The sequence below is a fragment of the Magnolia sinica genome, chromosome 7 (genome assembly GCF_029962835.1).
Source record: "Magnolia sinica isolate HGM2019 chromosome 7, MsV1, whole genome shotgun sequence".
In the NCBI taxonomy this organism is placed as follows: Eukaryota; Viridiplantae; Streptophyta; class Magnoliopsida; order Magnoliales; family Magnoliaceae; genus Magnolia; species Magnolia sinica.
In genome coordinates this window covers 94,442,398-94,514,486 of record NC_080579.1, presented here as the reverse complement: position 1 = coordinate 94,514,486, position 72,089 = coordinate 94,442,398, and the positions used below count along the sequence as shown (strand labels likewise).

Genomic DNA, 72,089 nt, shown 5'->3' with positions numbered 1-72,089 from the left:
GAAGTGAAAACACAAACATCGGCTTTATCCAAAACTTTGCAGGCCATGATCGTGGACCCACCTTAATGTATGGGTCTTACCTGCGCCAATAGGTCTGGACGGTGGGTACCCACCTTGAGCCATGGTTTTGATCCAAGCCATTCATCTGTTTTGGCAGGGTGGGGCCCCACCTCGATGTATTTATTCTATGTCCACTCCGTTTGTCCATCACCCCACTTGCTGCACGTGTGAGATCCACCGTGACCTATGAATTGCATCCATCGCTCGATGTTTGGACAAGTCGATCGTATGGGCGATTGTGGACCGCCGTAATGTATGTTTTGATCCACACCGCCAATTGTGTGGGTGACCATGATGTATGTGTATTGTACATCTTTGTCCGATTAGTTGGACAAGTCTTGACGGTGTTAGACAATGCTCGGACAACACGATTTACATGTCGATGTTTGGGCAATCTTGATTTTACATGGACTATGTTTGGGCAGTCTTGATCATCATTAGTGAGCCATGTGCCCCATAAAATAATAGTCCACAGTGATACACATGCTACACTTGCAACTATTGAAATGATTTTGGTGTAATCCAAGCTCTCACTTGAGGCCCATTAGTGCGGCCCCACTTGATGTATATGAGGCCCATTGGCGTTGCCCATTGATGCGGCCAACTTGTTGTATTTGAGGCCCATGGGTTACGGCCCATTATGATGTACTGAGGCCCATGGGTCGTGGCCCATTGAGCTGTATACTCGGCCCACATGTCGTAGCCCATTATGATGTATTTTCAGCCCATTTGGTAAGGCCCAACGAGATGTATTTCCAGCCTATATGGCATGGCCATTGTGATGTTTTTGTAGCCCATTTAATGAAGCCTATTATGATGTGCATTAGGCCGGTATGTGGTCTGTTGTGATGTATTTATGGCTCATGTGCGAGGCCCATTGTGATGTATATGCGGCTCATGAGTGAGGCCCATAGTGGTTGTGTATTAGGTCTTTGTGTGAGGCCATGGGCCCACAATACGTTTGGCTCTATATGGGCGACTCTGTTTGGAAGCGATGTTGGTTAAACGTCCACATTGATGGGCAATGATGGTTAAATATCCACATTGTGACCTTCCCTTAGCCCATTTATTAGGCCGATCCGATTCGATTATCGAAGCCGATTGTTGAGGCAGGTCGATTGTCGAGGCCGATTCGATTGTCGAGGCGAGGCCGATTCGAGGCCAATTTCAATTGTCGAGGCGATTACGATTGTCGAGGCCGATTAGGATTCGCTGATTATCGATGTCGATTATCAATGCTGATTATATGTGATGACATAACATCATGATATATGCCCATAAGTATCATTTGCATGTTTATTATGAGATGTGGTTGACCATTGCATATGTCATTGGGCGAGTTGTTATGAGACTCCCGATAGGCGGAGATTGTCTCACAAGAGCGCACGGTATGCGTAAGATTGATGCATAAGCTGGATTGTATGACTCATGCATCTTGCATTGTGTGTTGTGATTCTTGTACGCCTAGCGACATCAGGTCGTAGCCTCATAAGCATGTTGTGGATGGCCATATGGGACACCAAATCTATTACTAGCATTGGGGCGCCATAGATGTCCCTGGTGAAAATCCTTAAACATCTAAGGCGAGACGTTGAACGTCGAGGCCAGAGTGGATATATGAGCGCCGAGTGCCGAATACCGTGGCCGCGTCTCTCACCGTGTCGTGGTCGTTTGGGAGGGTGTGGCCTTAGCCGCCTGAGGGTAGGGGGCATAACTAGGGTGAGTTTGACTAGCTCGTAAATGGGTCCGCTATCGACGTCTCGGGTAGGTATTAGCTAACTATTGGCCGGATGGATAGTGAGGTCTCTTCCACTTACATGGTTGCGCTTCCAGTGAGCGACGATTGCATGTAGAGTGTACTAGACTCTTGTGATGATCCCAAAGATGTACGATGCTGATATGTGGACTTATTGAGCGGGAGTTGCATACTCGGCATTTTACTTATTCACTATCCACTCGGGCTAGTGGTGCACAAGTAATTGTTATGTGTATCTTCGCAATGACTAGGATTTCGGTTGAGGCGTGCGACTAACCCGAGATCGGGAGTTTACCACATTGAGTCGACTATCCAAATTAGGTATAAGAGTTTGGATACAAGTCTTTTGTGATGGACCCCATAGCTGCGATCTACGTACTATCATCCCAACTTCACACTCCAGCTTGGTCATTTCATTCGCCGCATATTGCATTACATCCGCGGCATAGGGTATTTTGGGTTGCTATGTTTCCGCATTTATATGGTCTAGATATGGATGACGGTATTCGTGAACTCACCAGGAATTGTATATTACATTGTATCCTCGACATCGATATTTGGCTTTGTATGACTCCTCATTTGCGTAGTTGATCTTTCATCCCCGATATTGTATGAATCATGGACTTATCAATATTTTCGCTTACTCGATATCGTATAATTCATGATTTTGTCGGTAAATCAAATATTATATGATTATGGCATTATATTGAATACTTGACACTTACCTTGTACATACACTTACACCATCCTCTAAGCTTTACATAATCTTATGCACGATAGATATGTGCGGTGGCGTTAGGTTGCGGCAGCGTTGAGCTTGGAGCGCTGGTCTTCCGGAGCTTTGATTTTGATATATGTATTTCCCTTTCAGACCGTATTCAAATGTTTATATTAGTGGATATATGATGATGATGTTGTCTTTGTGATTTAGGTAAACTTGTGGTTATGCTTCTTATGAGACAAATGTACGTTGAAAAATCCTCCTTGTAGGATCTAAGGATCAGAATCTGGCGTATGCGTGCTGGGAGATGAGAATGTGGTACTATGGAGGTTGTCGGCACCGAATTCGGCAATCAGAAATTTTGTGAGCCCGATTTCTAGGGTTGGATTGGCCGTCCATGTAAAGCGTCTACGTGGGTGGGTCGGGAAGTATGTGGGAATCAAATGGTTGTGCAATACGTGGATATGCCGACCTTTTTATGAAGAATTTCGACCTCGATAGGTCGACCGTGGGTCGGTCTTCGGTCAGTTCTTGCTCTGGAGATTGTGTTAGTTTGACGATGAAGTCGGCCAGTGCTTGGCCTTTGATCACTGCTCATGACTGGTATTTAATGTCGAACTCGCTCAGCTCGATTGCCCACTTTGTCAGTCAACTTGAGGCTTTGTGTTTTTGCAGTACTTGGCGTAGTGGGTGATTGGTCAGAATGACGATTGAGTGGGCTTGGAAATATGGCCACATGCGTCGGGAAGATGTGACTAAGGTTAAAGCCAATTTTTCTAAGGTCGAATACCTCGTCTCTACAAAAACTAATGCCTTGCTAATGTAATAGACCGGTAATTGCTTACCCTCATGTTCTCTTATTAATGTCGAGCTGTCTGCTACATCGGATACGACCAGATACAGTAGTAGAGACTCGCCCATCTCGGGTTTAGAGAGTAAAGGCGGCGATCCCAGGTATTCCTTAAGCTGTTGGCTCACATTCCTCGGTCAATTCTATTATTTGTCTCCCTTTCAGCTGTTTGAAGAAAGGGAGGCATTTATCGGTAGCTCTGGACATGAAGTAATTGAGAGCAACTATTCTTCCAGTTAGCCTCTATTTGTCTTTAATCGTTTTTGAAGACTGCACGTCAAGGATGGCCTTTATCTTCTCGGGATTTGCCTCGATCCCTCGTTGGCTGACCAAAAACCAAGGAACTTTCCCAAGCTTACGCCGAAAGTGCATTTGCTCGGGTTTAGTTTCATCTGGTACTTACGGAGAACGAGAAACATCTCCTATAGGCCAGCCATGTGATCTGTGGCTTTTTTGCTCTTGACGAGCATGTCGTCGATATAGACCTCCATGGTTTGCCCTATTTGGTGGGCGAACATCTTGTTGACCAACCTTTGATATGTCGCTCCTGCATTCTTTAAACTGAAAGGCATTACGCAGTAACAATAAAGACCTTTGTCAGTAACAAAGGTAATCTTAGTTTTATCCACTAGGTGTATCACAATCTGATTATATCCTGAATATGCATCTATAAAGCTAAGTAGTTCATAGCCCGAGGTACTGTCAACCAATTGATCGATCCCGGGAAGAGAAAAGCTATTTTTGGGGTAGGCTTTGTTCAAGTCTGTGTAATCAACACAGACACACCACTTCCCATTAGCATTCTTGACCAGTAAGACATTGGCCACCCAGTCTAGGTAGTAGATTTCTTCAATGAAGTTGGCTTTGAGGAGCTTGCCGACCTCTTCTCTAATCACTGCGTATCTTTCCAGGCCGAGGGCGCGTCGCTTTTGTCAAACTGGCCGGTAGGACGGGTCATTGTTCAGTCGATAAGTGATGATGGTGGGATCAATGTCTGGCATGTCCTCATGGGATCATGTGAAAATGTCTGCAAAGCATCGAAGGAGGGCTACCAATTTATCTCATAATGGCGATTTCAAGGACGACCCAATTTGCATGGTCTTAGAGGGATCGGACTTGTCCAGAGGGATCGGAACAAGGTCCTTCATAGGTCGGCCTCGTTCCTGAGATTCCTCTCGCGGGTCCAAAGATTCGATGTCATCCTTTCACGTGGAACCCTCAATGCCATTGTGTAACACCGCCGAGCATCCTGGTGGTCGTCCTTGACGATTCCCACACCATGTTTAGTTGAGAGTGATTACCCTCCCATTAAAACATCATGATTATTTTTGGGCCCAGAGGTGTGGTTCACAAATCCAGACCATCCATTATGTGTGTCCCACTTTGATGAGGGGTCGGACCAAGTTTCAAATGCATCCAAATTTTAGGTGTGCCCCACCAAGTGCTTTTATATGTTTTAAGAATGTCTTCACATGATTTTACATGGTATGGCCCACACGAGTTCCGTGTAATGGCTGATTTTGGGATATCCCATAATTTAAAGGGGACCCATCAAATGCACGTGTTGATGTTTGACCCACATCATGGTGGGGCCCACACGGCTCGACCTCATGGGAAGTTCCCATGGCACGATGACATAGAACCTATTCCCTGCTCTGTGTAGCTCGGTGCTCAATACACCTCGAGCCATGCGCATGAGTTGAGAGACGGATTGGCTACTCCTCCTTCCACCAGCCAATGATGGATAGTCGATGCTCTATGGACCCCAACATGGTGTCTTTATTTCATCCATGCCGTCCATCTATTTTTCTAGATCATTTTATGATATTAAAGAAAAAATGAGGTTTATCACAATCTCAAGTGGACGACATTACAGTAAATAGTGTTAAATGAACATTGTGTGGATCTACTTGGATCGGATTAGTTCAGATTGACCACGATCCGAACAAGTACATTCAATGTAGTCTAAATTTGACCATGGAAACAGTCCCCACCCATATATCAAGCTATCCAACTGTTGATTTCGAAAATAGACCATCACACCATCATGAAACCCACATTTTAACTCGAATCTAGCCACTAAGATTAATCTAGATCTCTAGATCGAGTCCACAATGACCGATTTTCCAATCCATCACTAGATCATTAAATCAATAGTTAAACTCCAAATTTAACAATTCTTAAAGACCTAAGAACTCACGTGAGTCAAATATGGATTGATCTAATCGAAAGATTTCTTGGAATCAACAACAAACACCATTAACGGGCCACAACTTACATTTACACAATCCGACACAATGTCACCTTAATTCGGATCAGTTGGATGCAATGTAATAATATATAATACCTGAATCAATTACTGGAAATCCTAACATCACTATAGACTAACTACAAACCAATCAGACCTTTGAAATGTTAAAACCAATGTAAAAAAAAAAAAAAGAATCACTATTGTGGCCCACCTGGTTACTTGATTTACTCCACCATTCATCTTGTGCCCTAACAGGACCAGACAAAGTTGATGAGTGAAGAGGATCTCATCCATGTACATCAATGTGGACCCCACATTTGCTGCATGCACACGAAGTGCGCATACACCCACAACACACAAAATTTTAAGTCTTGGTCAAATCAGGTTTGACTTGAGCTAAACGAAAAAAAAGATGATTTTTCCTCCGTTCCTTTTGCATTTCCCGCCCGGCTGTAGTTTAAACGAACGATATTCATTTACAGCCATCGTAGCCCACCATCTGTGACCACTTCGATGATCCGAACCGTTCATCAAGCTCAGCTGGAACTACCGACCAAACCCATGGTGGAAAACCAATAACGATAGTTACGTCTGCAACCACAAGCTAGAGTCAAACACAGAGTGGCGCACGGAGCTTCGGACGAGAAGGAGAAGATCCACGACGTTTTGCCTTGCTGGCGGTTTCATTCGCCTCAGAAACAATCGGAGCCATGTCCATACGCTCCGTAAAAGCCGAGTCACCTATGTCCGTAAATGTATATTCCCAGCCAAAAGGTGGAGGGAATATTTCCATTTTAGGCTAGCAAGATCTCAACCATTCCACACCATCTGGAAGGTTCTCTTGGACGATCTGGAATGCCAAAACTAGGGCTGCTAAGAGCATAGTAAGGTGAGAAATTGAAGAGATACTAACGTGAAAACAAAATGATGCGAGTCTTTCTTCATCTTAGTAACTAGCTTCGAATCCACCAAGAAATGGTGGTCAACCATCGAAAGGGTGGACCCCAAAATGATATTAAGTCCAATCAGGACCATCCATAAACCTCGAATCGTAGGATCAGTCCCTAGATAAGAAACCGCCATGATGGCTGGATCATCTTCCCCGTTGAACCAACTGACCCATCTCCTTTAAGTGGGTCCCATCACTTAATCTGAGACATTAGATGCGTAGGCCTAGGTCCTAGAAGTCCATCTTTACTATCCGATCACAGCCATGCAATCAGGATTACATTTCATTATATTAAAATGTCAAATATTAAACACTAAAGATCGTAACTAATCCTTTGAGTAGCTACGATTCTAACCATCTATAATAAATTAATAAAACATATGAAAGGGCCACTTTTAGTGCATTCTTTCTGAAAATGGAAAGATAAAGAGAGAGAGAGAAAGAGAGAGAGAGAGAAGGTGTTGTTTCTATTGCCGCACCCTATGGAGTCGACTCGGCTCAAGTCGTGACGGATTCCAGATTTTGTCTGGATGAACGACGAGAGTGAGAGAGAAACAGAAGAGTGGAGAGGAAGAAGGGAAGGAGAAGGAAAGAAAGAAAAGGAGAAAATAAAGAGAAGAGGGTCGTGAGAGGATCATTTCAAATCCATGCGACGGGTTGCTGCTTAGTTCCAACGAGTCAAGCTGCTGGCAAGTTGCGGATCATCTCTTGTAGGCTTGAATCAGTCCGAGTCTAGGCCAAATCTAGAGAGTGTTGGAGAGAAACTGACAGCCGTTGCTCATGGTGGATGTCGTTAACGCACTCACGGCCCAAACAGACTGTGTCCTAGTTCGAATCGAGTGGGCTTGGTTGTGATAAGGAGAGGCAAGGAAAGGAAAGGAAGGGAGGAAGAACGAAAAGAAGAGAAGGAAATGGAGAAAGGGCAGGTTCGAGTTGGGTTTGGCTGCAACCGAGTTAGGTTTCCTCAAATTGGTTTGGGTCATAGTTCGAGCTCAGAATCTGGACCGATTCAATTTTGGGTTTGGTCATAGTGTTTTCGAAATTTTAGTTTATAGAAAGGGGAAGCAGAAAGAAGAAGAAGAAAGGAAGAAAGAAGAGAAGGCGTTTGAGTTGCCATCCTTCAACCTGACAGCTGAGTTGACTTAGTGAAGTTCAGGGCCTGACCTGAACTGGTTTGGGGTCTGACTCAATCCAGCTAATCACGGGGTGGCTATTCCATTTCCACCAAGTTTAATGTCGGTAGAAATCGGTTCGGGTCTAATTATAGGCAGCTATTTCAGAAAATAAACTTAAAAGATGAACTAAGTGGGCCTTGGTTTAGCATCACTTCGAGTCAAGCCGAATCGAGTTAACACATTTGAACAAGGTAAACCAAACTCTAAACTTTAGCACCCTAATTCAAACTGATTAATTTAAGGTTTAAACAAATTGAGTGTTGAGAATTCTTGTTAGGTTCTGATCCCGAGCTTGATTCGCATCTTTTCAACATTAGATCACGTCACGACTTGAATGTGAGGATTACCCTTCAAGCTTTTTAACATTATGATAGTTAATTTAGTTCATTTGTCATTATTACATGCTTAATGTAGTGGATTGCTTTTGTTGATTTCGATTCCTTAAGATAATTGATGAATTGGATTCGATGTGAATTAAATGCCTCTAATCTAATTTGAAATGTATGCTTTAGATGTGCATGTGATATCTCAATATTATTCTACATGATATAGTTTATCATCCATGATTACTTGATGGAATGCTTGGAGGTCCTTGAACTAGTGGTCATTCTATCTAATAAATTAAATGAAATTTATTTGTGGTAGACTTATTATCTAATAAATCGTTGCGCCTTTGTAGCTTTTGAGGTCAATCCCTTTCACTGTATCCTGATAGGGATCATTTGTTGCCTATGTGACTTTTGGGATAGTCCATTTTCATTACATCCTTGAGATGGGTTGTTTGCCCTGTGCGGCTTAATTTAATATTTGCCATATGTAGCTTTAAGGAACCATCTTCATATAACCTTGCGATGATAAGTTCCACTTGTAGAATTATAATTGGCCACTAGTTGTGTAGGTTATCTTTAAACATCCTATTTGTTAGTCTCATGAGTCAGGGATGGTGGAATGGGATACTATGCCTAAGCTGTCGGCCGATACTGGGTGATAAACCCCCCATAGTGACCTTTAAGCTTTCTTAAAACGATTGTTTGAAATTGGAATAATAATGGTTGGGCTAATTATGCATTTTCATGGCATGCGGTCTTCTCCAGGTGACTAGTTTTCCTTGGGCAGACCTTTGAGTACTTTTCCAGGTGGTTAGTTCTCCTTGGGCGACTTCGTTGTATAGTCTTTTCCAAGTGGCTAGATCTCCTTGGGCGTACCTTTGAGTACTTTTTTGGGTGGCTAGTTCTCCTTGGGCGACTTCGTTGCATAGTCTTTTCCGGGTGACTAGTTCTCCTTGGGCGACTTTTTACCAACTGGATGTACATCCCGAGGTCTATGAGCATGTGTATGCATCCATGCATTTAAACAAGATCATCTTTGTGAAATTTATTTAATGAATGTGTATCTGATGAGCCTTATTTGATTTCCATGATAATCATTGTGTAATATTTGTTATACACTGCTTTTGTTAACTATGCTTAATATCTTGTTGATACGATAAATCTTGAGGGGTATACCTCACTGCGATAGCCATTGACGCTATCAAATCGTTCTCAGTGTGCACGTGATGCAGATGATGCGCATGTTAGTATTCATATGGAATAGGAGGAGCCAGATGGTCTTGCGACTCTCTATTCCTGACTTCATCTGTATTAGATTTGTATTGTCATTAGTTTGTATAAGTTTTTGGGTAAGCACTTGAAATCCTGGTAACGAATATTTGGACTCCCTCTTATACTTAATTGTTTCCATCCTGCTATATTACTAAATCTGATAAAGAAAAAAATGTACGTAAAATTTGAGTTACAGTTAAAGGTTAATACTCAGGTTTTTGGAAAATGAGTAGTGTACTCGGGTTTCGAGAATTGGGGTGTTACATTACTTAATCCCTTGGATGTGACCAATGGCCCATCCTTGTTGCATGCATGATTTATGATGGGGCCCATTCTCTATGGACCCCATCATGATGTTTTGATTTAATCCATGGCCATGATGCTGGGTAGTAAACTTCCACTATGAAGCTGGCCTTGAGGAGCTTGTCGACTTCTTCTCCGATTACCACATATCTTTCCGGGCCGAGGGCGCGTCGCATTTGTCGAACTGGCCGGTAGGATAGGTCGATGTTTAATCGATGCATGATGAAAACAAGATCAATGCCTGGCGTGTCCTCGTGGGACCACACGAAAACGTCGACAAAGCATTGAAGGTGGGCTACCAATTTATCTCGCAATGGTGGTGTCTTGGAGTGATCGAACTCATCTAGAGGGATCAGAACAAGATCTTCCATGGGTCGGCCTCGCTAGGGAGATTCCTCGCGCGGATCCAAGAACTCGATCGTCATTACCTCGGGTGGAGCTCTGTAGACACCCCACCCAGGCAAATATCTTGAGAAGGCTAAGACAATCCAGGAACTGTGATCTATCCAAAACCAAAATCCAAACCTGACCCGATGGCATTGTAGACAAATGACTGGTCGACCACAAGAAAGTCAACCATTATGGTGGTCTGACTTTGGTCATCTCCAGTCGAGAGAGGGAGCTAGATAGCTCCTTCAGGCATAACATGTCCCCCTAAAAATCTGGTCAAGGGAGTTTTCATAGGTCGGAGTGAAGCCCTACCAACACCCATCTTATCGAAGGCTTAAAGGAAAAGTATGTCCGCGGATGACCGTATATTGACGAGAATCCAAAAGACCTTCCGATTTGCTATGGTGACAGTAACTGCCAATGCGTCGTTGTGAGGGTGGTGAACACCTCGGGCGTCTTTGTCGGTAAAAGTTACACTGTACCTCTCAAGCTTTCTCTCTTTTGAGGGTCGGGCAAGCACCATAATTTCTGCTTTTGGGTGACCGATGCTTCTCGTATGAACCTTTCGAGCATGCTTTGAATCCCCTCTACCTTTATGGCCTCCGATAATCATGTGGATCTCCCCGGGTGGTTGGTTGTCGATCGGTTGCTCCTCGATAGCAGTGGTCTGGCTTCCCCTTTGATCTACGTGTTCACCGAGGTGACCTTCCCGGATGAGCCTTTCAATCTCTTGTTTGAGGTTCTTCATGGGATATTATTAGAAAATCTTGATGAAAATAATAATATTTGTTCTTGCTTATTTGGTCGGGATTACCTCTTAACTTGTTCGATTATTGAACAACTGTAAGACCGTATTCTAGCCGTACCATTACAGCAGGCTTAGCCTTAGGTCGAATTCGGTGACTCGTGCGCATAAATAGTAGTTGCGTGATCCTGAGTTGTATCTCGTATTTGAGTCGGCTCGACACGAAACTTGTACCCGTGACCGCGTCATTGCCGCGGTTTCAACGCCACGTCTTGTGCACCGAAGCAATACCAGGCCAGGAGATGTGGGCTGCGTTCGATTCGAGAAAAATGCCGCGCATTTGCAAATCCAAGACAATCTTTCAAATCAATCAAATCAACCCCATCAATCAATCCCATCAATCACCTCACATGTTAAGTACAACACCCATCCCCAAACAACCACAAAGTCAAAGCAACCTATACATGTTAAGTACACCTATCACTCCATCACCTATCACCCCATCACCTCTCACCCATCTCTCTCTCTCTCTCATTTTTCCTCCTAAGTAACCCACGTCCAAGCTTCATGAGAGAGCTAGGTGTGGCCCACCTTCCTACCTTCTAATCCCACCACCCAAAGATCATCTCCACCGTTGAAATGCATCCTTTGGATCTTCAGGATGCGTTGATGGAAGAAGAAGTCTAAGAAAATAAGGTGGGTGATTTTACATTATTTGATTTTGTGATTTGAGAGCCCATATATGGTGGGACCCATCTTGACGTATGTCTTATCCATACTATCCGGCCCATTTGGTGACCCACCTAAGCAAGGCCTACCTTTGTGCCCAAACCGTCCAGCGTGGCCTACCTTGATATATGAATTCAATCCATGCCGTCCACCCTATTCCTTGGCTCATTTTAGGCGTTGAGTGGAAAAATGAGGCCAATTCGATAATCAAGCGGGCCATACAATAGAAAATAGTGAGATTGAGTTAAAAGCTGTTAGGGCCCACCTTGATGTTTTTACTCGCCAAAACATGCTGCATATTGGGCTCATTTGGGCGGTCTTGAGTCATGGAATCCAACAGCTGGGTCGGATTCCCCTAATACGGGCCCCACCTGTGAAAAACCACAGGAAAATAGTTTTTCAAAAAAATATATATATATAATGAAAGAAGCAGTAGCAGCGCCTGCTGCTGCTGACCAACCTAAGGACGCGCTGGGCGTCCTGCGCTGGCAGGGACCCAGGGTCCCAGCCATGGGCACCACTGTGATGTATGTGAACATCAACACCGTGCAGTGATGGGCCCCCTTTTTGCTGTGGGGCACCCCAACAGTCCAGCCGCACGTGGTAGCTCAGGTAGCCCACATCATAGGAAACAACTGTGATTGAATGTCAGCCATTGAAGCCCTTTTTGGGTACCACAGAAGTCTTGGATCATATGAAATTTGTTTTTCCTTTCATCCATGTATGCGTACCCTTATCAACAGGTGGATGGCAGATAACGTTATGGTGGGCCCCACATGGGACCACATATATACCCACTCCGTCCGCGTCAAGGACACTTTGGACATAGCTTCGATAGAGTGAGAACGACAATGGGGTGTACTAGCACAAACAAATATATATATATATATATATATATATATATATATATATATATATAAAATAAAATAAAATAAAATAAAATAAACAGCACGGTGGGCTCCCTGACCGTGTGCGAGGGATGCAAATAAATGGTGGGCCCCACCCACGATCCGTGTGACCTTATGAATAATTTGCCTGGACGTTGCTTTGGTATATAATATATATATATATATATATATGTATATTATATTATATGTATTGTATATTAGATATTATATATTATACATTCATGATGGTGGGCCCTACGTGGCACTCACCTCTCCGTTTTAATGCAGAAAATATGCATGTACAACTGCTAGCTTTTTAATATTATATATATATATATATATATATATATATGGTGGCCCCTATGTGGGAGCCACCTCTGCTCTTTTTAAAGCAGCTGAGGCTGCACGTTCAATAGCTATGTAGCTGCTCCATTGGCGTCAGCTAGGTCCATGGGACCTGTTGCACATGTGGATACAATCCACACCGTCTAACTCTGTGGGTCCCACTGCTATTCGACATGTAGGTACCATCAGGATGTATGTGTTTTATCTTCATGGCCCACTGTTTGGGTGGTGGGGCCCACCATAACGCATGTGTTGTATCCATTCCGTCCAACCACTTGTGAGATCATTTTATGGCATGAGAGAATGAGTGAGTCAGATCCAAAGTTCAAGTGGACCCCACCATTTAAATTGTAGACAGTGACATCCACCGTTCAAACTTCTAAGGGCCGTGGTAGTTTCCAATCAAGCTAATATTTGTTTTCACTTCATTTATCTCTATGTTATCTTATGAATAGGTCGGGTCTCAAAATACATAAGGATGGGCCCGACTTGATATACATGAGGCCCACCAGTGTGGCCTATTTAATATACATGAAGCCCGATGGTGCGACCCATATAATGTGGCCCATGTGATGTGACCCACTTGACATATGAGGCTAAGTGATAAGGCACATGGGTGAGGCCCGATATGATATATTTGAGGCCCAGGCGCGAGGCCCACCTGTTGTGTATTCGAGGCCCGATGTGATATATGTTGGCTCATATGACGAGGCCTATGTGATGTAAATGAGGTCCATCGTGATTGTACGTGAGGCCATGGGCCCACTATATGTTTGGCCCTATGTAGGCCACTCCTTAGGAGCAATGTTGGTTAGATGTCCACATTGTGACCTTCCCTTAGGCCTTGTTAGGCCCATTCTCATCATTCCCTTAGGAGGTTAACATAAATAAGTGGGCCCCATTTGTCGTAGACGAATGACTCCATGCTATCGGATTTGATATAATCATGGCTGAGTGCCGATCTTTATACTATGGATGATCGGCTGTTCATCTATGGACCTCGCCTTGTTTATATGCCGATTATCGAGGCCGATGCCGGTTATCGATGCCGGTTATGAGTATGTGACAACATAACATCATAATACATGTCCATACACATCATTTGCATGCTTGTGATGAGATGACTGATTGATCAAAGTACATGCCATTGGGTAGATTGTTATGGGACTCCCTAAAAAAGGGAGATGCCCACATGAGCGCGTAGTACGCGCATGATTGCTGTATGACTGGATTGCCTGATTTATGCATCTCGCATTATGTGCCATGTATACTGTGTATTCGGCCTGTGGGCCTATTGTGATGCATTTTAGGGCTAGGCGATGGAGCCCATTGTGATGTACTTTAGGCCCATATGAAAGGCCCATCGTGATGTGTATTAAGCTCTTGAGTGAGGCCATGAGTCCATTATATGTTAGGCTCTATGTGGGCCACTCCTTGAGGGCAATGTCGGTTACATGTCCACATTGTCGAGGTTGATTGTTGAGGTCGATTGTTGATGCCGTGGTGATACCAATTATGAGTATGTGACAGCATAACATCATGATACATACCCATACGCATCATCTGCATGTTTGTTATGAGATGTGGGTGACCATTGCATATGTCATAGGGCAGGTTGTTTATGGGACTCCCTGATAGGCAGAGTTACCCCACATGAGCACATGGTATACGCAGGATTGATGCATGATTGGACTGTGTGATTCATACATCTCGTATTGTGTGATTATGATTACCGTACGCCCTAACGACATCAGGATCGTAGCCTTAACAGGCATATCGTGGATGGCCAAATGGGACACCAAAATTCTGTTCTACATAGGGTGCTATAGATATCCTTAGGTGAAAGTCCCAATACCAGTAGGCCGCATTTTCCACTGTATCGTAGTTGGTTGGAAAGGGATGTGGCCTTATCCACCCAATTCGTAGTGGGCAAAATTAGGATGAGTTTGACCAGCTCATAAATGGGTCCGCTATCGACGTGCCGGGTAGATATTGGCTAACTACTGGCCAGGTGGATAGTGAGGTCTCCTCCACTCATCTGGTTGAGCACGATGGGGCGACAATCTGGTTTGGAGTGTACTAGACTTCGGTGATGATCCCAAAGATATACAGTACTGATACATGGAATTATTGAGTAGGAGTTGCATACACATTCATTCATTCATTCTCTATCCACTCGGGCTGGTGGTGTGCAACTAATTGTTGTGTATCTTCACATGGCCATGATTTCAATTAGGTGCACGACTAACCAGAGATCAGAGTCTACTACATTGAGTCGACTATCCAAATTTAGGTATGGGATGGTTTAGATAGAAGTCATTTGTGATAGACAATGCCATGTGGGCCCTGATCTTGATGCACGTCAGGCATCCAGATAGTCCATTCATGTGGGGTGTCCTGAGACGATGACACTCCCACTCTTACACACACACACACACACGTGTATATATATGTATATGTATATGATATTGTTTTTATTATATTTTTGCATCGCATAGCCTAGATAAGGCCGATCCTCCTTATGGGTCTATCAGCATGTTTTCGCATTACTCCGATATCGTATGATTTGTAATCTTGCCAGTATTGTTGATATTATATGGTTCATGGACTTATCTGTATCTCCGTTTACTCTGATATTGCTTACTTGACACTTACCTTGTGCACACACTTTCACTACCCACTAAGCTTTACATAAGCTTATGCACGATAGATGCGTGCGGGTGGCGTTAGGTTGCGGCGTTGAGCTTGGAGCATGCGGCAGACCTCTGGAGCTTTGATTTTGTTATATTTATTTCCCCTTCAAGACTTGTATTCAAATGTTTCTCCTTGGTCTACGTGCTCACCGAGGTGACTTTCACGAATGAGCCTTCGATCTCTTGCTTCAGGTTATAGCAGTCACTAATATTGTGTACATGATCATGATGGAAATGACAATACTTGTTCCTGCTTCGTCGATCAGGATTTCCTCTTAGTTTGTTCGGCCAGTTGACGAAGCGTTCACCCTTTATTTCCATCAGGACTTGTTCCTGAGGTTTATTGAGCGGAGCGTAGTTGGTGAACTTGCTGTCGGGTCATTTATTCGACCTTCGTTCATCCCGAGGCCAATCATCTTTCCTCTTTTTACTAGCATTCCACACTGCCATGGACCCACCTGCTCTTTGGCCACAGAGTTTTTGTTTTGGATGGCATCTCACAGGATCTAGAACTCTTCGGTATTAGCGTACTTCTGTGATCGGTTCAAGAACTCGACCAACGTAGTAGGATGATTCTTGTTCAAGGAAGAGAGAAACAGCTTATCTCTTAGCCTGGTCATGGTGACGTTCAGTGCGGTCTTATCTCCAAACTTGTAATGCTTTCAGATTGAAGTGCTTGATGTTATCCTTTAAGAGCTTGCCATCTTTTTGAAGTATGTTCATAAGGTGGGCCGGCGCTTTTAGTCTCTTCTTTCCTCCGATGAAATTAGTGACGAAGGCCTCACTAAGTTCGGAGAATGAGTTGATGGACCTCAGTTTTAACTGTTTTAACCAGAGTTAAGCAGCGTCGGCTAGAGTCAGTGAGAAGGCTCGGCACATGACTGCATCAGAACCATTGTGAAGTTCCATATAGGTTCGGAAAGACTCCACGTGCTCTGTTGGATCGGTGTTCCCTATGTAGGGCGTGATCTGAGGCAGTCAAAACCTATCCGACAATCGCACTCGCAAGATGTTGACTATGAATGGGGATTCAGTCTCTTTCAGGGCAATTGCATTGCCTCGGTAGGTTTGTTTCATGTCCGTAATTTGTCGCTGTAGACTTTGTAGCTTGATCCTCCAAGGTTCCTCGCTATCGGCAGTGGTTTGGACCGAGGCCCTGCTGCGCCTCTTCCGATCTATCTCATGCCGCGAGTCAGAGACAGGTAATGGAATAGTCCCCGACACATGGGATAAAACGGGTTCAATGGGGGCATGTTGAAGGCTCGGTTGCAAGGCGTCTTGCACGACAGAGGGTCGAGGAGGGTTAGTGCACATTCAAACATAGCTCGACTATCCTTCCCCCTGATCGGGCTCATGAACGCATTCAGGCTGCATGTTTTCCATCATTTGTTTCAAATAGCCTAGGTCGACTCTGATATCTCTGACTTCTCTTTTAAGAGCGTCATGCCGACCATTCCTTCCGTGCCTTTGCTGACCGCGATGACTTGAACCCGAGGTGGCTTGATGCTGTAGAGAGCCCCGGTGGCTCTCCCATGGTTCAGGACACTTGACGGGTTGCAGGGCCTAAGCGGGCACAGTAGCGATCGGGACGACTATCGGAGGGGTTTGAGCTTTTTCTTCCCTTGGCCATCACTAGATTTGAGATGTTCACTGGTAGAACTAAAATGGCTTAATTATGTTGTTTCCCACAGACGGCGCCAAACTATTGATGTAGTTTTTTGGTACACCTTTCATAGTGCACCTTCTTGAACCTGCACAGCGAAAGTGAGAGACAAAGGAGGCCCTGGTCTGTTCAGGGGACTCTCTGATGCCTAAGTCAGGCTTAAGGTATTTATGGTGGGGTAGGATCTCCAGAAAAGAGATCGGTTGAGTATTAGAGTTTTTGTGAACGTACCTCAGACGGTGGAAGATGTCAATATATTTATAAAAGAGAAAGGATCCCGCAGTATAAGGATTCTTTCATGATATCTTGCAGATCTGCTATGATCCGGGATCTTCCCGAGATCGTAAGTTCTCGAGATTGTCAGGATTTGATCTTATCTCCTGAAGATCGAGGGAGAGATTTTCGAATCTCACGAGGACTCTATGAATTTGTAGCTTGGTTCTAGGTCGGATCCCAATGCGGGCACTGAGTTGGTAATGAATGATACTGTCTTGACCAACAGATCGGCATTCGCCATTCTCGACCGTCAGATGAGTCAAAAGGTTCATGTTTCTTCCATCTGGGTGTTGAGATCTTTAGACCTTGCCAGGGGTATTGTCGCTATACGACCGATCTAATATCGAGATATGGCTGATCTATGATCGATCTATGACCAAGCTATGTTCGGTCTGTGACCGATCTGTAGCTGATCTGCGACCAAGCTATGGTCTATCCGTAATCGACACGTGGCTAATTTATATGCGATCCATAACCATCCTTTAGCCGACCTATAAATTAGATTGGTACTTCAACCACTTGTGCGAGCTTGTAAACTCTTTGTGTGTCCTTACACTTACATTGATCTCCTGCGACATTGCTCTGTTTCTGGACGTAGAGACCTTATCAGGCTCGGGTCTCCATTCGGGTCTTGGCACGAAATTTTCCGGGTCATTACACATAAGCCGACTTATGAACTTGTAGACTTTTCCCCTTCACAATCCGTGTATCTTTTTCTACCCAAATGCAAAAGACTGGCATTTGTATTTGGGTTTTAGTTCGTGGAGGTGGGGTCCATGGATCCCTGGTCCAATTAGTCATCATGACCTCCATTGTGTATGTCCTGTCAAGCGGAAGTCACTGATGTAACAACAATCCAACCTTTCAAAATGTGGCTCTGGAAAGACTGCTGGAAAAGGAAATGCAATAATGCTTCAAATATTCTCAAAAAATAAAAAATCAAAAATCAAATCACTTGCATGACTAGGTATGGATAAGGGACGCGGTTTGGATTGTTTTACCCAACAGTAGCCAATTGGTTGGTGTCAAAGCTCTGTAGGCCCCACGATGATGTATATGTTTTATCCATTTATCCTTATTTTCAGTATAATATGTATTCTTGAGGCCATTTGTATAAATTCGATTATGGTAGAAGTATGTTGGCCAAGCGGGTATTAAAATGGAGCTAAGAAAATGAAAAGAAGAATATAAATAATAATGTGATGATATGCACATGAAACTTATCCAATAGATCAAATTGACGAAACAGTTAAATTTTATTGTAAATTGCATTTAAAATAATATTTATATTGTCATTTTATTAATATTTTTAATGGGTTGTTATTGATAAAGTTTGCAATGATAAAATTCTTTTAACCTTAGAGTACATGAACGTTCATCGTGATTAAAATATCAGAATTTGTGCGCATATATAAATGGAATCAAATACATGTCCGATTAAGTATGATCTTATTAATAGTTCAAGACTTTAAAAAAAAAAAAAAGATTGGGATAAATAGTTTATGGTTTAGCTACAGATTTTGTGCGACCTTATCCCATGTGGAGATTGGAGTCTTAAAGGTTTCACAATAATTTTACCAAATTAGAGGGTGCAAATTGATTTTTTTCCATTAATCATAGGGAAGAATGATAATTCAGTATATCTCATTTAAACAATAATACAATATATATTCAAAACTGTATTCAGTTGAGATTTTTCTTAAGGTCTAGAAACTAATCAAATCACCGGTCCATGTGGTGAATGTTCCTTATTCATTATTTGATTCGGTGGGTGCACATGCAAATATAAAATAGATATATGGAAAAATGAAACAAAATGTCAATGCAAGATGCATATGATCTCAACATGCAACCGATGGTCATCTCGGATGCTCAAAGGTCCAATTTTCAGTGGAAAAAATAAATAAATCAGATGGTTCAAATCATGAAATCAGCTAACAAAAAACAAGAGGCTCAATTTCGTTACGGTCAATTGAAGGGGTGTCTCATATCTTGTATGGTATGGATCGACGCACATGTATAAGGGTGAATGTGTTTCCCTTACCGTGGGGCCCACCTTGATGATATATTATATATCCACGCAGTTCATCATTTTTTTCAGCCTATTTTAAGGTATGGTGCAAAAAATCAAGCAGATCGAAATCATACGAAGACCACACTACAGGAAAGAGTGGTGATTGGCCGTCCACCATTAAAAACTTTCTAGGGCCCACGTAAGAAGATCTGCAGTGTTTATTTTCCATCCAACCCTTTGATAAGTTAAATAGGACTTGGATGAAGGGAAAATACAGATATCATCTTGATCCAAAACGTTCGTGGCCTAAAATAATTTTTTAATGGTCATACATCACTTTTCTAGTTCTATGGTCTACTGGAAATTTTTATATGCTTTATGTTTTATATAACATATTAAAATTATATGATAAAAATTATGGACGGCACGGATATAGAAAAAATCATCAAGGTGGACCTCACACGGTAAAGGGTAACACACACTAAGGTGTTAGCCGGGAAATACCTAATCCGCTCCCCCATAAAATCTTTCCTAAATCCACTTATGACGGAAATATTTGCGATCTTCGTCATCCGCGCCCTAAGGCTGATTTTGGTCCTAAAAGCCACTCGCGGCCCACTCATACTAATTTGGCAAGTGATCACGAGATCCAGTCCGTTCATCAGGTGCATCCTCCCTCTTATCCTTAATCATAAAAATTTCAGGTCATCCAGATCATGAAACTGGCTATTAATGCAAGGTGAACCTTTTCCGTATGTCAATTTTTTTTAGCTGTCAATATTTAATTATACATCCAATGTGCCGCATGGCCTGTTTTCAGCCGCAGAATGCAAAATACGAATCATCCCATGCTCGCGTGAATGTTTGCAGAAGCTCGGTACAGGTTTTCAGTTCGCACAAGTAGGCTCCGCGGTTCGGTTATCCAACGGTTGAGATCACCGCCTCCTCTGATTACGGTGACCAGCGGAGATAAACAAACAAAAAAAAATAAAAAATCCCAAATGTTAAATTATAACTTTTCAACAGGTCAGCTACGAAAGAATTACATCCGGTTCGCATTCAACAAAAAAAAAAAAATACTAATATTCATATCTAGATCTTCTAGTTACAGCAAGTTTTAGTTCATGAACCGTCCAAAGTGAGATCTGTTATATCAACGGCTCAGATCATTGATTCAGGGGTCCTACTGTCACAAATTGAAAACCGGAACCTAATGTACAGCTACACCCCCGGCTCGCGAGTGGTCATTGCAAATAATTCTTTGGTATGATGATCTGTATGATGCTCTGTATGATGGAATTATTTGGTACTCTGGCTACGTATGATGCTCTGTAGACATCCACTTAGAAATGGCGTATGATTCATAATTTTTTTTTAAAAAAAGTCTAAATCTTCTATGTTTTAGCCCATCTAAGGTCTGGATTGGCCAATGATTTTGGGTGTCCATCCATCCTGACTGGATGCATCTCCGGACTTGATCCTATAGAATTAGAAAACACGGTCGGCCCCACATACAGCGTAGAAGGTTTTTAACGGTGGACGTGATAACTTTTCCATTTGGTGTGGCCCACACGAGCTTTCAATTTAAATTATTTTTAAAAATCATCCATAAAACTATTGGAGGAAAACGATGAACGGATTGGATGTTACTAAAACGTCACAGCGGGCCCCATACATTGATTTGTACGTCAAGCTTAAAGTAAAACGTTTGCAGTGGATCCGTCAATGTCATTGTACTAGAAAAAACAAAGAAAAAAAGACAAAAAAAAAAAAAAAAAAAGTTTCAACGAAGGGAGGGAACAAAAAGCATAAAAAATTGGGGGAGCGGATTGGCTTCTGTTATTGGGGTAACACCCGATTGATGTTTTTTTATTTTGTATATCCACGCCGTCCATTTCCTCTTAAATCTAATTTTATCATTCTATTCTAGATCTTAAGAAGATATAAATTTCATTTGGACCACAACACTATAAATAGTGATAAATGGACATTAAAAACTTTATGTGGACCACAAGAGTTTTGGATTACGCTGATATTTATATTTTCCCTTCATCTATGTCTTACTAAGATCATAAATAGTTTGGATGGAAAATAAACATTAGGGAAGCCTTACTATGGGCCCTTTGGAATTTTTAATGGTGATGCACTCAAACACCACTGTTTCCCGTGCGGTGGTCCACTTGAGATTTGGATCTGCTTAACTTCTTAGAATACAAACTTAAATGGGATGGAAAAACGGATGAACGGCGTGGATATACAACACTTCATTAAGGTGGGCCCCACGCCAGTGTTACCCGGGTTACACCTCTTCCGCTCCCAAAAAATGGTGATGCAGTTGTGCCAGAAGAAAACCGGTTTGATGGCGTAAAGCGGTTTTTGGGAACTGAAACCGGAAGCGGACTGAGCTTCTTCTTCATCCTCTTCGTGGAAACAGCGTAAAACCAATCACATCTCTCTCTCTATAAGAAGGCACTCACGGTCTCCGTTTCTTCCACATCCAAACTCATTTCATTTCTCTCTCTCTCGCATTCCGTTCAAGATCGTCGCTCTTTCTGTCTCTCTCTCTCTCTCGCATTCCGTTCAAGACCGTCTCTCTCTCTCTCTCTCTCTCTCTCTCTCTCTCTCTCTCTCTCTCTCTCTCTTTGTGCGACTACGATTTCTTATTTCAGAAGGTAAAACGATGCTCCCGTCTCTTGATTTCCTCATTTTCTCCGCGGAGTTATCATTTATCATGAATTTTCTGTTGAAGATCGTCCTTTTTTCCGTTAAGAAGAGTAAAATGACGATCTCGATTTGAAGTTTTCTTCATTTGGCAGGTGAAAATATAATTTCTAGTGATTTAAAAAAAAAATGGAAATCGTCTTTTTCTTCGCTTTCTGCCTCTAGGTTTTCCTTTCGGAAGGTAAAACGATGCTTTTGATTCGAGATTCTCCTCGTTTTCTCGGCAAAAGTGTAATTTTTAGTGAGTTTCATGTCGAAGATCGTCTTTTTCTTTTAAATTTCGATCTCGACTGTACAATATGCTTCTGTTCTCCACACTATGAAATTCGCAAAAATTTAAAGTTTTTTTAGTTGAGAACTTCTTGTCGTTGATATTCTTCATGATCCATGGCTTTGATCTTTTGAAGGCAAGAAAAAACTTCAGTTGGGGTTTTTACTTGAGATTTTCAAATTTTCATTCGAAAGTTGTAAAAATTCTGATATTCTGCGTTTTACATGCTTCTTATAGTTTCCTTTCAACTATGGTAAAAATTCTTTCAGATTTTAGTCCAATTCGCCGGCTATTGTTCGTTAATGTTCAAACTTTCTTTTTAGAGATTACGTCAATTTCCAAATTTCTGGTAGAAGTTCCATCAACATCATTTATGTCAGGAACTCCCTAGATTTCTCGTCAATGTAATTCAACGATTGCTGTGTTTTTTTCCTGTTGTGGGAAAAAGGTTTCTCCAGCATTTCGTAATCAATCTTTGAATTAAATTCCATTGTATACAGAGGTAATTTTTTCAGTTGAATTTAGAAGAATCATATGATATGTATAGAATCCGATGTCCTTGTATCTCTACAAGTGGGGTCCACGGTTTGATGATCCAGTGCATCAATCCGATGGGTCCCACCGTGGACGAGCTATCCTGAGAAATTCACAGACTGGAAATCTTTGCTGGAAAATGTTTGGCCTTTTTTTTTTACAGCTGAGTGTGGACCACTTCCATCTCTGTCAGACTAACTGATTGAAGGGGTCAAGACTGTCCAATCTTGAATTTTTTGAGGAATTTTCTATCTATGGTTCAACAGATCAACGGTTTGGATTGGCAGACAATACCCCAGTTGTACAAATTCTAGGCCCTGATGATAAAAACCCTCTTGAATTTGGTTGATTTTTCATTTACTTCGAACCTTCTTTTAACAGTTCCAGTTGCGTGTGTTGGTAGATTTAGAACTTTTGAACTTCTAGATGTTTTATATTTTGTAGGATTTGACTTTCTGGTCTATCCTTATCTCTATATATTGAAGCTTCTGCATGAGAGAATTTCATTATCTATTTTTTGCTGTTTCTTTTGTTTTGCAGTCTCAGGCCTTTGAGAGACAGATAGCCAAGGAAAGCCATGTCTGAACGCAGGCTAACACGTATTCATAGCCTTCGGGAGCGTATGGGCGACACTCTATCCTTCCATCGGAATGAATTGTCTTCCCTTCTGTCGAGGTTTGGCCCTTTGTTCTATTATTTGTCTACTTTTCTCTTCTTGCTCTGCAACGGCTTTTACTCATACGAATGTACCGGAAATGGTGGTGTGCTCTGGTTTTGGCTGCTGATTTGGCACCTGCTTTAGGATATTGGGTTTGATTTCATGTGATGAATCGACGGAATAGCTTGATTCTTTCAGTTGCCCCTTTTCAAAATTTACCACTTTATCCATTCCCCATACTCTTGTGCAGATGAAAATGAGATGAATTGATGTTCAATGACTGAGTTGGCCTATAAACTCCCAACGATGACCCCATAAAAAGCCAGCTCACTTGATGTTTTTGATTTATTTTTTCTTCAAGTGAAAATGAAAGTAGGCTAAGTTGAATTAATTGAAAGGCTGATTACAGACCACTGATTCAAGTTTTCAAGCACTTGAATGCTATTAGGAGCTAGGTATATATTTTTATGTTGTTGCATGATCCTGCAGACATGCATAATTTGAAATTTTATAGGCTTGGTTGGAGTTGGCAACAATATGCGAACAGCTTCTATTCTTGTCCGGCTTATTGTTCCCTAGATTTTCTACCTGGGTGTCAATCCCACTGTTGAAATCTCAATATTCCAAGAAGCTTGAGGCCTTAAAATAGGCTTTCTTTCCCTTCTATTTCCCGTTGCACTTCCTCTTAATAACATTTTATTTTTTCCTCCTAAGGGCCTGTTTGGTAGATGCACAAAAATGAGTTTATCCCATTTTACTCAATCATAAGTATTCATTAGCACCTACCAAAAAGAAATATGATCTCTAGCACATAACTATGATTAACTAAAATGAGATTAACGCATTCTTAGCCATCTACCAAAGAGGCCCTAAGAGCATGTGGAATTTTTGCTAGGTTTGTGATTTGCATTCAGAGCATTGCTATGGAAAGGAAAGCACAGAGGGTGTACTGTTAGAAATATACTGGAGAATTGTACTACTTGGTCTTCTTATATCTGCTTATTCATGGGTTGGATTGACACTGCAGGTGTGTAAGCCAAGGGAAAGGAATTCTACAACCACATCAATTGCTCGCTGAGTTTGAAGCTGTAATACCTGAGGGGGACAAACAAAAACTAAAGGAAGGGGTATTTGGAGGTGTTTTGAGAGCGACACAGGTGGATATATCTCAACTGCCGATTTGTTTAAGCCCTATGAAATGAGATTATTTTCATTCATGTTTGTCTATTTTGATGAGATGCAGGAAGCAATAGTCTTGCCTCCATGGGTTGCTTTAGCTGTTCGCCCGAGGCCTGGTGTCTGGGAATATGTACGCATCAATGTACACGAACTGGTTGTAGAGGAGTTGAAAGTTTCTGAGTATCTTGAGTTTAAAGAACAACTTGTTGATGAAGGGTAATTGCCAGAATTTTGGCTGAAAAGTTCTGCTGAGAAGGATTACTATATCATTATTTACCATATTAAAGGTTTTTTTTTTTTTGGCTGCAGCTTCAAAAGTAACTTTGTTCTTGAGTTGGACTTTGAGCCCTTCACCGATTCTTTTCCTCGGCCGACTCAAACAAAATCCATTGGCAATGGTGTGCAGTTCCTCAACCGCCACCTGTCTTCAAAAATGTTTAATGACAAAGAAAGCATGCATCCGCTGCTCGATTTTCTTCGAGTGCATAGCTACAAGGGGAAGGTGAAATCCCTGACTCCACTTTATCATGCTGTCTTTCCTTTCTCTTGACTTTTTGCTTTATTATTCTCGGAATCACATCCTTTGATAAATGATTGACTTCTCATTTCAACCCTTATTATAAGTTGCAACATTATTCACTTAGGATTAATGGTACCGCAGCTTATTTTTGAAGCCAAGCTTAATGTAAACTAGCAGAAAAACTTGTTCAATCAACCAGCAGTACAAAGAAGGAAAAACTAAGGCCTCGTTTGGTAGACACCTAAAAATGAGTTCATCTGATTTTAGTTAACAGTTTGGTAGACACCTAAAAATGAGTTCATCTGATTTTAGTTAACAGTGATTACGTATTAGAGATCCTGTATCTCTAATACACGTGAGTTCATGTTAACAGTAACCATATATTAGAAACAAGATCTCTGATACATGACTACTGTTGATTAAAATGAGATGAATTGATTTTTAAGTGTCTACCAAACAGGGTTTAACAGTTTGTTTGAAATAGTAGGAAATCTAGAAACAGGGATTGGGATGAAATTACAAACTCTATCCCATGTGGTTTTTTTTTTTTTTTTGTTAGCTTATTAGTACACACCCACTGTCACTACACACTCCACTGTTAGCCACCCCCACTAGGGAATCGATGTGGTTTAATACTTGATTATGGCATGCAGACAATGATGCTGAATGACAGGATACATAGCCTTAATTCTCTCCAGTCTGTTATGAGAAAGGCAGAGGAATATCTGTCAATGCTCCCTCCAGAGACACCATATTCAGAGTTTGATCACAGGTCTCTTACAATTTTACCTTTTTTGTCGTTCATTTATTACATTTGAGTTAATAATTGATTTAACTTAATCTAGTGAATGTAATATTCATGAATCTTCTAGTAATCATGATGAAAACCATAGATTCTGAAAACTTTGTGCATTTATGATGTTCAGATTCCAAGAGATGGGTTTAGAGAAAGGGTGGGGTGCTACAGCTGAACGTGCATTGGAGATGGTTCATCTACTCTTGGAACTCCTCGAGGCACCTGACCCATTTACATTGGAGAAGTTTCTTGGGAGGATTCCCATGGTGTTTAATGTTGTAATCCTTTCTCCCCATGGATACTTTGCCCAAGCTAATGTTCTAGGATTGCCTGACACTGGGGGCCAGGTATGTTTCTTAGTAAATAATAGTTCCTCTTTCGCCTCCTAAATATATATGTATATATTTATATTCTGAATTGTTGTCCGTTAAAAATATATCTGCAGATTGTTTACATTTTGGATCAAGTTCGTGCCTTGGAGAATGAGATGCTTCTCAGAATTCAACAGCAAGGCCTTGATATCACACCTCAAATTCTTGTTGTAAGTTTGATGTCAATCTTCTGTATCTATAATGGCTGGTTCATTGAATAGTGTTTGGATATTGCAACTTTCATTTCAGAAAGCCTGAAATTTCTCTTTTAAGTTCCTGTAGTTGTAGTTGTAGGGTTCCCTAATTTCTTTGATGCCTTTCCTTGTGTGGAACCCAGGTCACTAGACTACTCCCTGATGCAGTAGGGACTACTTGCAATCAGCGTCTTGAGAAAATCATTGGAACAGATCATGCGAGCATTCTGCGGGTTCCCTTCAGAACTGAGAAGGGAATTCTCCGTAAATGGATCTCACGATTTGATGTATGGCCGTACTTGGACACTTTTGCAGAGGTAAACTCTAATTTGATTTTATCACTCCCAGTCCCTCTTTTAATATAGTTCCTTTTACGCGACCTGCCAGTCACATATCTTCCTCCACCTCTTAGAAATCTCTAAAATGTCCGTCTTATTATTAGGATGTTGCAAATGAGATTGTTGGCGAGCTGCATGCCACACCAGATCTTATCATTGGCAACTACAGTGATGGAAATCTTGTTGCGTCTTTGCTTGCACATAGGCTGGGAGTTACCCAGGTATATCTGAAAATATTTTTATTTTTTTTCCATTGGATCTGTTGTATGGGTACTGTGGAAACTGATTTTGACTTGAATTTTTCCATGACACGTTTCTCTTTTTTCTGTTCTTGTGCAGTGCACCATTGCTCATGCCTTGGAGAAAACGAAGTATCCAGATTCTGACATATACTGGAAAAAATTTGATGAGAAGTACCATTTCTCGTGCCAATTTACTGCGGATCTAATCGCCATGAACTATACAGATTTTATTATCACAAGTACATACCAAGAGATTGCGGGAAGGTATTCTCCAACCATTCACCATTTACTAGTCTAAACAGCAAATTTCGTAAATGGGATTTTTCGCCCTAGAAAGGAACTTTTAATTCAATCCATGTTTTCTTTCATACGGGGTTGATGTGCTTCATGCTTTTCTGTTCGATTCTTCGTTATCATAGCCTTGTCCAAGCTATTTGGGATCAGCTTCCTCGTGATTGCTTTACAAAGTCTGACTGCCCACCTGACATCAACAAGACAGGCTGGCGCATTGCTACGACATGCTTTCTTATATTGTCTTTAACTATGATTACAGATGTCTGTTGCTGTAAAGTTCTTCTTTCTGATGTCTGCTTGGATAACTGATAAATGTCTTATACTCTTTCCACCGAGTGCAAAAAATATTTTAAGGGTGGGAAGTGGGCAGTGAATTTGAGAAGCTGTTACTTAGAAATCAATTGCAATGTTTTTAAAACTAATTGGCACTTTCTTTCCACGCACTTCTATTCATGGTAGTCATTGGCTAGAATTTTTCTGAATTAATTGCATATCCTTGTATCAGCATGGATCTTACTATGTCTTTTCCCCCAAACATATCACTTGACTGATTGACTTTATGTTTTGCATTCTTTCAGCAAGGACACTGTTGGACAATATGAGAGCCATAAAGCCTTCACTCTTCCGGGACTCTACCGAGTTGTTCATGGTATTGATGTGTTTGATCCCAAGTTCAACATTGTCTCACCGGGAGCAGATATGTCTATTTACTTCCCATATTCAGAGGAAGAGAAAAGACTCACTGCCCTCCATCCTGAAATAGAGGAACTACTCTACAGTCCTGTCCAGAACACAGAACACATGTTAGTGCTTCTGCATCACCCTCTCTGTTTTGTTTTTTTTTTCCCCGTTTTTTCATTTGTTTTTATATAGTGATATTCATGACCATGACACCAGTTTATTCATTTGAGGGGGAAGAAAAAACATTCCTTTTTTCAGTGTCAGACATGCATCTTGGATGCATGTAGACATCAGTTGTAGGGCAAACCATTAACTAGATTGTTTTGACCCTTGTTTTCTATATTATTGATGTATATTTTTGAGCTTTGCTAATAAACCTCATGTACACGGAACGATAGGTTCAAGATCCAATCCTTCCATCAGGATGGCACCACTATATTGATGCCCTAGCCCAAGAATCAGTCAATCGACTGGTCAGGTGGGCCACAGTGTGCAAAACAAATGTATGGCCTTGAAAAACTTGGCCGAAGGTTTCTAACCCATCCATCTGTTTCCACCTCTGATTGGACCCAAATTTATTTCTGGAAAACATGTACAAGGTCGGACCAACATGATGGATGGGTTTGATCTCGCATGCATGTGCCGTGCCAGCACGTGTGGTTGTACATGAGCTATATCGCACAGGCGTATGCGATATAGAAAAGCTTTCTGTTTATTGTTTTTAGTATTATTTTATCTAGCATTATTGTATTTCTGTTTATTGTACAAACTATATTTTGATATATTTGAACACCATGGTACACTTTTGATGGGCATGTCGGTACGTGGGGGTTTCTGGAATTGCCACTGCCGGTTTCTTTGGCCTGTGCGTAAGTTATTCAGACAGTGAAGTGATTCTTTGGGAATTGTTGCAGATGCATGTTGAACGACCGGAATAAGCCAATTATATTTTCGATGGCAAGACTTGACCGTGTTAAGAACTTAACTGGATTGGTTGAGTGGTTTGGCAAGAATGCGCGGCTCAGGGAACTGGTTAACCTTGTAATTGTGGCTGGTGACCATGGGAAAGAGTCGCAGGATCGGGAGGAACAAGATGAAATGAAGAAGATGAAGTGGCTTATTGAAACATACAAGTTGAATGGCCAGTTCCGATGGATTTCTGCCCAAATGAATCGGGTGCGCAACGGTGAGCTCTATCGATGCATAGCAGACACAAAAGGAGCTTTCATACAGGTATGCAATGTTGCTACTTGCAGGAATTTTAACCAACTTGGTCATGGTCTACTGCTGCAAACTGCTAATTACTGTTTGTATAATGTTGATGGGATGTTTCTCTATGACTCCAGCCAGCATTGTATGAAGCTTTTGGACTCACTGTTGTTGAAGCCATGACATGCGGTCTGCCCACCTTCGCAACTGATCATGGTGGGCCCGCTGAGATCATAGTACACGGGACATCAGGATTCCACATTGATCCCTACCAAGGTGATAAAGCTGCCGATCTCATCGCTGACTTCTTTGAGAAGTGCAAGGAAGATCCGGCCCACTGGGATATGGTCTCACAAGGAGGACTGAAGCGCATTTATGAAAAGTAAGCAGTGTTTTTATCTCGTAAGTTCAATTGCTTTGTATTTCCATATGCTTGATTCTGATTCTCTTTTCTTGCTTACCCACATTGCAGGTATACATGGCAGATCTATTCTGAGAGGTTGATGACATTGGCCGGAGTCTACGGCTTCTGGAAGTATGTCTCTAAGCTGGAGAGGCGTGAAACCCGCCGCTACCTCGAGATGTTTTACGGCCTTAAATACCGCAATCTGGTAATCTTGTTGGCTACTCGGATAAAAATTACCTTCAAATAGCACAAAAAAGGCAAATCTTTCCACTCAAATTAGATTTTAAAAATACCCCAAATCATCATTTGGTCAAATATATTGGTGAGCCAACACCAGTCCACCAGGCTTTTGGGGTAGTACGGATGATGTGACTCAAACAGGCAGATTACAAGGTTACTGTTTTTCTGCCCCCAAGATATATATTTATTCCTTTTCTAAAATAATCAATATGTGTACACGCACACCTCAGGGCAACCAATCAGACAGAAACTGAAGAAGCCGATTATGGACACCCATCACTTGACAATTCAGATTCTGAAAGGCCTGATTATTCCCCTCTAAGTCAAATTGACCACACAATAGCCAATAATGCAATCCTCCATCTGCGAAAGCTCCTATACAAAATGTTGATTGAGCCAGGCATTGCCCAAGAGATTTTCACAGATCCAAGGATGCCAGACCAAACAATCCATGAGAAAGAGTTCGGAGATACATTCCACACAATCTGTGGCTGCTTCCAAATGTAACCTGAAGCATTTTCGAACTCTATTAATCAGCTCAAGACTCGAATCGAATGCAGCTGATACCCCTAAATCCAAATCCCAACAAACAAACTGTGTTTCTTGTTTCTGTTCCTGCTTCTGTTAACAAAATAAAAATCAGGCTCGATTTTGATTTTCCTTCAAAAGATAGGTTTACCATTGTTTCCATGCCATAGGTTTGTTGTGTCTAACTTTTTTCCCTTTTCCTCTTTTCCCTTCATCTCAGGCGCAATCTGTTCCTTTGGCCGTTGATGAATAGATCCATGGGCAGGTGTCCCGCTCCTCACACAGTGGATAGGGAGACTATGGGCGGGAGCTTTTATGTAGGTGCAAATGGAATAGTTTTGTGTTTGTTCTCACCTTTTCATTTTCTTTCCTCCGAATAATTGAAGCTTTGCATGTATTCTGTGGGAATTGTTTGAGATTGCAATGGGATATGCATTCTCTCTTCTTTTTGTTGTTGTAAATCAAGTACGGTTGTGTGATACTTTCATTATAATGCAAGTGAACAAGAGTTCTGTTGTAACGTCATTTTCAATGTAGGGTGCTGCTTTCATGAAATTTTCCATTAAATCAGACTGTCTTTGGTATAACCAAACACACCCGTACTTAAGACTGTCTTTGGCTTGGGCTGCAGGAAAAATTATTTGCAGTTTTATTTAGTTTTTTCTACTTCAGAAGATTTCGCAAAAGATCAAGAAATGAGGCTTTGTATGGTTGGATATGTGACCATAAATTCTTCCTGATACAAACACCAAACAACCCCATTTCCCAAATTTTGGAAAGTCTACCAACAATGGAAGAGGTTGATTCCCCACGTTAATTGTAGAATAAGCTACAATGTTGAGCGTGGGCCCACCATGATGCAGGGTTCACATTCACTATGTCTGTAAGGCGTGCCCGGAAAAATTACACCGGTCCAAATCACAGGTGGGTCGCACCTCTGGGACAGTTGGGATGGGAACACCAACCATTATGGAAAACTCCCCCAAACATTAGATCATTCAAAACTTAGGAGGGCCACACCACGTGACCTTAAAGAGGTTTTAGGCATGATATTGCTTGGTGTGGCCCATGGCCCACAGTAGTTTTGGATCGGCCTGATTTTTGGGCTCTAAGGAGAACATGAGAGGTTGCACATGATGGATGGTGTGGATGTCATGAACACGTGGGTGGGGACCACACATTCTACCAACATTGTCGAGAAATTCAAAATTCACAAATTATTTTTCTTCAGATGTGAAACGACCGTGATCCAAATGCAGTCTAATCCTCTGAAGGATTGGTCCCTCTTGCAAAAGAAAGTGCGTGCATGCATGTGTCGAGTGTGGCCCAACAACAGTTGGCTAGAAGGGCCTATTAGACTTCTGGGCCTAATCTTCCATGTTTGTTCCTGGTCTTTAATTCTTGGGCTCGTAGTCAGAGCCTGGGCCTTTATCTCAGGCCTGGCAATAAACTAGCTGGACCCTGGCCCTGTTTGGGTATGTCTTTAAGATAAGGCGTGGCCTTTGCCCAGGTCTAAGTCTACTCGTGGTCGGATAGGGCGGTACTCCTGCCTAAATTCAGGTCCATCAGATTAATGATCTGGGCCTGGGATGACCCATCCCATCCCTTTGTTGGAGAATCGTAATGGGTTTTCACGGTGCCGCTTTACACGGCACAGGTACATACCGACCAACTTACGAGTGCCAAACATGTGCAGATTTAGACACGAGCCATTTGATCAGACTGGCCCATTTCTCACAATCGATCACATCGGTCCTCATGGTAGAAGGGTTGAAAATCGGATGCCTCAAATTTATATTAAAATATGGGCCATCGACTGGTCTACTGTCTGCTCGACGGGTTGAAGGCTATGGAAATAATTCAGTTTTTGGGAAAATTCTATGGAAGATTTTGGAGTTTTCGATGGGTCAAAACCTCTGCATTTCAACCGGTCGACTCGACAGATCGACAGGCGCATTTTTGTGCAATTTATTTTTATTATTGTTTTCACTAAGGGTTGACAGGGTTTTGGAGGGAGAAAATGGTAGGGCATTTTTCTTGGAGTTTCGGATTAGTAAAGTTTTATCTCTTATAATTTTGTTATTTATAGTATATTATTGCTTTGTTTATTAATTTTTCTTTGAAAAAACAAACAGGCCCTTATAATTTTGTTATTCATAGCGTATTATTGCTTTGTTTAGTATTTTTTTTTTCACAAGAATTTTCCATATAAATTCAAAGTATTTTCTGTTAGATTTACTTGTGTGATTGTGATGATCTTATTTGATTCTTCTTTGTGCGTTTCCGCCAGTCCAAACCAAAAGAAGCATAAGAGACCCCAGTATTTATGGTTTGTTGGCTTGTCAGTGATTCAAACCATCCACGTGATGTGTCCAGCAAGGATGGAAGCACTACCAATGTTAGAACCCCCTGCATTTGAAACACCCTGCATTTTGGGAGCTTCGATTCAGAACCCCTTGAATTTGAATCCTCGAATTGTGTTTGGCACTCTGGACTGGGAATCAACTTTAATCCAAAAGTAGCCATGAATGATATATTTACGGGGGTTTGAATTTAATTACTTAATACAATGGTTGTAATAAGCCCCCTGAAATATATGCTTTATTCGAAAATGATGAAATTTCAAGTCTTGGATGGGCCTCAAGCACAAGATCATGTTTGAGTGACTAGCCAACGACTTTTAGTCATTGATTTACATGGACAATGTTTGGACGATGTTGATCATCATATTAAAGTAATTATAGTGATGCAATTGATAATCTAAGGGGGCGTTAGGCACATGGGTTTAAATGGGATTTGGTGGGAGTGGGTTATAAGATCCCATAGATCATTGCAATGTCTGTTTGGGACTCACATAAGGTATGACTTGTAAAGCCCCTTCTTGAAATCAACACAGGGGCATGGGTTTCTGCAATCTTACTTTGGGTTTCGTGTAGCTAGTGGTCGGTGCTATGTGGACCCCACCATGATGTATGTGTTTTATCCATGTTGTCCATCCATTTTGAAATATAATTTATGGGCTTGATCCCAAAAATGAGGTTGATATAAATCTCAGGTGGACTACACCATGGGAAAACGGTAGTGATTGAATTACACCATTAAAAACCTCTTAGGGCCAACCGTGCGGTTCACTTGAGATTTGGATCAAACTCATTTTTGGGCTCATACCATAAAATGACATGGAAGAATGGGTGGACGGCATGGATGAAACACATACATTATGGTGGGGCCCACAGAGCACCGATCGGTAGTGGCAAGATAAGTAGCCAATCCGTTTTCCAAACATGAAGTGGGATGGCCTCCAAGCCATGGGATTAGACGACAATCCCTGACACAGTGTAATCATTACATTTTGGTAATTTCATCCCACTTAAACCCATCTAATCCCATGCTCCAAACACCCCTTAACTGTTTTGGATATCATTAGCGGATCATGTGCCCAATAGAATAATAGTATGGTGACACATATGTTACACATGCAACTATTGAGTGGATTTTAGGTAGAGGTGTACACGAACCGAGCTAGCTCGGTTAGCTCACCCGACTCGACTCGAAAAAGCCCGATTCGACTTGGTTCAAAGCTGAGTTCGAGCCAAGTGGAGCTGTTTTTTTAGCTCGAAAATGAGTTCAAGCTAGCCCTAGCTCGACTCAACTTGGATTGAACCCAGCTCGAATCGAATGATTACTTTGATGTTGATGTTGTTCACCAAGTGTTTGATGAAACGACTCAAAGAAGTGTGGCTGGTGGCAATGAATGTATGTGTATGAAACCAACACCCTTTTCTTTCTTGATTTTTATGTTGCTTAGAAGGTGTTTGATAAAATACTTGTAAAACCATTGTTATTGTCTTAAATACAGTAAGATTTTGAAGGTGCAGTCCAGGTGTTTGTGAAAATGCTACAATGGAGAACTCGGCTCGAAAATGCCTAAGTTGCTGACCGAATTAAGCTAAGATGGCCAGTCAGGCTCGAGGATTGAGCCGAGCCGAGTTCGAGCTAAGGTTAGCTAGTGGCCGAGCCAACTCGAGCTGAGGCCATCTCGACTCGGTTTAACTCAATGTACACCCCTAAGCAATCCAAGCTCTCGCATTGGATTTCAAACCCCTCTTTGAGGGGGATTTGAAACCCCCAATTACTTTATGCTGCCTAACAATTAGGGGATTTGAAATCCCCCCGAATCCACCTAAATCCATGGTGTCAACAACACCTAAATTCTTCAACCCTATTCCTCCATCCCGGGCCTATTTTTTTCTTGTTTGGTGTGGACCATCCTTGACTACCAATCAGCAACGCATGCTTAGCACGTGTACATGATCCAAATGTTTATAGTAAACCAATGTAGCAAAACCTTATTTTGAAGACAAGATGCATTCATTCTTTGCCTTGGGCGACTGGCCCTTGCTACAAATCCACTCCATCCAATAGTCTCGTGACCTGCCATAGCTTGTGGTTATAAACTCATCTTTATCATTCCTCCAATGGGTGTACTCATATCACCGCAATGATATGAGATGAAATCCTTAGATCTATTATATCACATCATCATCCTGGCTAATTCGAGCTATTTAAAATGCTATATACTTGATTATCTAAAAGAATAATAATAATTACATTAAATTACACGGAAACAACAATCCTATTGCGATGGCTCAATAATAGCCATTAAAACACAGTTTTAATCACAGCCATTCAGATACTAACCATCTATTATATCCAAACCCATTAAACGTTAAAGCATTGACTGCTATTCATCGGACATGAATTTTACTTTGACCAGCCCCTTACACGTTTCCAAATAATCATAATTAAAAATGAGTTTGATATTGACCATCGATGAAGTGTTAGTTTGAACGGACCGGATCTCCCAATCCGGATGTCTATTTTCATTCAAAATTCAGTGGTGATTCCTATTGTCAGATGCCTTAAATCTGACAGGATCCGCTCGACTAGTCGAGGCCTGCTCAACTCAAAGTCCAACGACATATGTTTTTTGGTGTTTGGGCCGTTCGACTAGTCGAAGGGATGGCTCGACTGGTCGAACGGGTTGCTCGACCAGTCGAGGCCCTCATTCGACTAGTCGAGGGTTACACAGATTCTACGCGGACTGTGTAAATTTGAGGCAGTTTTCGAACTTTTCCAAATGAGGTGCGTAAGTGGAGTTTCATAAACTATAAATAGGAGTCCCTGGGGCTATTTTAAAGTATTTAAAAGCTTCCTAAAGAGTTTCCAAGGGTTCCTAAAACGGTTTTGGGATTTCTAAAGGGTGTAGCAGAGGTGAGATTCAAGGTTATTTGAATCGGGTAAGTCTTTTCTCTTTGTAATTTCTATTTTCATGGTGAAATTCTATCGCTTTGTGCCATGGGTTTTTTCTGCAAGGATTTTCCACGTTAAATCTTTGTGTTCTCTTATGTTTACTTGGTACTCTTGGATTGTTATCCTATATCTAGATCTGTGTAATTTCGCAGCACAAATCTCCAACAAGTGGTATCAGAGCCAAGTTGGGGCACAGATCTGAATTTGAGGGATTACTAATAATGACAGGCACTAGGTATGATATTGAGAAGTACTCATGAAAAAATAATTTTGAGTTATGGAAGATCAAGATGACGAGTTCCTTAATCAAGCAAGGCGAAGATGGTGCTCTTGAGGGGCGAAAGTCTACTGTGACTGATGATGAATAGAATACTCTTGATAAAATGGCTTTATCATCGACCCGTTTAGAGGATGTCTATGCGAAAAAATATTCTGAAAATCGCCTGCACTTAAAGCGGCAGTGGTATAATTTCAAGATGGCAGATGGTGGAGATCTGGAGGCTCACATCAGCAACTTTAATAAATTGGTTTGCAAATTACTGGATATGGAGGAAGTGATGAAAGATGAATAATAAGCATGTATGTTGCTGAATTCTCTTCCAATGTCTCATGAGTCATTCGAGGATACAATGTGCTCCACGAATAAAACCCTAAGTATCAACACTGTTATCTCAGCCCTTCAAGAGAAGGCCATGAGAAAGATTAACGTCGACATGGGGATATCTTCTGATGCATTGTTTACAGGGGGTAGGAATTTTGAACAGGGTATGGGTTCTTTAGATTATAGATCTAAATCCAAGGGCAAGGGCAAGGGTAAAGGAAATGTGAAGTGCTGGAATTGTAGGATGGAAGGACATCTGAAGAAAGATTGTAGAAATCTTAAATCTAAGAGACAAGATTTAGAGGTTTCATACATGAAGGCCAATGTTGCCACGTCGGATGGATTAAGTAAATGTGATGGTAATGTTTTGTATATGTCTACCATTAGGCGGTCATATTTCAAACTATTTTATTACATAAGACCATAAATTAGATGGATCAAAATCTCATATGGACCACACCACAGGAAAGAGTGGTGATTGAACACTTACCATTAAAAAATTCTTAAAGGCCACAAAAGTTTTAGATTAAGCTTATATATTTATTTCTCTTCTACCCGGTGTGCATGACCTAACCAACAGGTTGGATGACAAATAAACATTACAGTGAGCCCTAGAAAATTTTTTAACGGTGATCATTCAATGTCCACTGTTTTCTTGTGGTGTGATCCAGAAGAGATATTAATATCTCTCATTTTTCGTATAATGCTCTGTAATGATCTTTAAAAATATATGAACGGCTTGGATAAAACAAAAATACACCATGTGGAGCCCACAGAGTATTGTCAGTAGCCACATTGCTACTGACGCTGTCAGTACGCAATCCGCGTCCCATGTGAGGTACACCAGCCAATCCGCTTCCGCTTCCGGTACTATGAACTAATTTCCCGGACAGCCACGAGGGGATGCTACCTGCGGTCTTATTAGGGCTTTGGCTGGGTGTCGACGAAGAGAGAAGATCGTACCGGCTAGAGAAGGGATTCCGGCGACAGAGAGATAAACGTCGGAAGAGTTGCTGGGAGCTGCGCAGGGAGATTTCGGCGAGCTCCGAGATTTCCGGCGTCGGGGACTTGCGCAGGGAGAGAGACGTCAGGTGCGATAGTTCTGGATTCCGGCTAAGGTGAGAGAAAGAGGTTTTTGAGGGGTGAGAATACCCTTTTCAAAGGAAACCCTTCAGCAGTCAAAAATCTAGCCGTTGGAGAGGATTCCGATTCCTCTCTCACGTGAATCACAGGTCTCTGAGAGGATTTCAAAAATCTCCCCTTTTGAGGATTCTAAATACACTCGACCCCTATATTGCAATCTCTTTCTTCCCTCTCTCAGATGGCGATCTCAAAACCCTCAAAACCACAAAACCCTGTCTCAAAACCCTCAAAATCACAAAATCCTGATTCAATTGACCTCCTGCAATCCGAAATTGCCTCATTCGCTTCCTCCATTGGCCTCTCATCCTCCCAAAACCCTCCTTCGACTGGTTTTGACGACTCCGATTTCAAGAAAACTGGCCCCATCAAACCCCCAAAAGCCGACAAACCCCCAAGGCCCAAACTCCAAACCCAACCCGCTGTCGACAAAAACCACCACCCTAGGCCGAAACACCGTCCTCCTTTGCTGGCCCAGCCTTCAGTCCATGAATCCAATAGTCAGGATCTCCCGAAGCTCCCACTGATGAAGGCAGTCCGCGAATTGGGGTGCTGGTACGTGGATGAGGCTGAGCTGGAGTCGAAGGTTTTGGGGAATGGAGGCAGTGGCGGCAGCACGAAGTTGGACGTGGAGAAGGTGAGGAGATTGGCGGAGGAGAAGAGGAGAGTGGGGGAGAGGCTTTTGGTGCAGTATGCCAATGAGTACGAGAAGGTGAGTATGAAGGATGGGGAGATGAGGATGGCAAAAGACATGCAGAAGAAGGGAACGGCTGTTGATAAGGTTGTCGCGTCTACTACCATTGTCACTGCTAATCCGATTGCCAATTTGAGATCGGTTGATGCACTTCTGGGTACGAATTACATTTGTTTAAGATTTTTTTAACAAAGGAATGATATGGGTTTTCTTTGATTTTTCCGTTCTTTATTATCATTTGGAAAGATTTGGGCTTGAGACTTTTGAGTTTATAACCCTTTTTATTATGAATTTGACTGACGTTAATTAGACAAATTGGTTTCTGGATCTCTTCTATGGCCACTTGTGGGGATAGGATTCCGAATCATACTCACATGCAAGTGTGTGTGACAGCGGATCCATCCATTAGGCAATCCATGGCCCAAAAATTGGTCGTCTGGTGGGCCACACAAAACGTGGGCTCTTTGTCAAATTCTTTTATTTTTCCATATATGTGTGGACCATCTGATCAACGGACCAACATGACTTTTGTTCCATGGTGCATGCATAGCGGAGAGTAGGTTGGTGGCAATTGCATTTCTTAATTTATTTTTTGTTCTAGTTGTATCTATTTCTCTCAATTCTTAAATTGCTGTCATGATATCAATGAATGAAGAAAATTTCCATTTGATCCCCTTCCATTTCTTGCTTTTGAGGTTTGAGTTTTTGTGTGTATAGCCCGTGTGAAGCATTTTGTTATTAATGGGGCTTACTGTATGTTGTAGCTCTGGTAACATCAAAGGTGGGAAAGCGTCATGCACTGGTTGGAATTGAAGCATTAAGGGACTTGTTTCGATCGAGGTCTGTATTTTCGTTCATTTGGCGAATGAAGCATTCTCTCTTGTAAATTGCTTCTTTTAATGCTGGATCCCACTCGCATGATTAGAATCCAATAATGCAGCACATAGCTAAGAGATTCAATCTGTTCATTAGTTGGCCCTCCACCGTTGGTTGATTGCATACGTGGCCCATTTGATGACTTGAGTTTTGGGCCAAGGCACCAAAGCATGGAAAGGCCCACTTGCAAGATTCTTCCAACTTGGTGCTGCCTATGCCCCCTTCCTAGCTGTTTATACTTGCCGACATTCAGAAACATGCACTTCCTTACTCTTGCACCCAAACTGTTGGCGCTTCGCTTCATGCTTTGTGCAGCTATAGGCCCACTTGACAAATGTCTAGATCTGTCATACATTGGCACTAGGGGTGTACACGAACCGAGCTAGCTCGGTTAGCTCGCTTGACTCGACTCGTAAAAGCTCGATTCGAAGCTGAGTTCATGCTGATTTTTTGAGCTCGAAAATGAGTTCGAGCCAAGTTCTAGCTGGCCCCAGCTCGACTTGACTCGGGTCGAATCCAGCTCGAATCGAACTCGGATCGAACCAGTTCGGTGACTTGGTTACTTTGATATTGATGTTGCTCACCAAGTGTTTGATGAAATGACTCAACGAAGTCTGGCTGGTGGCAAGGAAGGTATGTACATGAAATAAATACCCTTTTTTCTTGGTTTTTATGTTGCTTAGAAGGTGTTTGATAAAATACCTGTAAAACCCTTGTTGCTATTTCCTATACAGTGGGATTTTGAAGGTGCAGTCCAGGTGTTTGTGGAAATGCTGCACAGGCGAACTCGGCTCGAATTGGCCCGAGCTGTTGACCGAACCGAGTTGAGTTGGCCAGTCAGGCTCGAGGGCCGAGCCGAGTTCAAGCTGAGGTTAGCTAGTGGCGGAGCCGAGTCGAGCTGAGGCCAGCTCGACTTGGTTCAACTCGATGTACATCCCTAATTGACACATGTGGGAAGAGTAGGATTTGACATCCTACTCCAGCAAGTAGCCATTACCTTTCTCTTGAATGCAGATCTATGTGCATTCTAGTATCACAAATATTTTTGAAGGGCCTTGTATGATAAGGTGGGCAGTGGGCTTATGTTGAAAGTTGCACTTAAGTAATGTATTGTTGAGACAAAAGTCTTAGCGAAAAAGAATACATCCTCAAAACATTCCAACTTGGGCAAAGATAAATTTTTACAATCTTTTACATTCTTAACCCCAGATACCCATTCTAGGACATGTCATTTGAACTTCCAAACCAACTCTTCCCACAAACTTTTTTATCGAGAAAGCACCTCCTATTTTGTTCCCCCAAATATTCAATGGCACTGCTAGCTACATCATATGCTAGATGACTAATTCTTCTTTAACTGAATTCCTTCCGTACCACCTCCAAAAGCAAACTTCAACTGAGGAGGTCATAACCCAATATGCTTCAAACATAGTCAAGACCACGACCCACACTTGTGTTGCAAAAGAACAATGAATAAAGAGATGGTCAATCGATTATGCATCTTTCATACACATAAGGCATATATTAGGACGGACCATGGATCTTTTTTGGAGGTTGCTATGGTTAAGACCTTCTTAACTACCAGTCATGCAAATGCTGCCACCTTCATTGGGGCTCATTAGAACGAAATCCCACTAAAAAACTCCTGACTTAGGGAAGATGTGGATTTTCAGATCACCTTGTGAAAAGATTTAACTGTATACTTTCTCAATGGAGTATCCATAAAAAAATCCCCGATGGAGCAGTTATCCAACCTGGAGAGTCGCCAAAATCCGAAGATGGATGAATATTTTGCAACCGCCCCAATAAGTTGGCATAATCAGACGCCCTTATCTGATAAGCTCCTTCAACAAGGAGGGCACCATACACCGATACCTCCAATCAAGGAAAAACAATCAGCTACAAGCATATTCTTGGATGGAGCACATTGTGCCAATGAGAGGAATTTGACTTCCAAAGGCCCATTCCTGATAGATACTAGTTCCGTCCCCAAGAGAAAAGGCCAACCCTTGATTGAACGACATACCAATAGATACAACATCCTTCCAAATGCACGAAGCTTGATAAAGCAATGATTTCTGTCTCCCACCCCCCCTCGTGTCCCATATTTAGACACAATAACCTCCCTCCATAGCCCACCCTCTTCCGTGCAGAATCTCCAATGCCACTTCCATAGCAATGCCTTGTTCATTGATTCCAATCCCCTTATCCCGTCACCACATTCAAAAATTGGTTTGCAGACTGCTTCCCACCCGAGGAGTTTAAACTTGTGCCCTTCGTCCGCCTTTTTCTATAAGAAATCGAGTCTCAGCTTTTCCAACTTGTCCGATGCAGACTTGGGACAGTTGAATAATGAAAAAAAAAGGAGAGCTGAAGGTTAGATTGCGCTGCTTTGATAAGCATGATATGCCCGCCTAACGACAAGTGGCGACATAAGAGGACCGTCCCTGCCACCCAATTTAAGTTCTATTGTGTCTTAATTCAGCGTAAATGAAAAGATAGAATTTCTATTGATTCATAACTTTTTCTTGAAGATAAAAGAACATAATTTCTTCATATATGCAATATAAAATAACATTAAATTGACTGTTGATCAATACCCAACATCCTACCGGCCGCGATGCTATTAGCCACAAACTTTTCCTGCTCTTCTTCTACCATAGGCAAATCTATAGTTACATGAAGTGTGAAATGAAGTGGAAACAGATTCAGGTACGGGATTGTGTAAGCGTCTATTTAAAGTATTTCCATGTATAAATAGTTAGGAAATGGGAGCAGAAACAGATTTGTGTCAAAGTCTTTTTTTGGCTCGTATATAATATGTTGAGCTTATGACATTAGACTTGGATTTCACAATATTGCTTCTAAGTCATTTTTTTTTTTTTTTTAAAATTTATTTTTATTGTCAGGTTGTTGCCAGATCGCAAGCTGAAATCCCTCTTGCAGCGGCCGTTGGATCGTCTGCCTGAATCGAAAGTTGGTTACTCTCTTTTACTTTTTTGGTATTGGGAGGAATGCTTGAAGGAGAGGTATGCTCTAATTTGATAGTTTTCATTTTTCTTCATTTATATTTATAACAAGGCATATATACTTTTTCTTTGAGAAGATAAAGAAAATTTTATTAAGAAAAGGAAAAGATATCAAATGAGAGGGGATGAGATCCCATTACAATGGGCCAAGCAGTTAATGTGTCTTTTCCAACACATCGACAATACCATTTGGCTCACTTCCAAGATGGGAAATGAAGTTCTAGCCTAAGAGATAAAAAAGAAGAAGCCTAGAGATGATATCCTGGATTCCATTTAAAACGAGAAAAAAGAAGAAGCCTAGAGATAATATCCTGGATTCCATTTAAGTCAAAGCTTAGCCACGGCAAATAATCCTAATTAGTTGCCCAGCATTGATTCTCCTTGAGTCTCCTTTGCCAATCACCAGGTAGGAATATCTTTCTAAAAATCCTCAACACTTCCTAAGGGCCTCGGGCTTCACTTAATGTGTCTCTGCCTCTATGGTGGCTGAAAAAGCCGCGTGATATGAATATTACCCTTGTTATCCAATAAAACCCCTCCAATGTCACAGAGTTCTGGGTTTCCAATGGAAGAACAATCAATATCCAACTTCTAGAGCTTGATGGGAGCACGAGGCCAGCTATTTTTTTTTTCCCACACTTCTCTAGTTGCCATTAATAATCAATCCCCTAGCAAGTCCTATTCGGACACACCAAAGAATTCATCTGTCATTAGGTCTACTTTGAGGTGTAACCCTTGTTCTTTCCACCAATTTCAGTGTGGTTACCACTTACCACCACATTGTTGAAAATTTAGTAGTTTTGCTCTTTCTGAATCTCCTAACAAAGAGCAAAAGGAAGAAAACGGAACGAACTATTTCCTCTATTTGATAAAGGCCTGCTTCCCAACTTCTAAAGACCTCCTGAAGCTTCTTAATAAATGCCCAACACACACTGAGCAACTGCAGGAAATGTCGAAGAAGAGATGATGCACCCTTTTCTTGCCCCATTTACACATGATACAGTAGCTAACAAGTCTATGCTCCCAATTTCTAGGATATTCTAAAGCGAAGATTTTACCAAAATTGTGACTGTCCAAGCAAAAGACAAATTCCAGGAGCCAGATAACCCAACATGGGGGTGTACTGAGGCGGAATACCTTCCCTTTCTAGTGCTTTGGAGAAGTAGTTTGTGGAGAATAAACCATTGGAGTCACATTTTCACATTCTCGAGTCCACCTGGTGAATGGATTGCCTTGATTTTTGCTTTGGGCGTACATCATGTGGGGCAGACCTGTTGGAAGGGTTGGATTTCCCACACACACACACAATATGGGCCTCACAACAACTAGAAACCATGGTGATTACCACGGTCTCGAGATCATAGGATCGTAACCCTGTAGAATATATCTCAAAGTGATAAAGAAATATAGGGGACGGGTTAGATCTTTTGCCCCATCATGCAGCTCCCATCACAGTACCAGCATTACAAAGGGGCATAGGACCTGATCTGTCCATCACATGGGTCCCATTGTTGGAGTAGGTGGCTTAGAAAATAATTGACTACAAATTATTATTATTTTTTTCCATATGCCCACGTTATTTGTAAATAGTGGCCCACCTATGAGCTGACTGGCCTGATTTTTGTGCTAGATCTTCGAAACAATGGGATCCAATCCACCCGATGGATGGCAAGGATCTCATGCCATCTACAATGCTAGCTAGAGCTGTACACGAGTCCCATTAGCTCGGTCAGCTCGCTCAACTCGACTCAACTCGGAAAAGCTCGACTCACCTCGGCTCGAAATTGGATTCAGACTGAGTCGAGCTGGTTTTTGGAGCTTGAAAAAATTTCGAGCCGAGTTTGAGCTTGGCCGAGCTCGACTTGACTCGGATCGAACATCAACTCGACTCGGATCGAACATCAACTTGAATCGACTTGGATCGAACATTAACTCGAATCAACTCAGGTCTAATCAGCTCGGTTATTTTGATATTGATGCTGCTCACCGAGTATTTGATGAAATGAGTCAACGAAGTGTTGTTTCGGGTGCATACATGCTCCGCGAGATCAGCCGTTGGCGAGGAGAGAATGGATACGAAACAAATCACTACAAAAAAAAAAAAACTTTACATTATAAGACTGCCCTCATATTTGATTTTGACTCAACGAAGTGTTGTTTCGGGTGCATACATGCTCCGCGAGATCAGCCGTTGGCGAGGAGAGAATGGATACGAAACAAATCATTACAACAAAAACTTTACATTATAAGACTGCCCTCATATCTTGATTTTGATGTTGCTCGTGGAGTGTTTGATGAAATACCTGTAACGTGTTGTTACTGTTTTGTATTCTGTGAGAAATTAAAGATGCATTCTACGTGTTTGAAAAAATGTCGCACGTGCTCAAACTCGGCTCGAACTAGCCCGAGCTGCTGACCAAACCAAACCAAGCTGGCTAGACAGGCTCGAGGACCGAGCCGAGTTTGAGCTGGGGTTAGCTACTGGCCAAGCCAAGCCGAGCTGTGCCAAGCTCGACTCTGTTCGACTCGTGTATAGCTCTGATGCTAGAACATGTGGGGGCATGTAGATGGGATGCCTTATGCATGCACTCCTCCCTTGAGCACACCCATTCCCACCTTTGTGCACAGAAGGACGCACACATTCTGTTGTTACTCGTTAGATGCACACACACACACACGCACATTCCACCCTTAAAAGGCTTCTTGCATGTGTTGTGACTTTCTGCTGTAATAGCACTATTTATTATTTTGATATCAGCTATATTATAATCAAGGTTCAAAATATGCAATAAAATTTCTTATCACCCTTCAAAAAAGTAAAAATAAAAATAAAAATATAGTACTGTTTTTATAGTATCGTTGCAGATATCGGTTTTTAGAAAGGAAAAAAAAAAAACGGTAATGCTTTTTTTTTTTTTTGGAAAGACTCCAGTCTTTATTGCATGAAAAAAGGATGACAAAGAAATCTGTAAACTGCATCAGTTTTTCGAATAACCGATATGTGTGAGCTGAGGTAATACTTTTTAATTGATACAAGTACTCCTGCATACGCAGTATGTATGCAATATAGGAAATGTAACACATCGATGCATCATGTTATTTGGATGTTGATGTCACAAATTATAGCACATTTATGTCTGGACATATGCTTTATTACACTTTCAATGTACACTTATATGTTGGATTGTCTAAGCATCTAGACTCTAGCCGTTTTGTGATGCTAATGTCATATCTTGGGTGTGTGAGTTTCTAATTTTGCATGTTCTGAAATAGTAGTGCAAGCACTCATTTAAAGTGGATTAACCTTTCCATTTTGTATTCTTATTGCATATGTAATGAACAATCACTTCTGCAGGTATGAACGCTTTATTGTTGCACTTGAGGAAGCATCGAAAGATATGATGGCTAGACTAAAAACTGATGCATTGAAGGTTGTTAGCCTGCTCTTTTCTTGTTTTTAGACCTGTCTGGATAAATTTAGTTACTAAGGTTCCCAAGTAAGTTTTTTGGATATTGATTCTTCGAAGTTAGCAATGCACACTACAGCTTTTGATTGTTCTTGCTTCAATGAGGTAACCATTGGATGCTGTTCTGTGCCTCAACTTTGAGGTTATGGGCTTGATCCATCATACCGAATGCAATCCATTTATGAAATCAATGAGTTTGATTCCAGAATTGCTAGAGTACATGCGGGAAACTCATCGCATGAGAATATTGGAATAGGGAGACAACCAGCTCATTGATATCAAAGTCTCTGCACTAACTACAAGTACAGAAACAATAATTTCAGAAAATTAAGAAAGCATAGTGCCTTCTGCTGCCAACAACCATTTTTATCAACTCTTATGGACGCCATCTAATCCCAATGAAATCTTTAATAAATATTTTTCAACTCATAGATTGTTTCCGAATCAATCTTAATCCATTCAGAACAGGATACTAAATAGGAAAAATTGTATCTATAAAGATTTAGCTGAATCATAAAGGTTAAAAATAGCATGCGTAGATTTAGAAAATCAGCTCCAAAATCATGAACAACTATAATCTTCCAAAAATAGCAGTCATAGTCCCATAAATTTACTCCCCAAAGTAAAGGGTATTGTTTTAACCTTTCAAAAAAGGGAAAAAAGAAAAAACGTAGAATAGGGCTCGTTCTTCCATTTCTCCAAGTATTGCCTCTTTCGGCGTTACTTTTGGTGGTTGTCTTCATCAAAACTTGTTCAACTTCTTCTTTGGAAGCTCCATGTTCATGTTAGCAACAGCCTTTCTTGCATGTCATATAGCTTTTCATGGTACTTGAACAAATATACCATGTTGAGAGTTGTCAAGAGAAGTCGTCTTGCAACTCAATCCCATAGGCTTTGCTACTCATCTTTCTCTTGATCCAGTGAGTCTAATCTTCTTAGGCTTGAGCTTGTTATAGGTTTCTCTTGGAAACCTTTCTTTGTGTACTGTACGTAAGCCATAACCAAGTTGCCTTCACTATAAATTTTCTCTAGACAGTGTTCTTTTGCAGCTTCTTGGTACTTGGAGTTGCTCTGTTGTATCTTCTTATTTATCTTAGCTTGCAAGTCTTTGATGTGTTTGGCAAACCCGACAACATCATCACTTATTTGATCTTGTACTAGTAATGGTATTATGGTGTTAAGTCAAATACATGATGTGGACCTCATCTAGTGACAATCTCAAATCGGGATCTCCTCATGGTGCAATTTATCGAGTTGTTGGAAGCAAACTCAGTTTGCAGTTAAGCTAAGTCCCATTGAGATATCTTATTTCATGCAGTCACTTCTCAAAAGGTTACCGAGGCTCTTGTTGATTACCTCGGTTTGATTATCCGTTTGAAGATGAGAGGTGCTAGAGAACCGAAGCTTAGTCCCCAAATGCTTTCATGAAATGCGTTATAAGTGTTCTACAAATTTTGAATCTTGGCCAGAAGCTATAGTTTTCACTATCCATGAAGTCTTTGTTTGGCTATCCTTTTCTTTTTCATTTTTAATTAAATAGGAGTTCAGATTATTTTGGCAAGTATCCCATGGACAATAGGATGCTAAAATCGGTTTGTTTCCAGAGGATTCTTTCTAGAAGATTCCTAACTTGTAATACATGTACATGAACCCTTAAAAAACTATACATATGGATCTGTGCTGGATGAATTAAACTTAAGAGTTTTCTTCAAGAAAAATTTGAGTCTCTTGATTGTGATTGCTAGTTCAAGACTAGGAGGGTGTTGGGAATTTTCCACAATCCCTAATTGGGCTTGTCAACTTTATGGCAATGATCTCTTATGTGGTACTTATTATCACTCAGTTCACTTAAAGTTCAATTTCGCTTGTTTGCTACCTTAGACTGCTTATTATGCATCTACTGATTCTTTTGCAGACAATTTATGCCTTGTTGGATAGTAAATCAGAACAAGAACGGAGGTTGCTTTCAGCACTTGTTAATAAAGTAAGTTCACATTGAGGGGTTTGCTTTGACGAAATCATTTATTTCAGCTCTTTCTCCTCCTCCACACTTCTTTCTATACTGCAGCATTTCTGCTGTCCATATTGTTCCTTAGCTAGCTTTGTCCGTGTGGAAGTGGCCTGCTTTTTGTTTTTGTTGAAGCTCCTTTTTGAAGTCTTACAAGTTTGATTTAGAAAATATGTGAATTTTTGAGCTTCTTCTTCTTCTTTTTTTTTTTTTTTTTGCAGCTGGGGGATCCAGAAGGGAAGGGAGCATCCAATGCTGTGTATCATTTGGAAAACCTTCTAAGTAACCATCCAAATATGAAGGTAAAACTATCTATTAAACCCAACACTTGTTCTCATACCTTTAATTCTTTAAACTTAATAGTCAAATTGATGGAAGTGTGAACCAAAAAGTTTGTCTTGTATACTTCAAAACAAATTCACAATGCCCTGCTAGATGTTTCAACTTTACAAGCTGGGAGTGTAGCTAGTAGGACTTTGGAGTGGTAATGTGAAGTTTAAAAGAGCAAAGGAAGCATGGGTTTATAGTCTAGATGTAGTGTTGATATCAATTGACATGAACAAATAGATAAACATGGTAGCTAGATGCTTGTACATGCTTAGGAACTCTGCATGGGTGCTTCTATATCCTATAATATTTTGTTTGTTATCACTGATATCCTACCAAAATTTCTTAATGATACTAAAGCTTTGGATGTGACCTGTATCTCTATCTGTGTCCTAGACTCATGGAGATGAATCGTACCTCTGCTCAGTGTGCCTCTTGTCCTTCTTTTTTTTTTTTTTTTTGTTTCCGGGCGTCTAGGAGATAGAAACAACTTGCATAAGAGAGTAAATAAGCAAATAATCAACAAAGCCACTAGATGCACCAAATAAATTGTGAACCACGAGAAACTGCTTGGAGCTCAATATCTTTTTTTTTTTTTTTTGAAAGGTAACACTACCAGGGATTGAACCATGGATCACTCCCACACACTACATTGTCTCCACCAGCTCATCTAATGAGCGGGGACAAAATTGTTAAATCAAGAAGGAGCAAAGCTTTCAAGTGTCAAGTTAGAGCCTAAAAAATGAGCTCATAACTCACAGAAACACCTTTTAACTGAGACCTTGAAACCTAATCTTAGCAATCTACACTACTCCAAAAGGTGAGTTCTTCTTTTCTGTTTCTTTTGTTGTTTTTTTAATTTTCTAAATACTCACATTTCCTAGGTACTTTTTACATAAACAAGCTACCACTGTAAATTTTCTTGATTGATTTCCCCGTGTTTTCCTCTATGAAATCAATTCCTGAGTGCTAATGTTAACCCCCAATTTGTGTATAGAGGCATTTAGGAAGCATATCATGTTTCTATAACAGGATAATTCAAACTATTTATATTTTTTTAACAAGAGGTGGTGGATGATCTACATTCTTGAGTTGATTCATATTCTGTGTTTAGAATTTTTTTTCTAAGACAATGTGCCCCTTTTCACAGGCATCTCTAGATGCAGACAGAAGTTTGTGCTTGGCATGGTGTAGAATTTCCAAGCTGCAAATTCGGTGGGTCTTTGAGATGATGTGACCCAAAAATCAGGCTATCTACTGATCAGGTGGCCACATGCATATGTTTTTGAGGGATAACCAAAATTTTATTTTATTGGAGAAACGGAAAGGAGAAACAAAGAGGATGATAAGGCACCACTCCTAAGTATACAAAGAGGAAGAGGCCCCAAGAGCCCCAGGATAATTCTAGAGGCCTTTCCAAGTACTTTGAGTACTCTAGCTCAGTCCATGACTAATCCTTTAGCCTTCGTGAAGACCACCACAACTTGCAAGCACTACACCGAAAGCACCTGCTATTGCACTTGAACCAAATCTCCCATAGGGAGGCATGAAGAGGAAGCCGCCATAAGAAAGGCTTCCTTCTGCATCCCTTGCTGACACTGTAACATTCTTGAAAAAGTTCCCAATTGAATGCAGCATGAGACAGTGTCCCGTATCGGTATCGGTTGGCGTAACGGTGACCTCCAAAACCGATACGGATACGGGGGCATAACGGTGATACGGGGGCGTAACGGTCCGTAACGGCGCAAAATTTGTTTTTTGCCAAAAAAATGAAAAAATATGGATTAAATCCAGAATATTCTAAGCATTCTAAATATGCATTCATTTATAAATTGGAACATGTTTATGGTGGTGTAACGGTCCACTCTTTGGTGAGAAGTTGTATCGGACTGTCTGATGAATTTATGAACCAGATAACCTGAATTTGACTACAAAATTCATATATTTAATTTTCTAGCTATCTACTATCAATGATAGATATATTAGAATGAATGTAATATGAAAATATCTTACATTTAGTTGTTTGCAATTATTTTTGAGGGCCAAAATTCATGCGTAAATAGAAAAAAATATATTAAAAAAATATAAAATGGCACCCCAAATATGTAAAATGCACATTAACATGTTCTACTATGATTAACACATCATATGGCATCATTAAAACAGCAAAAGAATCATTAAAAAATGATTTTTCGAATTTTCAAAAAAAGGGCCGAAATAAATGAGAAAAAAAAAATATAAAAAAATATAAAATGGCACCCCAAATATGTAAAATGCACATTAACATGTTCTACTATGATTAACACATCATATGGCATCATTAAAACAGCAAAAGAATCATTAAAAAATGATTTTTCGAATTTTCAAAAAAAGGGCCGAAATAAATGCGTAAATAGAAAAAAATATAAAAAAATATAAAATGGCACCCCAAATCTGTAAAATGCACCTTAACATGTTCTACTATGATTAACACATCATATGACATCATTAAAACAGCAAAAGAATCATTAAAAAATGATTTTTCGAATTTTCAAAAAAAGGGCCAAAATAAATGCGTAAATAGAAAAAAATATAAAAAATATATAAAATGGCACCCCAAATCTGTAAAATGCACATTAACATGTTCTGCTATGATTAACACATTATATGACATCATTAAAACAACAAAAGAATCATTAAAAAATGATTTTTCGAATTTTCAGAAATAGGGCCAAAATAAATGCGTAAATAGAAAAAAATATTAAAAAAATATAAAATGGTACCCCAAATCTGTAAAATGCACATTAACATGTTCTACTATGATTAACACATCAAATGGCATGATTTAAACAGCAAAACAACCATTAAAAATTGATTTTTCGAATTTTAAAAAAAGGGGCCAAAATTCATGCGTAAATAGAAAAAAATATAAAAAAATTATTAAATGGCACTCCAAATCTGTAAAATGCACATTGACATGTTCTACTATGATTAACCCATCATATGACATGATTAAAACAGTGAAACATATTAAAAAAAGTATAAATACCTATTTTTGACGAATTTTTGAAAAATGGCCCACCGAGCTTTGATTCAAAAAAATCTGTAATATAACGTGTTTTTATCTCAAATATCTAGCCAATGTTGGTCGAAATTAGTAGTAGAAGGAGTGAGAAACAGTTTGGAAGCCAGAGGTTTCCAAAAAATAGCAAAAACAGAGCTTAAAATGAAAAAAAAAAGTGACTGTTACGGGCCCGTAACGGGCCCGTATCGGCCGATACGGGTACAAAATCGGGTATCGGCCGATACGACCCCGAAACGCGTAACGGTTCCCACCGTTACCGTTACGTATCGGCCGTAACGGCCGATACGTAACCGTTTTGGCATACCGCTGCATGACCCATTCTACTTCTAAGAGCTTGAATAACTTCCCGCATTTCTTCGGCTCAAAAGTGCAATGCATGAGTAGGCAAACTATGGTCTTTGCATCCATAAAGGTACAAGATGCAGCCATTTGGGCTAATCATCTTCATGTTACTTATGTGGTCGATCGTGAGCACTTTCTTTTTGACAGATAAAGGGAACCTTCAAACTGATTGTGGCTTATCGGAGGAAGAGATTGTGAATGATGATAGTGGTCTTCAAAACCTTAAATGATTTGTATGCATGCATCTATGGTCAGAGAGGTGATCTGTGGTGAGAAGTGCGACTGCCTCAACAGCTACAATTCAAGCATCCTTCCATGAGCACCTTTCTTCCATCCCAAGGGCAAGTGCTCTGAATGTGAGAGACAAGTGCTGATAATAGGTAGGGCAGTACAAAAATGATGATCTTTCTTACGTGAGCATGTTGGAAGATGAAATAGTGGCCATGAAACAATTTTATGGGTCTTGATGTTGCTGTGATTGGAAGGTCAGAATGAGGGATCCGAGCGTAGAAGAGTAGCCCTCATATGTCTACTCTAAGCTTGGTGAAATTATTGTCACAAAGTAAATGTGTTTCTACATTACTTCATCAGGGATCCTAGCGTACAAGAGTAGCCCTCAGGCATCTACCCCAAGCTTGGTGAAGTTATTGTCACAAAGTGAATGTGTTTCTACATTACTGCCAGGGTACAATTTTCATTGTAGGATCAGGTGACATTCCTATTATCATATTGGCTTTTTCTTCTTCTAATAGGTAGACCCCAATGGTTGAATGCATCCTGTCTATCATTATTTTATTGGTTTCATTTAAGATATGTATTTTGTATCCTGTTATTGTTAGTTTCCTGCTTTCAGATGTTGATAATGAGAGTTATCCCTTTTCTGGGAGGATCCTTTTCTCGCTAACTCAGCGGGTTGATCCTCCTGTTTGTATCCCTTTTCTCTCCTTTTAATATATGTCCTCAGTTATCTCTAAAAAAAAGATAATGAGAGTTAATTTCTTTAGGAGCTAGGGGTTGATTTCCCATTTGATTAGAGCATGGAGATGTTATGATAGCTTTTGACTATTGATTAATAGAATTAATTTCTTTCAGTGTTTATGTGTGATACGTGGTGGTTGAGGAAGTTCTAGTACATCATCTTGATATTAGTCTGTCACCTTTTTTGATCGAAATGTATAATACTACGTGGAAGAGGGAAACTTCAATCTATTCTAATTAGCTGCTGGAATTTATATAAATAAATATTAGGGTCATCATGCAATGGTTTGCAACACTTTGTATAAGTTCTCCTTCTCATATTTATATGCTGAGCAGTAGAGCTGTATTCCACAGGCAGTAGTGATTGATGAGGTGGATCGTTTTCTCTTCCGACCGCATCTGGGCTTGCGAGCAAAATACCATGCTGTATGTTCTATCATTTTCATTATCACTGTACTGACTATTTTGGGGTAAATCAGAACATGTCAATGTGAATTATATATCTTAATTTATATCCATATTTTAGTAGCTTGATTTATAAATTCACACTCCTACCTTTTAGCTTTTTGATTGATTTGTGAACTTCGAATCTTTTAGTTGCTGGTTACAGTTTATGAATTTGTTTTTTGTATTTCTGTATCAAAGATGGTTTTTGGTATTTCTGAAGGTATGCACCTGGGGAACTTTGCGTTGCTCAACTAGAACTGCTGAAATATACCTTTGGGACTCACAAAACCTGCTTAATATCAGGCCATAAATTGATCCAGTATCAGTTTTATGGTGCTGAAATTCAGAATGGGATATATATATATATATATATATATAGATATATATATATATATATATATATATATATATATATATATATATATATATATAGATATATATGAGAATTTTATTAAGCACTAGAAGGCAAAGAAAACAAAATATACAGGAAAAGAAAGAAAACAAAGAAAACAAAAGAAACTATACAGCCTGAGAATATACAAACAGGGAAGGGAAAACAGAGAAACAACAAACAGAGCAAAGGATAAGGCCCAAACACCAGCATACGACCCAAAAAAGAAAGGAGGCTCCAATCCAAAATTGAAAGGCACAACGACTAATCTGAGACATCCCTGGAGATGGAGGTAACCACCCTATCAGTAGAGTGAAGGGAGTTCCAGAAGCAATGATCATGCCTCACTCCAAATGGCCCAGATAATCTTTCATTTTTCAGAAAAGGGCCAGTGGGCCATCCAGCAATGATTTCATAGACATTTCTACTCACTGCCCTCTGGAATCTAATTATCATCAGCCAAGCCCACCAGAATCTAAAAAGATCAAAAAAAATGGTTGTGCCAACTAGCAATTTACATATGGAATCGAAAAAGACCTTTCAATATCTCATTAGTAACTCAGATACATTACTTTAGAACATGCACTTACTAACCTTTCTTCATGCAGGTTATTTTTCTGAATCAGATTTTGCTCAGCAGAAAAGGAGATGGGCCCAAGGTAGCAAAGCGTTTGGTGGATATTTATTTTGCGCTATTTAAGGTATGAGTTGGGATTTTCCCTATTCAGTTCGTTTCATCATGCATATGTTCATAAATTCTTAAAAGGTAGTGGTGCAATTCCTACAAGGCTTGTAATGTCCATGTACTTTGAGGATATCTTGCAATCTATGTAAATCTTGTAGATGGTCTTGAGAGGATCTCCATGTGTATCTTTTATCTAGGCTTGGAGATATACTCAAGCCTATCAAAAGATTTAAACTAGATTACAAGAATACCTTTATAGTACATAGAAATCACAAGAATGCTTTCATATGAATTACTTTGTTAGAAATGAGCCTTCATATGAATTACATCACTATCTCTTAATACAAGTGTTCCATTCCTTGTGTTTATGGCAATGCTTCTTAGTTGTCATTTTATGTGTTTGTTGTTGTTTATGTTGAAAATATTAGGGACCACAAATTGGGATGAGAGGTTGTATTTAATGGCAAATTATATGCCAGGTTCACATCAACTGATAATTTGCTTCCCACTTGTTTTCTTTGGTAAAGTCAGGCTTTCTTTGTCATTTATATTACATGGATTTTCCAAGTAGGAGATATATCACATGTCAGAAGATTCTGACATCTATACATGTAAGGTTTTTTGAGCAACATGCCACAATTCTTCTCCTTCTCAATGTTGAGATGCCTAAAAACAGAAATTCACTTGTAATTTACAGGATACATCATCATCATCAATTAAGCCTCATCCCAACTAATTAGGGTCGGCTACATGAATCCTTTGCCGCCATTCCACTCTATAAAGGGCCATAACTTCAGATGCCCTAGCATGAATTTGGAATGTCATATTGTTGAGATTTGTGTTGGAAGTTATGGCATAAGTTTGACTCCGGCTGCCAACCTGACACAACCCTCTTCGTTTTTCCAGGCTAGGGACCAGCAATGAGAGCATAAAACTCTCACAGGTGCAATGTAATAGACTATTACATATGTTGATTACAATCAAGCGCTATCTAATAGTCTATTACATAGGTTGATTACAATCAACTAGTTGATTATCAATGAGGCCTGATCATTTTCATCTTGATTGAACTGTGTTAAAAGAAAATTTAAAATAACCTCTTTGAAACATACAACTTATGAAAGTTTCTTTTCATCTCTCTCAGTTTTAATAAACATCACACATCACAACCTTTAAGTGCATGCTAGATGTTTATTTTCTCCTTTATTTATTTATTTATATATTTTTAAGTGATTAAAATATAATGCCAAATCTATGTATCTTATTTTTTGAGCAGCAAATCCTACACTCTGTAATGGTATTGGATTCTCACACTTTTATTCATGTCCATGCAACGTAGTCTGTTGGCCTAGCTATAAAAGCCTATTAGTAGGGCTAGCAATGGGCAGGGCTAGCTTGTTAAGCTTCTGCGATGGGCCATTTTTGGCCAGGCTTGGCTGTCATATTAGGTCACCAAGTCAGAGCTTGGGCCTAAAATTCAAGCCTGTTTATTAGATGGGCTGAGCTCAAGTTGTGTCTGAAAGCCTATTGGTCTAGCCCCAGCCTGGCCTGTTTATGGCTTCCAACAGCATTTCCATAATATGTTGTACATGTATATAAGGAGATGATGAGTTTCATCTTACCACAATCAGATTTGAAAACTTAAAAGATGAATAATGCAGGTGATGGGTACTTTACTTTTTAAAAGCCTTTTCTTCTCCCTTCCGTTATCCCTCACCCACAAAACCCTAAATCCTCACACCACTCGCTCTGTCTCTGTCATCCCTCTAATCATTCTTTTCTCTCTCTCTGTTTCTCTCACATTTCTTGCTCTTTCTTCTATCTCATTTCTCTGTTCATACTCTCTCTCTCTCTCTCTCTCTCTGTTTTGGGGTTTTCTAATGCTATAATCATCACGGTCTAATGGTGCCCAGCACATTCCTCACGAGCCTGCCTTGGGCCTAGGTTTTCTTTTGCAGGCTGGACTTGGACAGACCTCTGCTCAGTACGGGCTTGGCCTGTTGACAGCCCCACCTATAACCTATGTTGAAAGCTCGTTTGCTAAGTTATTGAATTGGGATGTCTCCAGTATTTACTTGGTTTTGAGCCATCAAAATTTAATGTAGCTTTGGTTGACCTGTGACATATTCTACAATAGATGGTTTCATTCTAGTCTCATACTTCTGCGTCAAGGTTACTATTGGAGTTGGTTTGCAACTTTTGGCAGTAGGAGGTTTTGCTTCAGCAAGAGTTTCTTATGAACTCCATTAACTGGCCCTGACCATTTATCAATTTATTGTTACATCAATTTGCAAGTTGCCTTGATAAAGAAAGACATGATAGTTTCTCATTGATTCTTCAAGCTAAACTTCTCTATTTTCAGTTGAATTTGTCTATTTTGCAGGGGGCATGTTTGCTTGTATTGCAGCACACTGCACTTTAAACTTTACACTTTGACACTGTTCTACGCTAGCATGTTGTGTTGCTTTATGTCTGCATTAAACTGCTTCAATTTAATTGGAAATACTGATTTCAACTTAAATAGTGCTGTTGATGAGAATATTTTCATTCTCCTTTTCAGGTACTGATCACTGAGTCCAGCGGTGGTCAAAGAATGGAGAAAAACAACAAAAAACAAGATAAAAAAGATACTAGCACTCAAACTAGGAAAGGAGAAAGTCCTTTGGAGTCTGATGTTGAAATGGACTCACGGCTTCTATCTGCCCTCCTGACTGTGAGTTTAATCAGCTGTGTTTTTTACCTGAAATGATTGGTGTTTATCGGTTATGTGGAAAGTGCGGTGAACTTATGTTTAACAGATGCATATATTTTTTATGGCATTGTTTAGCCGTTTCAAAACTTATTTTGAAACTCTTTAGTATGTTGTAGAGAGTGGTTCACACAATGCGAACAACATATTTGGAAATATTTGAGCTGCAATTGCTCTAGGAATCTAAAGGCTAGTTATGGTATGCATGTTCATTTTCTCTATTGGAGAGTATGAAATGGTCAAATTATATCACTAGCAGGGGGTTCAAAGCATCCTCTTCGTTTATGTTGGCAATTGAGATCTCAAATTGTTTGGAAAATGTCTCTTTTATTTATCATATTCCTCACTCATATTGGCAACTATTTTTTCTTAGATTAAAACTGATTCATTAAATAAAAAATGCCAGAGCATTACGGCAAGAACAGTACTTTGGAAATTAATCCCTGCATAATTCTGCATTAGTTATAGGCATGAGGTATTGGCCTTTTACCGAAAATTTCAAGCTGAAATTTTGTTGCAAATTTCTGTCAAACTGCTTCTACCATTGAAACTAGTGGACTCTTTTCCTCTCTAAGTACTTGTGGCTATCAATTTATTATCTTTTCGATAGAGCTAACTCTTTGGTACAGCATAGTACTTGATGATGATAGCTAAGTACTGTTTTTGATTGAAAAGTTCATATTCCACCGATACTCCATGAATATTTGTTAAATTATGGTTATTTGAATGATTCATGGAATTCTTTGATTGGTTTTCTGAAGTTTTTTGAAAATGTGTCATATTACCCATTGGTTCACCACCATTATTACAGGGAGTTAACAGAGCATACCGTTTTGTTTCAAGTGATGAGGCTGATGATATTATAGAGGTTCAAACGCCAATACTTTTTAAATTGGTGAGCTCCAAAGCTTGAGATTAACTACCGTATTTGAAATATTAACATATCATTCAGTACAATGGATGCTTCTTTGGCATTCCGGTGCAAACCTACATTTTTTTTTTCTTTCATGCAGGTCCATTCGAAGAATTTCAATGTTGGGGTTCAAGCACTGATTCTTCTGTCTCGTATTTCTTCCAAAAATCAGATCGCTAGTGATCGCTTTTACCGTGCTCTGTATTCGAAGCTCCTGGATCCTACTGTCATGAATTCTTCTAAGGTGAGTTTCGTTGAATTCATTCTGATTAGAGATTCAATTCGACATCCCTTTCCTCATCATGCCAATTTTAAGTTTTCCTTCTTTTAACCCTTTTTGTTTCTGCTATCGATATTTATTAAAATGATTCTCAGATAATTATGATAAAAGATCACGTTCGTAACTATCAGGTGCTTGCATAGAGATTCCTCTGTTAGTGAATCCTTAAAAAAAAAAACTTGCCTCTTGATGAGTACAGATTGTCAAAATATTGAGCGTTGTAGATGGAGAGAACTTCCAACCCATTTATAACATCAATCTCAATTGATAATTATGGAAAGAAGGCAATCTCTTGGGTGACGCCGGGGTCAATCGAGTGCTTGCTTTCAGCTTCGCATGGGAGGGGCTTTGGGAGAGAAGGCAAGGTCCTGCGGAGGCTTTCCTTGTTGGTGCGCCTTGGGGCCCAATGGGGGGAAAGAAATAATAGATGTCTTTGAGATAAAGAGTGGCTAGGCCTCAATACTTCTATGAAAGCGAAGGCGGATTTGCTGGATTGGGCTTTTAGTTTGAAAATTCTTGTAGATTGTATTTCTTTGGGTTAAGGTGTGTTGTTGTTGTTTTGGGTTGCCTTTGGTGCTTCTTCAATAAAATATCATTAATTTTAAAAAATAATTATGGAAAAGTCATTGATTTAATTTTTTTTTGAGCCAAAGATCTCAATCTTGTATATACACACTAGTTTCAAAGCTTGACCAAGAACCCTAAGGTTAGAGGCTAACATCCCACATGATGGCCCTAAACCATATCAGATGGTTGCGACATGTCCCATCATGTGATTGCCTAGGCCATGCTCTTATCGCCAGATTACCCTGCTGAATAATGTCCAAGAGCTTTAATTAACCCAACTTTGTGCACTTTTGCTTTCAAGAGGAATCTTTTCAAGTTTGAAGTGGAGATGCTTGAAGAATCGCTAGATGTGCTTAATGCTATCCATCTCCCAATAAATGAGGCCAATGAGAGAATCTGGGCTGCTTCTCCAGGTTCTTTCCCTGCTAAAGGCTAAGTAATGCAGGGGCATTTTCACACCAGGCTTGAGTGGGGTTGCCTGTGGGATGCAGGGGCACACTAGCGGTGGGCGGCTCGTGTGAGGTGGGTGGCTTGTGTAAGGTAGGCACCACCCATGTGAGGCGATACCCATGTGATTTGGGGCCCACGAGGGGGGTTCGACCGAGGTCCTAACCTATAAGAAATGAGGCTTGGGCTATAAGATAAAGAGATTGATTCGCCATGCTCTAACAGTTCAAGCTTTTAGAGCAAGTGGTTAATTGTCTTGCATCAAAGTGATATTAGAGAGGGAGGTCTCGTGTTCGAGGCTTCTCACCAGGGGTGATTAATGCAGGGGCATTTTTACATCGGGCTCGAGTGGAGTTTTCTGTGGGATGTAGCGGCAAACTTGGGGCGGGTGGCCCGTGTGAGGCAGGTGGCTCGTGTGAGGCGGTACCCATTTGATTTAGGGCCCACGAGGGGGGTTCGGCCGATGTCCTGCATCACTAGGCTTGGGCTATAAGATAAAGGGATTGATTCGCCATGCTCTAACAGTTCGAGCTTTTAGAGCAAGTGGTTAATTGTCCTGCATCACTAGGCTCCTTAGTGGTGCAAGTTCTATCGTTTAGGGTCCCTTTGCCCCTCTTTGCGTTCAAGCTTTCTATTGGGCAGCATCTGTGAACGAGATTTGCATGCGGGACAATCTTCAAGAAGAGAAGTACCCCTTCCAAATATTTGTTTTATGTAGAGCTGTACACGAACCGAGTTAGCTCGGTTAACTCGCTTGACTCGACTTGTAAAAGCTTGATTTGACTCGGTTCGAAACTGAGTTTGAGCAGAGTCGAGCTGATTTTTTGAGCTTGAAAAAATTTCGAGCTTGCCCGAGCTCGACTCGGATCGAATCAGCTCGGTGACTTGGTTATTTTGATATTGATGCTGCTCGCCAAGTGTTTGATGAAATGACTCAATGAAGTGTTGTTTTGGGTGCATACATTCTCCGCGGGATCAGCTAGCGGCGAGGAAGGAATGGATATGAAACAAATCACTACAAATATAAAAAACTTCACATTATAAAACTGCCCTCAAATTGTGATTTTGATGTCACCCGCCGAGTGTTTGATGAAATACCTGTATACCGTTGTTACAGTTTTGCATTCTGTGAAAAATTGAAGATGTGCTCTATGTGTTTGAGAAAATGTCGCATAGGCTCGAACTCGGCTCGAACTGGCCCGAGCCGAGCTGGCCAGTTAGGCTTGAGGACCGAGCCGAGCTGTGCCAAGCTTGACTCAGTTCGACTTGTGTACAACTCTAGTTTTATGTGTGGGTAAAGGGGGGGAAACAGTGACCACTTGTTTATTAATTGCTATTGATGTGGGAAATTTGAACCTTCTTCTTTAGCATTTTTGAAGTTGTGTGGGTCTTGCTGAAAATGGAAGGTTGGCTGTTGGAATCTCCTGCCAAAGAGGAAAGATTCTATCAAGATTGCTGTCATTTGCCATAATGTGCACGGCCTGTATCGATGTGGGACTTTCTTACTTATTCGGATTCTTGTACTTCCAGAAGCTAAGGTGATCAGAGAGACTAGATTTGGTCTTCAAGCCCTTCATCCTCTAAGCTCTTACATGCTAGAGATTGTGGGCGTACACATCGTGTGCACTCCATGCTGTTGTGTCTGGGATTTTAAGAGTCACTTGACATTTCTTTTTCCTTTCTTTTTTTAATCTGGTCATTCTACCAAAAACTCATAAATTCTCAGAGGCGAATAATTGTGGACTCTTTGGCCAATTGTAAGTTCTGAGATTTTTATTATTATCAGGGCATCTGTAAATTGTGTTGTGCATTCTGTTCTTTTATGCCCTTATTGCTGCAACTGGACTTTGTGGACTGTTTATCAGTTCATCTGTTTTTGTTGGTATCAATATAAAAAAAGAATCAAGAAGAGGCATTTACTTAAACTATATTTGCACAAAGCCTGAAGCGAGGCAGCAACAAGTTTGGGTGTGGGAGAGGGGCATCTGTTTGAAAGCATTAGCAAGTATAAATGGTTAGGAAGGGGGCGTGGGAGCTCAAGTCAGAAGCGCGATTTGAAGCAGCAGCATCACCTAGTTGGAAGGATGGAACAAAGCTTGAAATATTAATTTCTTGTAGATCTCACTGTTCTTTTCATCATGATACATGCTTTTAGTTGAGCTAGACACAAGCAGAGTTAGTTTCTAATAGATTGCTGAATCTTTAGCAGTTTTAACTGACCGTATTATTTTGGCTTGATATCCAGCTCGAAATGTTTGTTAATTTACTGTCTGAATCGATGAAGAATGATGTTAACATAAAGCGGGTATCTGCCTTTTCAAAGCGCCTCCTGCAGGTTTGTAATGTGATTTAATTCTCTTCATGTACGAGGGAATTCCAAAACCTGATTACTTTGTATATCTGCTGCTTAAATATTAGCCTTTTTCTTTGGGTTTCTTTCACAAGGAGGAAAAAACCATAAGCAGAAAAAAATGGCTTTGTATTGACTTTTAGATGGGTTGACTTGTAGAAATGTTTTTCTCGTTTTCTTTTTTTGCAGAGTTTTTTTTTTCCCCCTTAAAATTTTGGAAAAGGACACGTTGTCAATAGATCCAGTGTCTGTTTTGGTAGCAGGTCATGCAAAATTTGGATTAGACTAATCTCGATTTTGATAGGCCCCATTCTCCACATTAGGTTTGCCATTCTAAAGCAGCACTTTCCCTCTTCTCAATTGCAATTGTGGGTGTGTTTAGTTTTTCAAGAACTTCCAAAATCACAATAATGCAGAGGAAAGTGCCAATTCAGTGCGTCAAATCTGACATGGAGAGCATGTGGCCAACCAAATTCAGCATTAGGTTTACGTTTGATTCAGGGGATCGTCTGTTATTTCACAAAGCGCCTTTAGTTTTGTATTTTCAATCTCTTCTTTTCTTTCTTTCCGTTTTTTTTTTCCTGGATTCGTCTAAAGGAAAAATGGTAGTTGACTTGGCAGGTCACCACCTCTGACCTGCATATGAGTAAGACGTACTCTTGGTCCACACCATAGCATACTGATATGCCAAGTTATTTGAACAGGTTGCACTTCAGCAACCCTCTCAATATGCTTGTGGATGCCTCTTTATACTTTCCGAAGTTCTAAAAGCAAAGCCACCTCTATGGTAAGAGCTTCTGAGGACTATTTAGATAACGAGGTTGCGAACTTGCATTTTATAATTTGGTTTCTGCTACAAACACGAATTGTCATCTTGCAGGAATATGATGCTACAAAATGAGTCTGTTGATGATGATTTTGAACATTTTGAAGATATAATAGAAGGCTCTCAGATTGTAGCAGACAGCATGCCCTCCGGCAAGTTGGAAAATTCAGTTGATCATGTAGGCATGGCAAATGGCTCCAATGGTGTCCAGACCAACAGTGATGCTTCTGACTCGGAAGAGGAGGAAGACCTACCAGTGTCCTCTTCTGAAGAAGACAATAGTTCTGAAGGAGAAGGAAACTTGCTTCAAGGAGATGATTTGAATGATGTGGGGAAGTTAGAGACGGTTTCTGATCATGAAAAACAACAATCGGAACTACCTAATAAAGGATCATCACTACCTGGAGGGTACAATCCCCGGCATCGGGAGCCTTTATACTGGTAGACTTTCCAAATTCTTTATCTTGATTTTTGAATTGGTGCTTCAAGTTTTGCTAGCCCCAAGTGTAAGGCAGTCCATCTACATGCAGCCACATGTGCCAATGTGCCATACTGTGGCAAGTTCCAAGCCCAGGTGGGTCCAGCTGGTCTATTCATGTGGGTATGATGTTGGAAACAAATGAATGGCATGGACCAAGTTTTTCTATGTAATGGTTTTGTGAACTTTCCTTCTTGTCTTTGGATTGACCTTATTTTTAGTCATGTCATCTTCACAGTGGGACCCACTTGATGGATCAATTGAATCATGCGCCTGTGTGCCATGCTGGCACATTGATGCCTTGAAGATCAGCTTCCCCATACACGTGTGGAGTTAGCAAACCTCCAGGTGGTTCATAATCATATTATTATTTTGTAAAGGGGTTAAAATATCAGTACTGGAGGAACGTATTATCCATTGTAAGCACCAAAAAGCATTGTTCAATATTGATATATTGGACAATGCCATTTGAATCTTTTGGTACGAAGCAATTAAAATTTTGGTAAAACTTAGATAAGGAGCCCTATTTAACACCCACCTTTATTGACCACTGCTCCATTTTTTTCCATACAGTATTACAAATCTTTTGGTAATGCAATAGCACAAAGAGCACTATTTACACCCACCTTTATTGATCGTTGCACCCTTTCTTTTTTCAAACATTAGTACAACTTTTTTGGTAATGCAATAGTTGAACTTTGGACGTATTACCAGAAGTAAAAAAGAAAAGTTATCCATGGTAGTGTACCACTCTCCTGACGTCGCAAGTCTTATCATGGGTGTTCAGTGAGGAAACTGCCCTGATGCATTACCAGAAAAAAGAAAGAAAATCCTTTTCAGAAAAATCATCAAAATCATTTGCTGAACAGAAAAAATAATATGTTTATTTTCTTTTGCACTTGTAGCGTGTTCTCTGCAATATTTGTCTTTGAATGTTTAGGATGTGCTTTAAATTGCGAAGTCGGGGTACTCTTTTAGTTTATGAAAAAAAAAAAATCCTCTTTTATGAATTGACAGCAATGCGGACCGCACAAGCTGGTGGGAGCTGACAGTACTGGCTTCTCACGTTCACCCGTCAGTAGCAACTATGGCCCAAACCCTTTTATCTGGGGCTAACATTGTGTACAATGGCAACCCTATAAATGATCTGTCTCTTGGTGCTTTTCTGGACAAGTTCATGGAGAAGAAACCAAAGGCAAACCGGAGAGCTGAAGGCACATGGCATGGTGGTTCCCAAATTGCGCCTGCGAAAAAGGTCCATTTCTCAACCAAACTATAATCATATGGAATACCTTGTTGCCTATGATTCCTGGTTTTGAATATCTTTTTTTATTTTTTTATTTTTTTAAATTTAAAATAAAAGTTGTACATTATTTAGATGTTTCTCCATTCATGTTTAGACTCTAGTAATATCCTGCAGCATCCAAAAACTCGATATCACTTTAAAAAATCATCAAAAAAACCTAGCCATGAGCAAGATAAGGGGGTGACTCAGTACAGATATGAGGAGGTTTTGTTGTTTCACTGGAGGATCTGTTGCACTTGGCTTGCCCATCTAAGGGTCCACATTGCAGGATGGTTGGATAATTTTAACCATCTGTGGTTGTATTGTTGTCAGGCAACTCTTAAAAATTCACGCTGTTGGGACAATCCTGGCTGCCTGGTTTTTCCCTTTTGAATGTGACTGTAGGCTTAAATTATTATTATTATTATTTTTAAAAAATATATATAACCATATAAGGCCAATTGCATGGATAGGATTGTTCTAGCAGTCTTATAAATACATCTTGCCCATTGAATGCATGTTTCATCACATGAACATTTCATATCATCCTTTCACCTAGTTACGTTAGTCTATCATGGATTGGCAAAGCAATTGAAACTCTAGCTCATGGGTCAGACTCGGTCTCTTCTTGTATTTCCTGTATTTCCTGATAGTAATTCTTTCGAGGACTGAAGAACTCAAAAACCAGTCTGCAACAGGATGCGAGCCCATAGCTCAGTGGAAGGCAAGGTGCATTTCAATCAAATGATTGAGGGATATGCTTTCTGCTATTTACAGTTTTGTGTGGCAAATCTACGCATAATGCATTTTGATTGCAGGTTATATATACTTGATTGCCAACATGGGTTTGTTTTCTCCCTTTTTCTCAGCTGGAAATGAAAAATCATCTGATTGGGGCAGAGATACTGTCACTAGCCGAGGAAGACGTTCCCCCAGAGGATCTCATCTTCCACAAGTTCTATATGAATAAGACAAGTTCATCAAAGAAGTCAAAGAAGAAGAAACAGACGGAGGATGAGGCTGCAGTAGAGCTACTTGATGTATCCGGCAGTGATGAGAGTGACAATGAAGAGATTGATGACATCTTGGGATCGGGGCATTTGCCTTTGGAAAATGAGGGTGATTATGATTATGACGATCTCGATGATGTTGTCAATGAAGGTGATGACGATGACTTGCTTGGACACGATACTGATGCTGACATGGATTCTGCTGTTGACCATGATATTGCTAGTGATGAGGACGATGGTGATGAAGATGATGGTGTTTATGATGTTGATGGTGGTGGTGATTTTAACAAATCCTCCAAAAAGAATAACAAGCGCAAGTTCGGGGGAAGATCTGGAGCATCGCCATTTGCGAGTCTGGAAGACTACGATCATTTATTGAATGATGACAAGAGTGAAGAAACAAAAGCCAAATCAGGGAAGAAAAGGAAGAAGTTAGTTTGAATATTGTAACACTTGGATTCCGTCACATCGCCGGATATCCAGGTTGAATTTTTGTAAGCTAAGCATTTTTTTTTGTCCCTTTTCTTCCATTTCCTTGTATTTTTGGTATTTGAATTTATTGTTATTTATTACATTTGAGGAGGTAAAAGGCCTGAAACTATCCACCATTTTCTTTGCCAATGCTGTTAGAATTGGGAAGCTCCCTTTATTACATTTGAGGAGGTAAAAGGCCTGAAACTAGCTATCCCTCATTTTCTTAGCTAATGCTGTTAGAAATAGAATTGGGAAGCTCCCTTTTATTTTGAAGCCCCTTTATGTGCCACCACATGTGCCAGGTGGGTCCGGCCGTAGATGGCCACGGATCCAGTTGTGGTTGTAAGGCTCCGGTGTCAATGTCATGACTCGACTCGAGATTGAATGAATGGATCTAGAGCTGTACACGAGCAGAGTAAGCTCAAGTACTCGCTCGACTCGACTCGCAATTACTCGACTCGACTCGTCTCGTCAGGTGTTTGAGCCGAGTATGAGCAGATTTTTTATACTTGTTATGCTTTCGAGTAGAGTACGAGCTGGGTAGTACTCAACTTGGTACTTGACTCGATACTCGACTCGTGTGCTCGACTTGTACTCGACCAGGGCCATATAAACGAAAGCCCTAATCCCTCCTAGTCGCTTTCACGCTTTCAACCCACCTGCCCCCCCAAAACGAAAATACCCTTCCCTTTCCTTCCCTCCCTCCCAGCGCCCGTTCAAAACTACCCTACCCATTCCCTCTCTCTCTCTCTCTCTCTCTCTCTCGTCCTCCCCCCCCCCCCCCCCCTGGCCGCTCGTCCTTGTGGCCTGCCCGGTGCCCCTGTCTGGTGCCGTAGCTCGTCGTTGCCCCTGTCTGGTGCTAGTCTCTCTCTCGTTCGGTCGTTCCAACATTCCCCTTAAAAAAAAACCCTCACTCTCTTAAAAAATCCTAACCTCGCACGGCTATAGTGACCGCCCGGCGGTCCCTGCCTTGCCCGGTCGCCATTTCCCTTACTCTTCTTCTTCTCTCTCTCTCTCTCAGGCGCTCACATTGCCCTGTCCGGTGGCCACAACGACTGTCCGGCGCTCCTGTCCGCAGCTCGTCACTGCCTTGCCCTGTCCGCAGCTCATCCCTGCCTTGCCTGGTGCCCTTGTCCTTGTCGCAGCTCGTCCTTGGCCTGCCCGACGCCCCTGTCCGCAGCTCGTCCCTACCCTGCCCTGTCCGCAGCTTGTCCCACCCTTGCCCGGTGCCCCTGTCCGTCCATCAGGTAAGAATTGTTATTTTAATTATTATTTTAATCATATATAAAATAATTATCAGCTGATTTTTGCATTTTCATTTCATCCTAGCGATTTTAATATGGTTAATGGGTATGATGAAATATGATTACGATAGACGATAGTAGCCATGCACACAAATCAACTTGACATCTCATCTCCCTTGTTCCAAGCGGTGTGGCTCACTTCAGTTGTACATATGGGTAGTTTTTTTTGTCCAGGTCCTATAATCGATGATGAAACCTTTTGGACAGATTGTTCAACCAATATGATTTTAGGATTGTTCAACCAATCTAATTTTAGGATTGTGGCTAAATGATAACAGGCTGTCCAATTTATACGGTTTAATTTGAATTAATGTATGCCACTCATTCAATTTCCACGTGTAACTAATTGTAGCCATTCAAAACCGTGGGCCCCATTGTGGTGGGACAAGCTAGCAAACTACAAAAAATGGATCATAACCATCTGATTAGAGGCTACAAAAGATCTGGTTTTGGGTCCTTGTCTTTTTTGATTTCATTTGTGATATGGATTTCGATTGTTGTTTGTCTTTGAACTTAATATAGTGATTTTTTTGTCTTTATTGGATGCTTAGTAGTTAGAGTTGGGTTTCAATAGTTTTAACGACGGAGATGGTGAACTTAAAAATTATGTGCATTTTATATATTTTATTGTTTTGTTCAACTTCGAATTCCATTTGACAATCGAATTAAAATTCAAATGAATCTCAATCTATAACTCGAACTCGTTGCTCAAGAACCCTGCTAGAAATGGGCTTAAATTTGAACTCGGACTCGAACTCGGCTCGATTTCTACTCGTACTCGTCTCATATTCGGACGAGTAGAGCACGAGCAGGGAATCCATGCTCGATGCCCGAGTAGAGCTGAGTATGAGCAGGACTCGGCCAGGGCAAGCCGAGCATAAGCTGGGCAATACTCGGCTCAGCTTGAATCGTGTACAACTCTAAGTGGATCCGAGTCGCCGAGTCTAAAAACCATGGCCATGGCTTTATAAATCAGATGGGTTGCACCAAAAAAGAACAAAAGACTGGGGAATCTTTTTCTAAGCCATCCATGGTTTAACGTTGTTGCCTGTGTATTGTATGGACCTTACCAATGGATGGCTTGGATCTTCTGCCTTTGCTATGTCAGCAAGTGGTGGAATATGCAGATGGAAATCCCCGAACACGAATTGGATGGTTGGATTGCTAATTACAGAGGGCTTAGTGCATTATAGGTCATCATAGTCAAAGAGCCGTGTGCCAATCTCAATGGTTTGATTTTGTGAAATCACCCACCTCCCACCTTTGAGCCTCATTGGATCCAGTGGTCAGGATTGCCTGATTGGCCAGCTTTCAGGCCATGGCTTCAATATGGTTGGGATGGGCTGCTGAGAGAGGTCCAATCAATGTGCAGTTCGTGTTTCCTCGTGTAGTTTGATGAATTGTGCTCTAGTTGAAATTTTTGCGGAAAACCCTATCATGGTGCAACTCGAGCGAGCAAGCAAGCCGTTGGTCAATCTCAACTGTCCAATCTGTGGTCCATACTATAAGATTAGACATCACGATTTGCATCGATCCAAATACATAATTCAATGTGGCAGGATCGGATCATCTGATCTGAGGAATTTCTGAACCATGGACATTCATCAATGATTTATAATCATACATGTAACTGTATCCGCTTTGGTTGGATGGTTGTGATAATGTCTTACAGGCCCTTTTAACAAAATTTAAAAAATTAATTTTTTTTAAAAAAAAAATCATCATTTCCCACTAAATAGCAAGGCCCCTATTCTTTGATTTGCGAGTTGGGGAGATTCTGAGCCGTCTGATCATGTCTGATTAGAGCCGTCAGATTAGGTTGTCCCCACAACGGTGCGATCAGGCCCGCCATATGCAAGGCAGCCCATCGGCCACTCGGAAATTTGTTTAGTGGTACAATCTAGTTTGTAACTATAAATAAACGGCTAGAGAGCACTTCTTCGAGAACGATGGATGGTTTGAGAAATGAGCCTGCAATATAGAGAACAGAGGTAATTTGTTAAAAAGACATTATATAGGACTATCTTGTAACAAAGGAAATGAACCTTGGAAGATAGGTAGGGAGGCCCACCTTGTGTTTTTTCATGAGATTAGTTCCTCTGCTCAGTATAATCCCTCTATAATCCATGCTTATCTCGCAATCAAGTGCAACCTACACGTTCAAAATAGTAGCTATTAGGATTTTGATTGTCGCAACATCAACCGTTCATCAATGAAACTTCAACTGGCCCATTTTAATGTGTGACCCAAATCTGTCCAGACACAACCCATTTTCAGTCCTCATCCATACACATGCATCCTCTAGAAACGTTACAAAGAGAGTGGGCCCCAAATCTTCGAACCTTGATCTTTGGCAGGGTGACATGCATGGCATGCACACGTGCCGTGATATCACCGACTATACGAACCACTGCATGATCTCCACCGTTGGTTCCCTTCAAGAGGTTCCCACCAGCAATTTGACTGAGACTAACGTGCTCGAACATAACCCGCCCCTGCACACTCACATTCTTGCTATGAGCAGGCTGGTAAAAATCTGGGACGTTGGCTACGCCTACTGGGACCCCCTTATCGAGCACGAAGAGCTGCGATGGGCTATACCTTAATCCAACCTTATTGGGGTTTTGGGTATTGAACAAAAGCAAAATTTTGGACGACACATAGGCGTCCGGACCATCTGAACCGTTGATTTTGAACGATTCGACCCGTACTGCCTGCAGAGCGAAAATGGGCTTTCTGGGCCGGAGTGCGAAGACGATGACGAGAGCGATGACACCTAACAATGTTACACTTAGAGAAAGGAAGAGAAGAACAAAACAAGAACATCTCTTGAAAGAACACCCAAAATCTTTCTCATGAAAATATGAGTAATTGGATTTGGGCCTGCCAAACATGCCATGGGCCTGAAAATCCATGTTGGCCCAATGCATGGGGTTGCATCTTGCATGTGTTGGCCTCTTGGAAGTAGATATATGTTTGGAAAGATGAGGAATGAGAGCTTTCCCTGTTAGAAAGCCAAATGAAGAGTAGCTTTCCCTCATTCCTTTCTTAAATGGGATCTTGCAACCTTTCTTTCATAATAGGGAGATACCATGACTCGTGGAAGGATTGATTGAAGAGGTGATTCATGCCATACGTGCTAATATGGAACACGTGTTTGATTGTATGTGGGGCCAAATGGTTTTATATATGCTATGTAACCCCTTCGAAGATGCACCAAAATAGGATGAACGGACACTAAAAAAATCAGCCAATTCCAAAAGTTAGGTGGGCCACAACAAATGATTCTAGAGTTTTTGGCTTGATTTTACATGGCATGGCCTATCTGCGGTTTGGATCAGCCAGATTTTGGGGATCAAAGGGGAAAATTGGTTTTGCACATGATGGACGGATTAGATCTAATTAAAACCTTACGGTGGGACCCATACGCCTATTTGTAGATTAGCTATCTTGGAAACGTTTATATTCCATCCGGGACTCGGATTGCGTAGCGGGCGCGGACTAGGTGAGGCAAGTTACCAACGTAGTGGGCGAGTCCCTGACCGTGGGGCCCACCTAGATTATTTTTTGCATATCCATACCGTCCATCCATTTTTTTCAAAACATTTTAAGACATTTTCCAAAAATGAGTCAGTTCCAAATCTCAGTGGACCACACTAGGGATTGAATTAACACCATTAAAAAATTCTTGGGGGCCACAAAAGTATGGGATAAATCTGCTATTTGTCATTTCCGTTCATCCATGTATTTTTAAAGTTATCAACAAGTTGGATGGAAAATAAACATTACAGTGGACCCTAGGAAGTTTATAATGATTGGTGTTCAATCACCACTATTTTCCTGTGGTGCGGTCCACCTGAGATTTGAATGTGGCTCATTTTTTGGTTCATGCCCTAAAATCATCTGGAAGAAGAGGAGAGGAGAGAAAGGAGAAAAGAGAGAGTTGTTCATCTCTTGCTTTTTTTTTTTTTTTTGGTTATAATTATATATGACTTGCAAAATGCAAGTGGGCCAATGACCCAAGTCTAGATAAATACTGGGCCTCAGGCCCATAATCATTTTTTCTACCCGCCCTTTTAAGTTGAGATTTTTACTAGACATGTCTGGCACTTATCAGATGGCTAAAACGTGGGTGGGCCACGCAGGTAAGAGAAAACACATCATGGAACGTGGCACAGCTGACAGCATTTAGCTTACATGCGTGGCCCACCTGAAGACCCTATGGACCCACTTTTATAGCTAGGGATCAACATGTGTGGTCCAACTGGTGAAAGGTAGAATGGGATTTTGATGGGAATTCAATTTGCGTTTTGATGATCCGAACAGTCCATGTTCTTGCTGCAATCGTTGATGGGCTACGGACTGAAATTTACCCAAAATGTTGGATTACAACCATCAATATTTATGGTTGAATATTGACCGTCAAAAAGAAAATTATCGATAAATAAGAATAATCTCTTTTATGCGATTATTGGGACTCTGGACATCCACATCAGTTTCCTGAGATTTGGATATTCTTCATTTTTTTGGTATCAACGCATTGGGGAAGCGGATCGCATGGTGGTGTGTTGCCCTCACCAAGTTATATGGGCCCCACCATAATGTATGTGTTATATTCAAACTGACCATCCATTTGGTGAGATCATTTTAAGGCATGTACCTAAAAATGAGCCAGATCCAAAGCTTGAATGGACCACACTTCAAAAAACAATGGAGATTAAACGCCAACCATTGAAAACATATTGGGGGCAACAAAAGTTTTAGATCAAGCTGATTTTATATATTCCTTTATCGAGTTGTGTGTGACCTTATGAACAAGTTGGATGGCTAATAAACATCATGATGAGCCATATTAAAGTTTCAACAGTGGGCATTATTGTCTTTGTTGGTTTGTTTGGTGTGGTCCAATTGAGCTTTAGAGTTGCATCATTTTTGGGTTCATGCCCTAAAATAGTCTCACCAAATGGATGGACAGTTTGGATATAACACATATATCATGATGGGGCCTACAAAACTTGGTGACATCATTGCCCCCATTGCTTTATGTTGTGTGGTCCACTCGAGCCTTGGGTTTGCATATTTTTTAGGTCATGTCCTCAAATGATCGGTCAAAATGGATGGACGGTGTGGATATAACACAAATCATGGTGAAGGTCATAGGACTTGGACACATCAACATAGAGTCCTTCAAAAGCTTGAACAAAAGTCACCTAAGAAAGGATAAATTTGGTATTTTGAAAAAAATTAAAATTTTTTTAATTGAAATAATAAAAAAGTGAACCCAAATTCTATCAAGCCCCGAAATTCGAATACCCCGATAAGGTTTTTGGAACGCAAATCCCAAGGTTCATGAGTTATAATATAATAACATTTATAATAATCCACGTAATTTAATCAAATTTAATAAATATTCAGTGTTATCTAAAAGAAAATACAGCTGAAATGTTTATTAGA

General features: G+C 40.7%; 3 protein-coding genes across 4 annotated transcripts; 2 read left to right on the top strand and 1 right to left on the bottom strand.

Annotated features, from left to right (window-relative positions):
• Positions 1-21,887: 21,887 nt before the first annotated feature.
• On the top strand, positions 21,888-31,115 carry LOC131251790 (sucrose synthase 1-like). Its single transcript, XM_058252747.1, has 16 exons — positions 21,888-22,080; positions 23,475-23,609; positions 24,620-24,749; positions 24,836-24,987; positions 25,081-25,273; positions 25,945-26,063; positions 26,218-26,434; positions 26,533-26,628; positions 26,796-26,969; positions 27,095-27,211; positions 27,330-27,496; positions 28,105-28,329; positions 29,122-29,440; positions 29,554-29,798; positions 29,889-30,027; positions 30,811-31,115. The coding sequence occupies exons 2-16, from the start codon at positions 23,512-23,514 to the stop codon at positions 30,841-30,843; spliced, it is 2,424 nt and encodes an 807-aa protein (XP_058108730.1). The 5' UTR covers positions 21,888-22,080; positions 23,475-23,511; the 3' UTR covers positions 30,844-31,115.
• Positions 31,116-37,342: 6,227 nt separating this feature from the next.
• LOC131251789 (protein SLOW WALKER 2) lies at positions 37,343-65,556 on the top strand. 2 transcript variants are annotated; one of them, XR_009174033.1, is made up of 17 exons: positions 37,343-38,495; positions 39,103-39,178; positions 42,124-42,243; positions 45,599-45,674; positions 47,626-47,694; positions 47,940-48,020; positions 52,784-52,855; positions 53,876-53,968; positions 56,513-56,665; positions 57,513-57,596; positions 57,715-57,858; positions 61,154-61,243; positions 61,963-62,045; positions 62,139-62,525; positions 63,580-63,817; positions 64,717-65,440; positions 65,521-65,556. XR_009174033.1 is itself a non-coding variant. In XM_058252746.1 (16 exons), exons 1-16 carry the CDS (start codon positions 37,826-37,828, stop codon positions 65,296-65,298), a joined length of 3,018 nt encoding a protein of 1,005 aa, XP_058108729.1. In that variant the 5' UTR covers positions 37,343-37,825; the 3' UTR covers positions 65,299-65,509. The 2 variants fall into 2 exon arrangements, 1 of the variants encoding a protein (XP_058108729.1); XM_058252746.1 differs by lacking the exon at positions 65,521-65,556 and having other exon boundaries at positions 64,717-65,509.
• Positions 65,557-68,448: 2,892 nt separating this feature from the next.
• Positions 68,449-69,676, bottom strand: LOC131250723 (uncharacterized). Its single transcript, XM_058251002.1, has 3 exons — positions 68,978-69,676; positions 68,707-68,787; positions 68,449-68,606 (listed from the first exon to the last, which is right to left on the bottom strand). Exons 1-3 carry the CDS (start codon positions 69,674-69,676, stop codon positions 68,547-68,549), a joined length of 840 nt encoding a protein of 279 aa, XP_058106985.1. The 3' UTR covers positions 68,449-68,546.
• Positions 69,677-72,089: the final 2,413 nt, after the last annotated feature.

What these genes read in the sequence shown, in the direction of transcription:
- LOC131250723 (XM_058251002.1), bottom strand. Translation starts at nt 69,676, where the DNA reads ATGAGGGAAAGCTACTCTTCATTTGGCTTTCTAACAGGGAAAGCTCTC. An exon ending in TCACCCTGCCAAAGATCAAG is followed by an intron (nt 68,788 to 68,977) that starts GTTCGAAGATTT and finishes TTGAACGTGTAG; the next exon opens with GTTGCACTTGATTGCGAGAT. An exon ending in ATCTCATGAAAAAACACAAG is followed by an intron (nt 68,607 to 68,706) that starts GTGGGCCTCCCT and finishes TCTATATTGCAG; the next exon opens with GCTCATTTCTCAAACCATCC.
- LOC131251789 (XM_058252746.1), top strand. Translation starts at nt 37,826, where the DNA reads ATGGCGATCTCAAAACCCTCAAAACCACAAAACCCTGTCTCAAAACCC. An exon ending in TGCGAGCAAAATACCATGCT is followed by an intron (nt 52,856 to 53,875) that starts GTATGTTCTATC and finishes TTCTTCATGCAG; the next exon opens with GTTATTTTTCTGAATCAGAT. An exon ending in TTCTATCTGCCCTCCTGACT is followed by an intron (nt 56,666 to 57,512) that starts GTGAGTTTAATC and finishes CCATTATTACAG; the next exon opens with GGAGTTAACAGAGCATACCG.
- LOC131251790 (XM_058252747.1), top strand. Translation starts at nt 23,512, where the DNA reads ATGTCTGAACGCAGGCTAACACGTATTCATAGCCTTCGGGAGCGTATG. An exon ending in TGCCTGACACTGGGGGCCAG is followed by an intron (nt 26,435 to 26,532) that starts GTATGTTTCTTA and finishes ATATATCTGCAG; the next exon opens with ATTGTTTACATTTTGGATCA. An exon ending in ACTTGGACACTTTTGCAGAG is followed by an intron (nt 26,970 to 27,094) that starts GTAAACTCTAAT and finishes TCTTATTATTAG; the next exon opens with GATGTTGCAAATGAGATTGT.